Source organism: Porites lutea, chromosome 11 (genome assembly GCF_958299795.1).
Source record: "Porites lutea chromosome 11, jaPorLute2.1, whole genome shotgun sequence".
Classification (NCBI taxonomy): Eukaryota; Metazoa; Cnidaria; class Anthozoa; order Scleractinia; family Poritidae; genus Porites; species Porites lutea.
Window position 1 is genome coordinate 28,920,032 of NC_133211.1, and position 62,472 is coordinate 28,982,503.

General features: G+C 39.5%; 4 protein-coding genes across 4 annotated transcripts; all 4 read left to right on the forward strand.

Annotated features, from left to right (window-relative positions):
* Nucleotides 1-30,102: 30,102 nt before the first annotated feature.
* Nucleotides 30,103-31,970, forward strand: LOC140953403 (uncharacterized). Its single transcript, XM_073402886.1, has 4 exons — nt 30,103-30,509; nt 30,762-30,812; nt 31,599-31,883; nt 31,958-31,970. The coding sequence occupies exons 1-4, from the start codon at nt 30,421-30,423 to the stop codon at nt 31,968-31,970; spliced, it is 438 nt and encodes a 145-aa protein (XP_073258987.1). The 5' UTR covers nt 30,103-30,420.
* Nucleotides 31,890-35,434, forward strand: LOC140952254 (uncharacterized). The gene is made up of 4 exons (XM_073401689.1): nt 31,890-32,248; nt 32,761-33,188; nt 33,764-34,069; nt 34,689-35,434. The coding sequence occupies exons 1-4, from the start codon at nt 31,987-31,989 to the stop codon at nt 35,424-35,426; spliced, it is 1,734 nt and encodes a 577-aa protein (XP_073257790.1). The 5' UTR covers nt 31,890-31,986; the 3' UTR covers nt 35,427-35,434.
* Nucleotides 35,435-51,817: 16,383 nt separating this feature from the next.
* Nucleotides 51,818-53,707, forward strand: LOC140953404 (uncharacterized). Its single transcript, XM_073402887.1, has 4 exons — nt 51,818-52,246; nt 52,499-52,549; nt 53,336-53,620; nt 53,695-53,707. Exons 1-4 carry the CDS (start codon nt 52,158-52,160, stop codon nt 53,705-53,707), a joined length of 438 nt encoding a protein of 145 aa, XP_073258988.1. The 5' UTR covers nt 51,818-52,157.
* Nucleotides 53,627-57,163, forward strand: LOC140952319 (uncharacterized). Its single transcript, XM_073401741.1, has 4 exons — nt 53,627-53,985; nt 54,498-54,925; nt 55,501-55,806; nt 56,426-57,163. The coding sequence occupies exons 1-4, from the start codon at nt 53,724-53,726 to the stop codon at nt 57,161-57,163; spliced, it is 1,734 nt and encodes a 577-aa protein (XP_073257842.1). The 5' UTR covers nt 53,627-53,723.
* The last annotated feature ends 5,309 nt before the right edge of the window (nt 57,164-62,472 follow it).

The window sequence follows — 62,472 nt, forward strand, 5'->3', positions numbered from 1 at the left end:
AATCTGCACGATATTTTTAAGATATTATGCCACTAATCAAATGTAATTAAAGGTTCTTTGGGCGTTTCTTGGATGCGGGTAGCCCAAAATTTAAACTTAGCGAAATAAGCTTAAAAAAAGATGTTAAGAAAATGTTACCAAAAGTGTGTAGGATTAATCATAAAAATACCTTATTTGCGCACTTCAAAACTGTCTAAAGACTGGCTTGACGACATCCTGGATATATTCTTCAACTATTTCAATGTCATTAAAGGTGTTTTCTGCTTTTCCGGGATGCGCCCAACCCAAAATTTCTACCTGGTTTAGTAAGCCCAATCAAAGTTTGATTTAAAAGGTTACAAAAAAAAGGTTCGGATTAAACATGAACATTTTTTTATGTTTGCGCGGTTAAAAACTGTCTAAAGGGTAATATAGGCCAGGAAAATATCTTTTACGATAATGTATGACAAAAAACGCTTTCATAGACTATAACAACAAAAAGTTTACAAAGTTGAAAAATTGATGTTTTTAAAAAGGGGTTATCCCATGGTTTTCGTCCAAAAATGGTCATTTTTCACCTTTTTTTTTTAGGCAATATAGGCCAGGAAAATGTGTTTTACGACATTCTAGAACAAAAAAAAAGCCTTTCTAAGCTATAAAAACAAGAAGTTCAAAAAGTCGAAAAATTGACATTTTTCCAAAGGGGTTAACCGATGGCTTAGGTCCAAAAATGGCCATTTTTGAATCCTTTTTATTTTGGCAATATCGTCCAGGAAAATGTTTTGTTACGATATTCTAGGACAAAAAACATCTTTTTAGCCCATAGAAACAAGAAATTCAAAAAGTCGAAAAGTTGACATTTTTCCTATCCCTAACCCTAACTCAAAAGATTTACCCTCAAAAGAGGAATTTTTTGTCAATTTACACAAAAAAAAGCCTTAAAAAGATAAAATTTTAAAGCAATTTAAACCAAAAGAGAGAAAAATGTCAACGAGTCATCCAAAAGAAAGGATAAATTTAGCCAAAAAGCTTCCAAGAGTATATTTTGGTCCATTGCAACAAAATAAAATCTCAACAACGGCAAAATTTTAAGCACTTCACCCTTGAAGGGTGAAAAATGAATACGAATCACCCTAAAGGAAACAAATAAAAGTTGAACTGTCACCCTAACCTCAACCTAAACCCTTAACCTAACCCTAACCGCAACCTCAACCCCAACCCCAACCCTAACCCAAACCCAAACCCTAACACCAACCCTAACCCCAACCTCAACCCCAACCCCTACCCCAACCCGAAGCCTAACCCCAAACCCAACCCAAACCCCAACCCCAACCCTAACCCATACCCAAACCGCAACCTTAACCCCAACCCCAACCATAACCCTAACCGTAACCCTAACCCCAACCCCAACCTCAACCCCAACCTCTAACCTAACTTTAACCCTAATTCCAAACTCAACCCCAACCCCAAACCAAACCCTAACCCTAACCCTAACCCTAACCCTAACCCTAACCCTAACCCTAACCCTAACCCTAACCTAACCCTAACCCTAACCCTAACCCTAACCCTAACCCTAACCCTAACCCTAACCCTAAACCCTAACCCTAACCCTAACCCTAACCCTAACCCTAACCCTAACCCTAACCCAGGGTTAGGGTTAGGGTTAGGGTTAGGGTTAGGGTTAGGGTTAGGGTTAGGGTTAGGGAGAGGACCCATTCGGCCGAATTCATTCATTTTTTAAAGGAAACTAATGAACAATCTTTTTTTTCGCCATTATTTTGTACAGACATTTTAATTTGCCTTTGGGTGTGTTAGTCTGCGTGTGGCAGTTTCAAACTCCCTTTAGCATGTCGTTAGTATTAACTTTCTTTCTTTCTTTCTTTTTTTTCTCTTTTGCAGCAAGATTGATTGATTCATGTACTAATTTTCAAGTATATAAAGACTGGTAAGGAGGCTTTTCTCAGATTGTCAACAGAACAGATTGCCAGCCGCGTGGACAGGAGTCAATAATGCATGCTATAGTTTAGCTTATTTTTTAAGATTGATTGATTCATGTAATAATTTTCAAGTATATAACATTGCTATTTTGGGTGGAACTTTGATTGGCGAAATGGCTGTTCAGTTTGGCAATCTCAATGCAATAAGACGAGGAAAAGAATTGTTTTACTGTTTTTCCGAGGTCAAAAGCAAACTGTTTTTTAGTGTAGGGGAAGATCATTTATGTAATACATTGAATTTTCTGCAAATAGATACTTTGGTCTGTACAGAAGACGAGAACCGCTTTTTCACCAGTCACCTTCCGCCTCAGAATGGTCCTTTTAGATTAATAAGTGAACAAAATTTATTACGCCTTCATAGTAGCTATAGATTTCTATCGCATTTCATGCAAACCTTTGGACCCCAAGTTCCTACTGTAACGGGCGGCCTTTCAACAGGTATTTCTCCGATAAAATCTCAAATACCTTGGACCTTTCAAAGTGAATTTGATAATACGCAAAATAACTGTTTAGACGATCAGCCAGGGCCTTCCTCCAAAAATGACGATCTTGAAAGCGATGGCAGACACCTTGTGAATGTGGGTAGTAAAACTGGTTATTCCGTAGAACCCCTCAGTGATGATGTACCACAAGAAGCCTCTGACTCCTCTTGCAATGAAAACAAAAAGGTTGCTTCTCTAAGTAGCGAGGAAATGTCACCCGAGCTCCTTTCAGACATCAACGAAATACGAAGGTTTTATTCTTCCGAACTCAATTATGACCGTGACGGCAGTGCGTTGCAAAATGTGACTATTGACAAGATGGTTGAAAGACTTTCTCGATTCATGTGGTATTTGAAAAACGTGAAAAAAGTCGATCCAAAATTTTCCTACTGTGCCGATGCGGAAATAGTACAACAATTCTCAAATTACATGATGGATTCGCGTTCTGTAAAGGCGGTTACTTGCAGTCGTTACATTTCCGCTTTCATTAACGTGTTGAAAGTACCATCAGTATCTAGTCAAATCTTTGATTTGACTGATTCAGTAGACAAAGTGAGGGCCATACAGAGACAGTTAGAACGCTTAGCACGACGAGATAAAGTAGATGATTTGGCAAAACAGCCTGTACTAGAGAAAGTGGTTTATAGTGAACTTTTAGAACTTTGCCGTGAATTAAAATGGGAAGTAAGCGAGAAAACTGGATTGGACCAGGCTAGAAGTTGCATGAACTTGTGTCTCTTGCTGCTTTACTGTTCAGCTAACCCCGGGCGAGTTAAGGAATACATCTCTTTGCGCATTTATGGCGGCCAAAACAGCGATGAGTGTAGGAATCAAAATTTTCTTTGCTTTAATCAAGACGGAACCGTCATCTTGTATGAAGATGCTTACAAAACAAGACTCACTTATGGACCGAACAGAACAGATCTAACACCATTAACTTTCCTAACTTACTATTTGAAGCTTTACTGCACTAAAATGAGAAACTTGCTTTTGGGGGGTAAGGAACATGATTTTTTGTTCGTCAATTTAAGAGGCGATCCCTTCACTCATGCTTCGTATACAAATTACGTGTCTTCGTTTTTCGAAAAATATTTTTCAATGAAATTAACCACGGTCGATTTAAGAAAAGCGGTCGTAAATCATTTTTTGACTTTGCCCGCAAGTAGCGATCCTGCGCTGAGAGAATCGTTTGCAACTTTAATGAAGCATTCCGTACGGACGCAAAAGCGGTTTTACGACGAACGTCCCTTGGCTCAGAAGAAAAGTAAGGCTCTAGATATATTAAGCGCGACGGTTTCTCGAAGCCTTGACGAAGACGGAGTATTGATCTTGAGCGATGAAGACGAGGAAGGAAACATTGAATATCTTCCCATACCTGGCGATTTCGCTGCTTTAGTAGCGTCGAATTCTACTGAAAAATGTCCCGAAGTGTTCATTGGCAAAGTTTTAAGATTATCGGAAGACCACAAAACAGCCTATCTAGCTGAGTATTCGGAGACTGAACCAACAAAATTTAAACTCAGTGCCGGTAAGAGTTTTAAAGAAGCTGTAAATGCATTGATTTATCCTATCGACCTCGTTTACTTGCATTCTAACGGAATCTACGAGCTAAGAACACCAAAAATTGACATACATCGCCAAGTTCATAAGCAGTAAATGTTTTACAATGAATAAATTGTATACTTTCTTGTGAGCGAAGTGTAAAGTACCTTTCTTGAATGTGGCAGATAATCTACCAAACAAGTTCATGGCTGAGATGACATATTACGGCGAAGACCAGCTGCTGTCACAAGTACTTAAAGAAATTGACCTCATCCCACAACTGTTCTTCGCGTTCATTGTCAGCAATGACAGAACAGTAATTTCCTTAAATTCCGAAAGCTATTCTCGTTCAATTTCATCTAATTATTTGTCCTTCGTTAGTGATTTTTTCTCCACTTTTCTCCGTAATAGCCTCCCGTTTCGTATATGTAGTGTTTGCTTAAAACCGCACGGCCAAAATCAACTTTGTCTGCCGAACAACTTCGATAGTGATTCTTTAGATTTACTTTTCGATATCTTGGAGTGGAAGGTATGCCGCTACCTATCTTTTTCAGAAAGTGACCTCGTATCTCTCGTACGATTATGCGGTTTTTTACTTATAAGAACTGAGATACTACACGCATTTCTAGTTCAGTTGTTACCAGTCCGCGAAGTGAAGTTCTCGCAAAGTGGGCCAATGTTTGTATATGAACTCTACAGAAACGGCTTTTTGAAAATAGCCCAACTGTATTCGCAAGGTGTTTTCCATCCAAACTTTTACAGCGTTTTACAAACCTGCCCCAGTTATCGACAAGTCAAACGCAAGCTGCATAGCTTTCAACGTTTCGACAAGTCTGCGCGAAGAGACACTTTTCCTTCGGGTAGGTTCAGATTTCCTATTTGGGATAGTGGAAAAGAAGAGTGCCTTTTTCCCTCGTGATAGCGACATTTAATATCCGTTCTAGCTGGTATGAAGTGCTACTCAGCTAATACAAAGTTCAGCAGGGCAAAGTAAATAGCTTTATCGTTGTCTTTTCGGGCGAGGGAAAGTTTTCCGAGTATTCTGTTGTTGCCTTATAGTTTGCTTGGAAAACTTTCCGCCGCTCTTACATTTTCTCCTATTAGCAAGATGAAGTTTTTCGATTGTTACAGAGATGTTTTGGTATCCGTCCTATAGCGTTGGAAACTTCAGCTTGACAATAATGTATTGTTAAATGAAAAAGCGCAATATATCTGCTTTTGACACTTATTTGTGTTGGTTTGTTCAGTGTTTATGATAGGTTTTCCGTTGTTCGTTCAGTGGTCCAGAAAGGTTTTCTAAGTATTCTGTTAACTTGTTGTAGACAGATTGTTTGGACAATATTTAGCCGCCTTAGTATATTCTTTCCTAGTAGCAAGGTGAATTTTCCAATTGTTACAGGGATGTTTGTTACCCGTCCTGTACGGTCGGAAACTTCAGCTTGAAATGGCTCTAAAAAAGAGTTAAAAAACGATTTTTTACTTTCAAGCGTAGTATGTTTTGATTTGTTAGAATGGGGAATGTTAACGTTGAACAGACGTCTTGAATAATTTGAAAGGTAGAACCATGTGTACAATTCAAGTTTCATTAAACGTTACTGTTTTTGTTATAAAGGTGTCTGTTCCTATCTACGAACTGAAGTATAGCGCTTGTTTTTCAATAGGGCACAGCTATCTGGGAGTCAGTTAAATTATATTATTTACCATTGCCTAATATCCTTTTAATAAAACCTTGACAACCTCTCCCTCTCTCTTTTGTCGAGTTGGGTGGGTGGGTGGGTAGGTGGGTGGAGGGGGGGAGGGAGGGGGTGTTTGCACCAAGTTTTTTCTCAACTAGCTAAATCGAATTTTGTTTTAAAAAATCAGCCATCGGTGAGAGAGGTTTTTTGTTTTTAAAAATGCTGATAAAATGTCTCACTAGCAGGAAGCAAGATGTCATTTAAAAATAAAGAAGTTCATCGCAGTTGTGGTCTCAGGGGCACCCAACGACGGTTTGCTCCCAAATACATTGAAAACACTTTTTGGGTTATCCAGAGTACTTTTAGATAACTAGAACTGCACTCTAAGCGGCGCCATATAATTTGTATCTGTTCCGTTATCCTAGGGGAACTTACGTCTTTTCGAAATTACGAGGGATTCAGTACTATTTTCCCGAAAATTTTAGAAAACTTTCCTAACATTTGTAGCCGTCGTCAAGTAATAGAAAATTCTAGACAAATTTTGAACAGATTTTACAGAAGACAGTGGTTGGGTGCCCCTGTAGACTGTGAAAATAAAGCCCGAAAATATTCGGGCTTGTAATAAGGGTTTAGAACATGCCTTGACATACTGAGATACTGCGAGTATCTGTAAAATTATGTATTGTTTACTTCGAAAATTAGCTGTTTCCTTTACAAATCGACAATTGAAATAGCCTAGAAAAAACAAAAACCAAAAAATGAAAAGGAACCAGCCAGTATTCATTTGATTCAAGTGAAATTGCTGATAACAGAAAAAATAGTTTAGTTGGTTACCAGAACACAGTTTTTTTCTGTGTGTCTGGCAAACAACTTAACAATTTTTTCACCCAGTCTGTGCAATAGCTCCCAATAGCTAACTGGGAAAATTAAGCGTTCCCCTTTTGAGGGTACCTTACCACAAGAACAATAATAATAGTATGTGATGTGATTTCCTCTTTATGTATAATTATTTAAACTGAAACAATACTATTTAACTGTGAGTGGCAAGTGAAAATTCAAAATCTTTATTATTTCATGCTCTCAACAGAGCTTTTCAACATAAAATAACAATGCAGAAGGTAGAGGTAAAAATATATACATTTATAGTTCAGTAGACCTACTCATGGTATCTCAAGGCTTAGATTTAAAGCACATAAACTGTATCATGATGGTCTTGCTTTCATTCCGCTTTGCACTGCACATCTGTCATTCATTACAAGTGCTGCTACAAGCAGATGAAGAATCGACTAGAGAATACATCACTGAGGAACTTGGACTTCATCACCGTGTAAAAGGCAAACGTCTAATTGATATTTTCGGTGATCTTCTTCCCTCAACGATAAGCTGTGAACCATATAAAAATAATTGTACAGTGCTATTATGTCATCAACAAAGAAAAAGATTATTACGGGTAGTGAAGGCGCGTTCGATTGACCTGGTTGAGGAATAGTAATAAATGGAGTAAACTCTAGAAACCGTTTGTTTTGGCAGTAAGTGCTCCACAGTATCTAGAGACCTACTTGAAGCAGCATCGTAAGAATCATGGATAACTTAACGGGCCAAAAATTACAGTAAAGAATCTTAATAACGAGGAATAAGATCGATCGAACGCAACCTAAAAGTCAGCAAGATTTTGCTAGACACTTGAATTTAAAGGTCCACATTCCCGCAGTGCTTTGTCTACACCATATGATTGTTATTCATACTTAAACTATGTTGAAACTAGTTAAGATCTTACCATACGCTGAACTACGCTGGTGTACAAGATGGCGAATGGCCAGCCGCTGTACAATGACGTCATTATTATTATGGATCAATGAAACTCTGACTGTACGATGTACAGTCAGTCTACTATTAAATTATTGAGAAGTTACACAGACTTTCCAGCTTTTTTGTACAGGCTTCCAAATCATCTCACCAAATTTGGCACGAGATTGGTGTCCAGGGAAACACGTTGGAAAGCCAAGGACTGGGAACTAGCCAGAATTTTAAATCAGTGAAAAACATCAGTCATCTCCATCATCTATCACAGTCTTGTTGAGTAATTTAAGCGGATTCGATCTCTTATATATCCTTCGTATACACGTATCTTGTTTTTTTCATAGTGTTTTATAATTCTCATTCAATACTTTTAGTCCTCTATTTCTCCAGGGCCGGCGAAGTTCCGTTTTGATCATCTACAGTTTCCGGCATGGCGTTCACTCACATCAACGCACTAACACATTGTGACTTCAGAGTACAGGTAAGTGGGTTTGTAGAACATTTATTAAACAAAACAGAACTTTGAAAGTGAACAATTCATTTACCAGAGTTGTTTTTACACCCAACTTTACTCATTGTAGAGGCTAATCTTCGACTTACCGTATTCATTGAAAGGCAAAATTTGAGCGCTACTTTGTTTTCTTAGAAGTTTTCTAAGATATTCCTTGTTTCACTAACTTTTGATTAAGCTTAATTTGCTTACACTACCAAAATATTCCTTGCATTGCGTTTCGTGGAGTTTGTATTGAATCCGTCATTTCTTTGAAAGTCGAGTAGTGCTTGCAATGGAAAAAATTACACGTAAAGCAAAGCGTACACTCTTGTTCTGCGAAATGTTGTCCAGCTAGGAGACAGACCGCGAAAAACGACAACAGCAACTGAAGCTTTTAACAGGGAGTTAATATACTTTAATAGTACAAAGCACACTTTTCTTTATGTGGCTATATCAGAGAACAGTGTAAAATAAATTACAGTTAATTCTATTTAATCAGGGTACGAGACAGAACATGACTTGCTCCAGGATTCGCGAGTTGAAACGCTGTTTTCGAAGAAATGCGTTAAGTGATATCAAAGTCGATTTGAAACTCTTATTTTTTAACAGACTACTTTTATCAACATGAAAGACTGCAATAAAGTCAAAAAGACCAATATTTATATTTCGTTAGGTTCTTTCAAAAAAAAAAAAATAATAATTGAGAAACCCTTAAAAAAGAAAACTCAACGCATTTCTCCGCCGTTTGTGGACCTGGGCAGAACTCTATCTTGTATTTCTGTTTTCGCGTTCGTTTGACTGTATGCTGGAATAAGAATAGATGGAGTAAACTATAGAAATCACTTGTTCAGACCTTTGTTATCTCGTTAGATCTGGAAGTCCGGTTGAAATACAATACTGAGATACTTTTATACTTTAGCCTCTACATTCTAGTGTTTAAAGAATCCCGGGAAAAGAGATTTCTAAGACATTTTCGGTCTCTTAAGCTTTCCAGAATACAGCCAATCGAATGCACCCTCAATAATCATCTGGGTAATTATGCTAGAACAATTATTTTCCTAAATAGCTATAACCGGTTTTTCTAAATACAAAAAATAGGAGACTTTTCCACTGCGCTGCGAATAGGTGAGGATTATATTCGGATCCTTGACTATCGCATAAACGTTGTCAAACTTGCACTCCGCCGCGTAGTTAACCTGCGATCAGGCGGCGTTCTTTATTTGGAAAAAGGGGAAAAAAATCTTTTCCCCTCCTCTCCCAAACAAAAAGGGAAGAAGGACCGCCTGATCGCAGGTTACCGCGTAGTCTACTCTCAAAGTTACTAAGCAAGTCCTTATTCGAATTGTTTTACAGATAATATTCGCTGACCGCCCACTTAGTTGTATTGGCCGTCGCGTAAATATTATCGTGTAAAATAATTAATGCTGGTATTTGCAGAACTTCACAGGGTGCCAACGTTTATTTCAGTTTTCCGTGTTATTCAGTCAGGCCTCCGATAAATGGAGTTCGTCTGAATTTACCTTTTCATTTTTTTTTTCTCACGCAGATTTATCCAGATGGGCAGTCACTTTCGGAATCGTGCGAACTAAATACTTTGCAATCAATGCTAGATCCGGGCGAAGCTTCGAAAAATCAACTTAACATCAACACGTATAAGAACGAAGTTTCGAAATCATTTCTTGGAGAGGGGGACCGGTTGACGGTGGTTGCGTTCGACAAATCTAACGGTACTCCCTGTGCTATCGCCATGTTCAAGAAGAACACCTATGACCCTTCTTTAATGGAACCTCTACCCTTATTACAAATTCACAGGGACATCATGCAGACAACCCGTAAAACTATTTGGGAATTAAGTTATTGTATTCGAAGCGTCGATAAGAAAGGAAAATGTCTAGGAGACATCTGCATCGCAACAGGTTTAGAAGCGCTGCATAATCTAAATTTAAACGCGCGACGCCAATCTACCGTGAACGTATGGCTTCAATTAGCAGGCTGTTTTAAGAATAAATCGGCTCTAGGTCTTTATTTGTCGTACGGATTTGAAGTCGTCGCAATGTACCTTGGCTCCGTTTTAATGATCCTTAAAGGTTTAGATAATGTTTCGATCGATCGAGCAGTTCGCCTCGTAACACAGAAAACCGAAGCCACCTATTTACTACCAGTGTTAAAAGAAAGAGCCGATTTGCGCGTAAGTTCACCTGCCCACCAAACTCCAACTGTCCCCGCGGAAGAATCTGACGTCGCAGCCTCGCAAAGCAGTACCATTACACAGGCCAGTGGTTCAACAGATGCTGGTGGGGAAATGTCTCAGGTAAAAAGACGCATCATAAATTCGTTACAACTTTCCCGTGGAAACAGCCTAAAGGTTCCCGTTTACAGTTAGGTGCCAGGATTAGGCCCTTTAAAATTTCTTTTCTGTCATATTCATGATAACTGTAGAACCTTTTTCAGCGGCGCCAGCCTCAACTTTCATCACAAAACGTATTGTTTCACAACACACAGATAAAACACTCATTTTATCTTACATTGTACTCACTATCTTTCCTCTACAGCTAATTTTGGAAATCAGCGCAGACAACTAACTAATCTGTAGGTTGCGGAGCCCGCAATACACGATTTCCAATAAAAATAATATTCAATTCAGGTTCCTTGCGATGGTGTGTTTGTCATTATTCTCTTCAAAACAATGTATAATAAAACAATCATTTCATTCGGTTTTTCTGATATCCTAATTAAATAATCGAATAATTGTTTAATATAGGAAAGTCCTTATCATCGTCATATGTCTTAAAATGGTTTCTCTCTGCCACCTTTCCAGGAAATGGAATCTCCAGCGGAAGACGATGACGACAGCGATGAGGAAGCTACACCTACACAGGACCGTGGGAGTGAAGGGGCAGGTATCCACGCCGCAGACGAAGAAACTCTACCAAAATCCATTCGGTTCGCTACAGGATGTCGGACAAGCGCAGATTTCGCATTATATGTTTCTAATCTAAAATTTCGTACTTTCATAGAGTCCGCTCGATGCGAGAATTCATTATCAGTTAGGCCTTCAATTTCAGATTCCACGGAAGCCGCTATGATTGAAAATATTTCTTCGATGATAATGCATCTAAGCGATCTGGAGACCTATCATGTCTTCTTACAAAATCTACAAATTGCGAAGCAAATCGATGTTTTAGGACGCTCACGAAACATGCATTGTCTGAGTGTGGCTTTTGATCTTGCTAACAATCGCGGAATCCACCTAAGCTACAACTACCTCAGAGAACTACTGACACTCTCATGGGCTGTTTACCGCTTTCCAGTTTTAAAACAAGTCGATCTAACCTGGAGGCATGCCTTGCGCGTAATTCCCGAAGTCGCCTCGTTTTTGGACAACAAAATCATCAACGACGATTACCTTCTCCCTTCGAATGTCCGCACAGCGCAAGATAGCCGTTACGAATCTGCTTATCTGCGATTATGTCTGCAATATCCTCCTGATGAAAGTTTAGGGGACGGGGACGGGCTACCGAGTTTAAAAATAACTCAACTTCACGGTTTTTTTGTTCAAGATGAACCATGCCGAGACGAATCTATGAAGAAGGTCGTGGGCAATCAATATCCCGAGGAACTTCGTATTTTTCATGGTGCTCCGACAACCTTAGTGGAGAAAAGAAGTCGGCTTTTAGGATACGACACGCAAGAAGCACCGCGCGAGCCGCGACGAAGTGACTGCGATGTAGACCAGAGGTATTGGCGAGAGGGGCGTGATTTTTTAGAAACGCAACTCCGTGAAATAAGAGGTCCAATTCCCATCGATAACGCACATATTCTCGCTGACTGCTACGGAGTCGACTTGTATGACCGATTATTAATAGATATTCGATCGGTTTTCGACAGTCAAAACCCTCCTTCAAATATTCAGCCGTCTCTGGGAAGGTTCGAGATAGCATCTCGTGCACTCGCAACAGGCTACGCTTTTCCAACTCCTCGCTACTTTTACAATGAGGAGTTAAATGCAGCTTTTCAAACAGCAATCAGAGAAAGACGCGGGGCGTTTGGCGAGGAGGCTCCGTTTGTAAATCCTCTTATATGCAGAAAAGCGCGATACGATCTAGAGAAGAGAAAACAGCGACAAAGAAGGCATGCCTACACGGAGTAAGCGGGCACATTTAGTACATGCAGCTAACTTTCTCTTAACGGACACCTCTCTAAGACGGACAAATTAGAGAGATTAAGAGTCACGTTTAGGGTAGACGGCAATCATGAATTTTCGCCACATGACCAAGTTTTCCCCTTACTTGACTTTGACTGTTCTTTTCCTATACAATAAGCAGTTTGCGGTTATTTTCATTCAGAACTGCTTTATCCTTTTTTTATTTGCTTCTTTCCTATTTTGAGAATTCCCCTCAACCTGAGTCTACCGCTTGCGGTGCGCCGTGAATGTGACTCCTAATCTCCCTATTACCTTAGTCTTTACCGCTTATTTTCAGTCAGTTAAAAGAAAACAAACTTTTTATATGACAGTCAAAGGACACTTCGATTTCCAGTTTTAAAGTTTGGATTTGTCCGTCATACATAGTCGACTGTAGCTCAAATTGTAAAAAACAATCTTCATCGCGTTGGAGAATGCAAGAGCTAGAAGGAAAAACCCAGCATTTCGACAGGTATGCAGCAAATAGAGTCATTTTAAATGCTATCTATTTCAAGTAGGATATAAGCGTTTGATTTCAATTAATTATTTTCTTTTGTTATCTCTTTTCGCAGGAAGAATCATTTTTTTCCGGAAAGCTTTTCCTCAAAATTCTTACTTCTCTTTACGAACCTCTCTTTGAATAATTTATACTTACGCATCGTTTCGGAAAATATTCTGCATCTCAATTTCTTTGTTATCTTTTTCAATTTGCGGTCAACTTGTAAACTTCGCAAATATTTCGCAAGTGCGTTTATCACGTTCTGAGTAGCTGCCCCTGGGTCACCGAGGATGAAAAAGCACCACATAACAATTCAAAAAATGGTTGTATATTTTTCGGTCGTTTTCCCCGCTAAACCTTTCAAAAAGAGAGTCATTTTACACCACGGTTTAATTCTCGTTTGGTTGAGTTTTAACGTTCATATTTTAACAGAAAATACTTAAAAAGAATAAAAAATTAGATAGTTTTAAGCATGGAAAATTAACGCGTTAGTTTTAGGACACCTTGCGTTTCTTACTTTAATTACTTACCCTACTTCTTTAGAGTTTTATCTTTATTCTCCTCGCGAGGTTTTGCGAGTGACGGACTGTTAGATTGAAAATAATTATTATCGTCAAACATAAGCACGACGCGAGTAATAAAAGCTATCTTCAGAGGTCTCCAGTACAATTTCTAAAAGGCTGAACAAGGGACATAAACTTGGAAATGATGAAGCGAAGCCGGTCGGGAAAACAAAGACTAGTATAACGATAACAAAAGGACTGTGAGTCACATAAAGAGCTGGTAATGGCCTGTTGCGCATGTTTCATGTATCCCATTATTGATTAAGGAGGCAGTAATCGCTGGTAAAACAAATGAAATACAGCAACCTATCTTAAACAAGTTTTTATTCTTCGTTTTGCAATATACACTTTTAATTCCCATAAACATTACTCTGTGTTTGTAAACAACAGATAATTTTACATACTTTTTATGTACAAAATGTTTTAAAGTTGCATAAAACGGGTCCTTAAAATTCCACAGGTGACAAGACTCATCTTGGCGACGACATACATTTTTGCATTTCTTTCAGTGATTTTTTTCCCCTTGTAAGAGTATATATTTGTAATCTTATTTTTCGTACAGATAATAATGGTCCAACGATCGCCGGGACGATGAAAGGCCACCATTGTGATGACGAAAGGACTCTGAGTGTAAAAAATCACAGAGCTGTTTTCAAATGAGAAAAAGAAGAACTATGGAAAAGACACAGGGACGTGAAAATAACTGTTCAGGCCGAACAAGAAGACCTATTCAAGAGAGCGGTTTATAGAGAGATAAGGCCAATGCGCTCAAAAGTCCGAAGCAAAGTAATTGTAAGTGACATTTAATGATTAAACAGCAGCTAGAAACCAGTTATTGAGAAATTAATTCCCTAGGAAATGATACTAGATTAACGAGACAGTTACGTTCACTTGAAAAATATACAGATTTTTGAGCGTTTTTTATCCCTACAATTTCTTTTTCTTTTTGTAATATACATGTCTAATTTTTATAACAATTATTCCGTATTTGTAAACAACACAACCTCATTTTTGTTAAGTATAACTTCTATTTATGTACAATTATTTTTTCTACTATGACATATTGAATTTAAAGCTAACATTCAAGGGGTTAATTATAGTGCGACAATCCTTTTATACTCGTTGCAAATTGCATACGTTCTTACACTGAGGTAAACCCTTTGTTTTGACAGGTTCATGGTGACCCCCTTAAAGGAATCAAGTGCTGTTATAATAGAAATTAAAATTGGAGGGGCACCTATTGGGGAAATTTACATAGACGGTACTAAAGAAATGTTGACGACCGTCATTATTAAAAGGACCAACTTGACTGAAGGTGGATTTAAGCAAATGTTAAGGAACTGTTTATTAATGAGGTCTAGAGTTGATCCTAACATCCTAGCTGAGCTTCATGGCAATACTGACAAATCCTATGTTCTGTCTAAAATTAAACAAGGACTACCGTAGGCTGACTGAACTGGGTCTCTGCCACTCGTTCTTACACCGAGGTAACCCTTTGTTTTGATAAGTTCGTGATGTCTCGTTTGGTGAATGCTTATCTTTATATTATACAGAAAAAAATGGGTGCAGGACCTATTGGAAAAAAGAGAAAAAACAATGCATAAGTATGTGTCTCGTGCGTAACAGAAATTACGTGAAACGTTTTCGTAATTAACAGAAATGAGATTTTACACTTACCAATAAGCTCTCAAGGCTTCCCTTCTGTGGTATTGACAACAATGACTATTTTTCGTAGAAATAATTGAGGTCCAACGATCGCCGGGACGACCAAAGGCCACCATTGTGATGAAGAAAGGACTCTGAGTGTAACAAATCACAGAGCTGTTTTCAAATGCGAAAAAGGAGAACTATGGAGAAGACACAGGGACGTGGAAATAACTGTTCAGGCCGAGCAAGAAGACCTATTCAAGCAGGCGGTTTATAGAGAGATAAGGCCAATGCGCTCAACAGTCCGAGGCAAAGTAATTGTAAGTGACATTTAATGGTTTAAACAGCAGCTAGAAACCAGTTGTTGAGAAATTAATTCCCTAGGAAATGAGAAATGATACTAGATTAACGAGACAATTACGTTCACTTGAAAACTATACAGATTTTTGAGCGTTTTTTATTCCTACGATTTCTTGTTCTTTTTCTAATATTATACATGTCTAACTTTCATAACAATTATTCCGTATTTGTAAACAACATAGCCGCATTTTCTCGAAAGTATAACTTCTATTTATGTACAATCATTTTTCTACTATGACATATTGAATTTAAAGCTAACATTCAAGTGAATAATTTAGTGCAACAATCCTTTTATATGTTTCGCAAATTACGTATGTTCTTACACTGACATGAAGAAAATATCGAGATGACTCGATTGCAGGACTCTAAGGCTATATTTTTCAAAATGGGTGCAGCACCTATCGGGGAAATATACATGAACAGTAATGAAAAGGTGTACGTTGTGAGACAGAGGGACTTTTTCGGGCCTTTAATCCCCCAGGAGATCAAAGAACTGGTGATAGCGAAATACCGAGAGGACTTGTTCCTGAAATGGTATAACTATTAAATTAAATGGTAAAGTCATTAAATAGGAAAATGCTTCACTCTAGTTCAAAAAAACGTTATAGTTATATCTCCGTAAGTCTTTGCCAGTATCTAATTGAAAAACTCTCGCTTTAGCTGTTGCTTTGTTTTTTGTGTGTAAATTTACAAGTAATACAGCTTCCCTTTCTATTATACAGTTTACAGTTTAAACAAGGACTAGACTGAGTGAACTGGGTCTATGCCACTTAATCTGTTCTTACACCGAGGTAAACCCTTTGTTTTGACAGGTTCTTGGTGAATGCTTCCCTTTATATTACACAGCCAAAAAATGCTTCAGGAACTATTGGAAAAAAGACAAAAAACAATGCATAAGTATGTGTCTCGTGCGTAACAGAAATTACGTGAAACGTTTTCGTAATTAACAGAAATGAGATTTTACACTTACCAATAAGCTCTCAAGGCTTCCCTTCTGTTGTATTGACAACAATGACTATTTTTCGTAGAAATAATTGAGGTCCAACGATCGCCGGGACGACCAAAGGCCACCATTGTGATGAAGAAAGGACTCAGAGCTGTTTTCAAATGCGGAAAAGAAGAACTATGGAGAAGACACAGGGACGTGAAAATAACTGTTCAGGCCGAGCAAGAAGACCTATTCAAGCAGGCGGTTTATAGAGAGATAAGGCCAATGCGCTCAACAGTCCGAGGCAAAGTAATTGTAAGTGACATTTAATGGTTTAAACAGCAGCTAGAAACCAGTTGTTGAGAAATTAATTCCCTAGGAAATGATACTAGATCAACGAGACAATTACGTTCACTTGAAAAATATACAGATTTTTGAGCGTTTTTTGATCATACGATTTCTTTTTCTTTTTCTAATATTATACATGTCTAACTTTCATAACAATTATTCCGTATTTGTAAACAACATAGCCGCATTTTCTCGAAAGTATAACTTCTATTTATGTACAATCATTTTTCTACTATGACATATTGAATTTAAAGCTAACATTCAAGTGAATAATTTAGTGCAACAATCCTTTTATATGTTTCGCAAATTACGTATGTTCTTACACTGAGATGAAGAAAATATCGAGATGACTCGATTGCAGGACTCTAAGGCTATATTTTTCAAAATGGGTGCAGCACCTATCGGTGAAATGTATATGAACGGTAGTGAAAAGGTGTACGTTGTGAGACAGAGGGACTTTTTCGGGCCCTTAATCCCCCAAGAGATCAAAGAACTTGTCCTAGCGAAATACCGAGAGGACTTGTTCCTGAAATGGTATAACTATTAAATTAAATGGTAAAGTCATTAAATAGGAAAATGCTTCACTCTAGTTCAAAAAAACGTTATAGTTATATCTCCGTAAGTCTTTGCCAGTATCTAATTGAAAAACTCTCGCTTTAGCTGTTGCTTTGTTTTTTGTGTGTAAATTTACAAGTAATACAGCTTCCCTTTCTATTATACAGTTTACAGTTTAAACAAGGACTAGACTGAGTGAACTGGGTCTATGCCACTTAATCTGTTCTTACACCGAGGTAAACCCTTTGTTTTGACAGGTTCTTGGTGAATGCTTCCCTTTATATTACACAGCCAAAAAATGCTTCAGGAACTATTGGAAAAAAGACAAAAAACAATGCATAAGTATGTGTCTCGTGCGTAACAGAAATTACGTGAAACGTTTTCGTAATTAACAGAAATGAGATTTTACACTTACCAATAAGCTCTCAAGGCTTCCCTTCTGTTGTATTGACAACAATGACTATTTTTCGTAGAAATAATTGAGGTCCAACGATCGCCGGGACGACCAAAGGCCACCATTGTGATGAAGAAAGGACTCAGAGCTGTTTTCAAATGCGGAAAAGAAGAACTATGGAGAAGACACAGGGACGTGAAAATAACTGTTCAGGCCGAGCACAGAGTTTTGTGATGTGTGATGCCATGGACAAGAAGACCTATTCAAGCGGGCGGTTTATAGAGAGATAAGGCCAATGCGCTCAACAGTCCGAGGCAAAGTAATTGTAAGTGACATTTAATGGTTTAAACAGCAGCTAGAAACCAGTTGTTGAGAAATTAATTCCCTAGGAAATGATACTAGATTAACGAGACAGTTACGTTCACATGAAAAATATACAGATTTTTGAGCGTTTTTTATTCCTACAATTTCTTTTTCTTTTTGTAATATACATGTCTAATTTTTATAACAATTATTCCGTATTTGTAAACAACACAACCTCATTTTTGTTAAGTATAACTTCTATTTATGTACAATTATTTTTGTTTCTGACAGGTTCAAGATGACTCCCTTAAAAGAATCAAGTGCATCAATCATAGAAATAAAGATTGGAGCTGCACCTATTGGGGAAATTTATATAGACGGTACTAAAGAAATGTTGACGACCGTCATGATAAAAAGGACCTTTTTTGGGCCTCTGGTACTACAGGAAATAAAGGAGCTCGTCATTGCTAAATACCAAAAGACATTGTCCTGAAATGATATAACTATTAAAGGAAATGGTAAAGAAAAATATGCAGATTTTTTAGCGTTTTTTATTCCTACAATTTCTTTTTCTTTTTCTAATATACATGTCTAATTTTCATGACAATTATTCCGTATTTGTAAACAACATAACCTCATTTTTTCGAAAGAATAACTTCTATTTATGTACAATCATTTTTCTACTATGACATATTGAATTTAAAGCTAACATTCAAGTGAATAGTTTAGTGCAACAATCCTTTTATATTTTTCCCAAATTACATATGTTCTTAAACTGAGATGAAGAAAATATCGAGATGACTCGATTGCAGGACTCTAAGGCTATATTTTTCAAAAAAAAAAATGGGTGCAGCACCGATTGGTGAAATCTATATGAACAGTACCGAACAGATATATGTTGTCAGACAGAGGGACTTTCGGGCCGTTGATACCTCAGGAGATTGAGGAGCTTGTCATGGCGAAATACCGAAAGGACATGTTCCTGAAATGGTATAACTATTAATTAAATAGTAAAGTCATTAAATAGGAAAATGCTCCACTCTAGTTCAAAAAACGTCATCGTTATATCTCCATAAGTCATTGCCAGTATCTAATTGAAAAACTCTCGCTTTAGCTGTTGCTTTGGAAAATGCTTCAGTCTGTGACGCATTTCAATTCTTTGTTGCATGTGAATCATGTAATTTTAAAAGCATTAAACAAGAAAACGTGAAAAACAAAGTAAAAAAAGTTATAGTTATTTCACCATAGTAAAGTCAAGTCTCGCTTTAGCTGTTGCTTTGTTTTTTGTGTGTAAACTTACAAGTAATACAACTTCCCTTTTTATTATACAGTCTACACTTTAAACAAGGACTAGACTGAGTGAACTGGGTCTATGCCACTTAATCTGTTCTTACACCGAGGTAAACCCTTTGTTTTGACAGGTTCGTGATGACTCGTTTGGTGAATGCTTTCCTTTACATTACACAGATAAAAAATGCTTCAGGAACTATTGGAAAAAAATAGAAAAAACAATGCATAAGTATGTGTCTCGAGCGTAGCAGAAATTAAGTGTAACGTTTTCGTAATTAACAGAAATGAGATTTTACACTTACCATTAAGTTCTCAAGGCTTCCTTTCTGTAGTATTGACAACAATAACGTCGCCGAGACAAGAAAAACGTGATATTTTCTTCAATAAAAGCTGGGTAATATGTCTTAATAATAGTCTATTACTGTATTTATGTGAATGGTAATCAGGGACCCGTAAGGGTTGATTTCTAGTGTCGCCTAATTTTGGCGTGTGCACGTGCGTAAAATTTACGTTCGCAAACAACACAGAGGCAATGTGTGAAAGGTCGCTCGTAGGCGTAAAAGTTGAACCACGCTAAACTTCTCCTTTACGCTCGGCACCTTTGCCTCTGTTTTATTTACGTGCGTCAACGTGCGTAGCCAGAAACGCGTCATGGAAATCAACCTTAGCGATCTTGTGGATTACTCAAAAGAAGAGACCCAATATAGGCAAATGATTATAGTAAATTCATTCTTAACAAGTTTTATCAAACGAAACTGCTGCGAAATGTTAGTCTCGGTTATATTAAAATGTTGAGTCGTTTATTGGTTTAATTTTAGAGGGATTAAATACAAATATTTTAACTGAAAGTTTACCTCATACGTCTACTTTAAATTAGGCTGATTAGGGAAAATTATACCGTCGAAACACTATCAACATCAACTGAATATTAAACAGGACGCATGGGGAAACGACCAACTAATTTACAACCGTACATTATCTGCTGCTTGAATGGGAAAGGATACAGAGGATTTCTTTCTACCCGCCAGCAAATATTTGAAGGCTAAAGGGGAATTTCTGTTTGTCCTATACTGAAGACAACCGTTTGTTGAACGTCTTTCGATCATTATTTTGATTACTCTGAACTGAGACCGACTTGATTAAGATAGCTCAGAATAAAAGGTCTTTAAATGAATATTCCCATAATCGCTTATGTACATTTGCCATAACCCTGTTAGTAATTAGCAAATGTTTTACCGCGCGACATTAGGACGCAACAGAAAGAAAGACCTCGAAATCACAAGCATACAAATAATCACAGCCGATTCCTCAAGTGACTGCCTATAAAAATCCTACTTCATTTAAGGTTTGTAAACCTAATATGAATCATAACGGCTTAACAAGTAAAGGTAAGAAAACTAATTGGCAAATTTCAGGCTCTTAATCTGTGTTTTTCCACTGTTTCTGGCTATAAGGGTCAAATCTGCCTGCTAAATGAATTTTTTGATACCAAAGGAACACAAAAACTAACTCAGCTCAAAAAAAGAAACTGCGACATAACATTATACAGACTCATGCATGTACGAATCAATGAACCAGTGTCACGGAAGACAGTCTAGCTATATAATTATTAAAGTCCAGCCAAATTGTGTCACCAATGTTAGAATGCACCGCATCATCCACAACAGCAGCCCTTAAACTCCGTGGACTGAGTCCCTTGAACAAACATGGTGTCCATTCCTTACCTGGACGGAGGGGCGCAGAGACAGGCAGGTGACTTCACAGCATGCTCATGGCACGTAGGCCCGGACAGAGATGGGCGCGGGCCACTGCTTCCCCCCCCTGCTGGCACTTAGAGCTGCCTATTGTGATAGGGAAGTCAAACAAACAAGTGAACATGCAATGATCAGAACAATTATGACACCTGACTTGAACAGCTGAATTATGAAGGATTTTAGCCCAGCAAATACAATGATAAGTGTCTTCTTTACTCTTGGCGGATAGATTGAACTGAATTTTGCTTACTAACCACGTGTTACAGAATCCTTGGTCAGAAAAAGGGGCTCAAACGTGACAAATTGTTCTTTAGATGCCTCCTGGCGCTCCATGCTACCTGGACTACTAATGTGTGACTGTGCTTGGTTTTTTAAAATTCTCCAGCAATTTCAAATCCAGCTTTCACAGAGAATAGTTCACAGAATTCACAATCAAACCACACTTTACAACTCTTTTTCCAACCTTTAACAACTGGATGACACATCAAAACAAAGAAGCGATCGAATTGTCAGGCTGGAAATAATTTGTAAATAACAGTGTTCAACTACAGTATTAGTATTAGAATAAGAACCCTAATCCTTTCTCCACGCTCAGATCGAGTCTCTTTTCGCTGAGTGAGTGGACATAATAATTAATTGGCTTATTTCAGGCTGTTCATCTGTGTTTTTCCACTGTCTCTGGCTATAAGCTGGGGTAAAATTTGCCTGCTAAATGAATTTTTTGATACCAAGGCAAAACAAAGACTAACCCTAAGCCAGCTCAACGAAAGAAACTGCGACACAACATTCTACTGACTCATGCATGTACGAATCAATGAACCAGTGTCACGGGAGACAGTCTAGCTATATATAATCATTAAAGTCCAGCCAAATTGTGTGTGCACCAATAATGTTATCATGCACCGCATCATCCACATTAATTACAGCCCTTAAACTCAGTGGACAGTTGAACAAACATGGTGTCCATTCCTTACCTGGACGGAGGGGCGCAGAGACAGGCAGGTGACTTCACAGCATGCTCATGGCACGTAGGCCCGGACAGAGATGGGCGCGGGCCACTGCTTCCCCCCCCTGCTGGCACTTAGAGCTGCCTATTGTGATAGGGAAGTCAAACAAACAAGTGAACATGCAATGATCAGAACAATTATGACACCTGACTTGAACAGCTGAATTATGAAGGATTTTAGCCCAGCAAATACAATGATAAGTGTCTTCTTTACTCTTGGCGGATAGATTGAACTGAATTTTGCTTACTAACCACGTGTTACAGAATCCTTGGTCAGAAAAAGGGGCTCAAACGTGACAAATTGTTCTTTAGATGCCTCCTGGCGCTCCATGCTACCTGGACTACTAATGTGTGACTGTGCTTGGTTTTTTAAAATTCTCCAGCAATTTCAAATCCAGCTTTCACAGAGAATAGTTCACAGAATTCACAATCAAACCACACTTTACAACTCTTTTTCCAACCTTTAACAACTGGATGACACATCAAAACAAAGAAGCGATCGAATTGTCAGGCTGGAAATAATTTGTAAATAACAGTGTTCAACTACAGTATTAGTATTAGAATAAGAACCCTAATCCTTTCTCCACGCTCAGATCGAGTCTCTTTTCGCTGAGTGAGTGGACATAATAATTAATTGGCTTATTTCAGGCTGTTCATCTGTGTTTTTCCACTGTCTCTGGCTATAAGCTGGGGTAAAATTTGCCTGCTAAATGAATTTTTTGATACCAAGGCAAAACAAAGACTAACCCTAAGCCAGCTCAACGAAAGAAACTGCGACACAACATTCTACTGACTCATGCATGTACGAATCAATGAACCAGTGTCACGGGAGACAGTCTAGCTATATATAATCATTAAAGTCCAGCCAAATTGTGTGTGCACCAATAATGTTATCATGCACCGCATCATCCACATTAATTACAGCCCTTAAACTCAGTGGACAGTTGAACAAACATGGTGTCCATTCCTTACCTGGACGGAGGGGCGCAGAGACAGGCAGGTGACTTCACAGCATGCTCATGGCACGTAGGCCCGGACAGAGATGGGCGCGGGCCACTGCTTCCCCCCCCTGCTGGCACTTAGAGCTGCCTATTGTGATAGGGAAGTCAAACAAACAAGTGAACATGCAATGATCAGAACAATTATGACACCTGACTTGAACAGCTGAATTATGAAGGATTTTAGCCCAGCAAATACAATGATAAGTGTCTTCTTTACTCTTGGCGGATAGATTGAACTGAATTTTGCTTACTAACCACGTGTTACAGAATCCTTGGTCAGAAAAAGGGGCTCAAACGTGACAAATTGTTCTTTAGATGCCTCCTGGCGCTCCATGCTACCTGGACTACTAATGTGTGACTGTGCTTGGTTTTTTAAAATTCTCCAGCAATTTCAAATCCAGCTTTCACAGAGAATAGTTCACAGAATTCACAATCAAACCACACTTTACAACTCTTTTTCCAACCTTTAACAACTGGATGACACATCAAAACAAAGAAGCGATCGAATTGTCAGGCTGGAAATAATTTGTAAATAACAGTGTTCAACTACAGTATTAGTATTAGAATAAGAACCCTAATCCTTTCTCCACGCTCAGATCGAGTCTCTTTTCGCTGAGTGAGTGGACATAATAATTAATTGGCTTATTTCAGGCTGTTCATCTGTGTTTTTCCACTGTCTCTGGCTATAAGCTGGGGTAAAATTTGCCTGCTAAATGAATTTTTTGATACCAAGGCAAAACAAAGACTAACCCTAAGCCAGCTCAACGAAAGAAACTGCGACACAACATTCTACTGACTCATGCATGTACGAATCAATGAACCAGTGTCACGGGAGACAGTCTAGCTATATATAATCATTAAAGTCCAGCCAAATTGTGTGTGCACCAATAATGTTATCATGCACCGCATCATCCACATTAATTACAGCCCTTAAACTCAGTGGACAGTTGAACAAACATGGTGTCCATTCCTTACCTGGACGGAGGGGCGCAGAGACAGGCAGGTGACTTCACAGCATGCTCATGGCACGTAGGCCCGGACAGAGATGGGCGCGGGCCACTGCTTCCCCCCCCTGCTGGCACTTAGAGCTGCCTATTGTGATAGGGAAGTCAAACAAACAAGTGAACATGCAATGATCAGAACAATTATGACACCTGACTTGAACAGCTGAATTATGAAGGATTTTAGCCCAGCAAATACAATGATAAGTGTCTTCTTTACTCTTGGCGGATAGATTGAACTGAATTTTGCTTACTAACCACGTGTTACAGAATCCTTGGTCAGAAAAAGGGGCTCAAACGTGACAAATTGTTCTTTAGATGCCTCCTGGCGCTCCATGCTACCTGGACTACTAATGTGTGACTGTGCTTGGTTTTTTAAAATTCTCCAGCAATTTCAAATCCAGCTTTCACAGAGAATAGTTCACAGAATTCACAATCAAACCACACTTTACAACTCTTTTTCCAACCTTTAACAACTGGATGACACATCAAAACAAAGAAGCGATCGAATTGTCAGGCTGGAAATAATTTGTAAATAACAGTGTTCAACTACAGTATTAGTATTAGAATAAGAACCCTAATCCTTTCTCCACGCTCAGATCGAGTCTCTTTTCGCTGAGTGAGTGGACATAATAATTAATTGGCTTATTTCAGGCTGTTCATCTGTGTTTTTCCACTGTCTCTGGCTATAAGCTGGGGTAAAATTTGCCTGCTAAATGAATTTTTTGATACCAAGGCAAAACAAAGACTAACCCTAAGCCAGCTCAACGAAAGAAACTGCGACACAACATTCTACTGACTCATGCATGTACGAATCAATGAACCAGTGTCACGGGAGACAGTCTAGCTATATATAATCATTAAAGTCCAGCCAAATTGTGTGTGCACCAATAATGTTATCATGCACCGCATCATCCACATTAATTACAGCCCTTAAACTCAGTGGACAGTTGAACAAACATGGTGTCCATTCCTTACCTGGACGGAGGGGCGCAGAGACAGGCAGGTGACTTCACAGCATGCTCATGGCACGTAGGCCCGGACAGAGATGGGCGCGGGCCACTGCTTCCCCCCCCTGCTGGCACTTAGAGCTGCCTATTGTGATAGGGAAGTCAAACAAACAAGTGAACATGCAATGATCAGAACAATTATGACACCTGACTTGAACAGCTGAATTATGAAGGATTTTAGCCCAGCAAATACAATGATAAGTGTCTTCTTTACTCTTGGCGGATAGATTGAACTGAATTTTGCTTACTAACCACGTGTTACAGAATCCTTGGTCAGAAAAAGGGGCTCAAACGTGACAAATTGTTCTTTAGATGCCTCCTGGCGCTCCATGCTACCTGGACTACTAATGTGTGACTGTGCTTGGTTTTTTAAAATTCTCCAGCAATTTCAAATCCAGCTTTCACAGAGAATAGTTCACAGAATTCACAATCAAACCACACTTTACAACTCTTTTTCCAACCTTTAACAACTGGATGACACATCAAAACAAAGAAGCGATCGAATTGTCAGGCTGGAAATAATTTGTAAATAACAGTGTTCAACTACAGTATTAGTATTAGAATAAGAACCCTAATCCTTTCTCCACGCTCAGATCGAGTCTCTTTTCGCTGAGTGAGTGGACATAATAATTAATTGGCTTATTTCAGGCTGTTCATCTGTGTTTTTCCACTGTCTCTGGCTATAAGCTGGGGTAAAATTTGCCTGCTAAATGAATTTTTTGATACCAAGGCAAAACAAAGACTAACCCTAAGCCAGCTCAACGAAAGAAACTGCGACACAACATTCTACTGACTCATGCATGTACGAATCAATGAACCAGTGTCACGGGAGACAGTCTAGCTATATATAATCATTAAAGTCCAGCCAAATTGTGTGTGCACCAATAATGTTATCATGCACCGCATCATCCACATTAATTACAGCCCTTAAACTCAGTGGACAGTTGAACAAACATGGTGTCCATTCCTTACCTGGACGGAGGGGCGCAGAGACAGGCAGGTGACTTCACAGCATGCTCATGGCACGTAGGCCCGGACAGAGATGGGCGCGGGCCACTGCTTCCCCCCCCTGCTGGCACTTAGAGCTGCCTATTGTGATAGGGAAGTCAAACAAACAAGTGAACATGCAATGATCAGAACAATTATGACACCTGACTTGAACAGCTGAATTATGAAGGATTTTAGCCCAGCAAATACAATGATAAGTGTCTTCTTTACTCTTGGCGGATAGATTGAACTGAATTTTGCTTACTAACCACGTGTTACAGAATCCTTGGTCAGAAAAAGGGGCTCAAACGTGACAAATTGTTCTTTAGATGCCTCCTGGCGCTCCATGCTACCTGGACTACTAATGTGTGACTGTGCTTGGTTTTTTAAAATTCTCCAGCAATTTCAAATCCAGCTTTCACAGAGAATAGTTCACAGAATTCACAATCAAACCACACTTTACAACTCTTTTTCCAACCTTTAACAACTGGATGACACATCAAAACAAAGAAGCGATCGAATTGTCAGGCTGGAAATAATTTGTAAATAACAGTGTCAGCTGTGGATATAACTAATATAATTCGCTGCTAATCAAATGTAGCTCACCGTTTCGCCATTACTACGTGAGTAGCGTTCTTTCAGGGCGTTCTTGGGACGAATTCTGTTAAAGAGAACTCCTCTTAAGCTCCCTGAGAGTTGATCGCAAAAATCTCAATACCTCGTGTTTCACGGAGTTTCACCACGGAGAATCACATGTCACGTGGTTGGGGAGGAGGGGTTTCTCCTTGGAATTCTCCTAGGGGTGTTCCGTGCGGTTCTTTTAATCCTGACCCGATATCAGACCAAAAATGTAATTTTCCACACCCGTTTTCAGATTAGACCTCTAAAATTCATACCCGATTTCAGACCTGGCCTTTAGGCAGAAATTATGGTATCATTACTTAGATTAGAAAGCAAAAATTCAAATCCGTTCCGAATTCGCATATTTCTCTTTCTATCTTACTCATTTGGAATTGAAAGGATAACCACGTTCATACAATCCGTAGCTCCCACGAATCCAGACTAAAATGCGCAAAGTGTATACCCGTTTTCAGACCAAAACGGCACAAAAACCCTATCCGATGGGTGTCACATACCCATATGTCTCGAATAAGTGAGTACCCCCCCGGGGTCACTGACCATTTTTAATTCGAAAAAGGGAAACAACGGTACTAAATTGTCCGTACTGGTACACAAAACTCAACACCAATGTGCTTGCTTATTTTCTTTTAAAATAGATTCAGGACACCCTTAAAATAAAGCATTAAACATTAGACAAAAAGTTCAGCGACCTATTCATGTATTGCGTTTTAAAACAAGCTTGATACCCACCTTTAGATAGTCTAGGTATCCTTCGATCAGATCCCCGCGATTGAAATCCTCGGCTGAAAGTGTCTTTCCCGGTCGGATTCGCTGAACATATCCAAGATAACCTGACCAGAGATGAGAAAGAACAAAAGAACAATGAAAAGAAAAGAAAATTGGAACGCGTTCAATTCCTCTGTTTGCTTATTTGGTTTTTGTTTTTTCATTCCATGGCGCAAAATGAATGTAGCTAGTTTCGCCTGACTTGGGCGCTCTTCCTCTGATCTCGCGATTTGAGAAATTGTCCACTTTTGCGATCACCTAGCTACGACTCAGTATCTTCATTTTCCTTTCTTTTCGTTTTGTTTTTTGTTTTTCTTTCTCAATGACTGAAAATGTAACGAGCAATGCAGCTATAGTAATTAATATAAAATGAGCGATACTCACAAAGGACGCGTTCCTCGGTTTTTTCAAACGTACTTGTAGCCAGCTTCTGACCATGCCGCTCCAGCGAATGCGGCCTGGTGAAAAAAGATTTGGTCTCCTTCATGAATCTTTCCAAGTTTGGTGGGAGATCTGTAAGACGCAGGGCGTAAGCTGTTCTCTGCTTAGGAAGGGGGGCGACTAGAGGCTGTTCTGGCTCTTCTTCATCTCCATCATCTTCCTGCTCGTCATCGTCAGATGGTATGCTTATTACGACGGGTGGCGGTGCTGCAGGCATCGGTTCAGAATGATCAGATTCTTCCTGGTCGCTACAACTGGACGCCGACTCGCAACTAGACTCCGCAGACTGTGTCGAGGAGCGGGAGCTGTCATCTTCGGTACGCGCTCTCTTGATCTCGGGAGGACAGTTATCGCTATCGGTGGTGTTCTCCTGATCGTCCGGTTGCTGTGCATCACCGTCGTGCCTGAATCGATTGCCCGGAGAAAGAGGTCTCGCCATCGAACAGTAAATGTAGCTTTGATCGTCATCTCTATCGTCGTTATCAGACCCAGACGTCAGGTCATATTCCACAACAGTCACGCGCTTACCAAATGCCATCTTCAAAACTGTGCTATGTTCGACGCGCGTTCCCTTCTATAACTGATGCTAAGTGACGCTAACACGAGTCGCGTCCCCCCACCCGCCTCTAACAATAGCGAGTCTCTTGGGGACTGACGACTAATTACAACACCTCGGCGACTTCGGGCTAGTTAGGTCGGAATAGGAGGAGGGATCAATACTATTGAAAAATAAATCAGACTGTTTTTTTTTCTTTGTTTTCTAATTTTTTTCACAAATGCCCTCAAGAACCAGTGTACCCTCTATGAAGAGATCAAATGGGCTTAAAACGCCAGCCGTCAAAGTGCTAAAAAAATCTAACCGTCTGCCGTGCAAAATGCAATTTTTTTTTTTTTGACCGTCAACCGTCAAAAAGTTTCAAGCCACCTCAATCTTGCTTATTTTAGTATTTTAGCTGACCGTCATGGACTTCTGACTCCTGAAGAATCGCGCTCCAAACTGCCAAACAGTTCCCACGTTCTCAAAAAAATTCCTTTTAGACATCACAAGACCCAGTTAGAACTTGCGTAACTTCCGAAACTATTTAGAAATATATAACTTCAAGGCCAACATATTTTCAGAAAACATACTAACTTTCACAGTTTTAACTTACTGACAGTTAGTACAAATTTTCACCGCGCAAGGTAAGTTCCAGCAACCGATAAAAAATGCTTCGTTGTCGCAAAATTCATTCTTACTTGAAGCCGACATGCGAAGAAAGATACAGGGGCACCCAACGTCAATTTTCGGAAAATATCTGTTCGGAAGACGATTTGAGATCTAGAATTTTCCGCTCATTTTTTGTAAAATTTCTTGCTTGCCTACCTCTCCTAGGATTTTCGAACATCTAAAAATTGGTGTAATTGCCCATTTTTACCGAATTTTGGCGCTAAAAAGCTCACCTAGAATTTTCGGGAGCCTTTTTTCTGGCTGAAATTTTCGAAAAGGTAAGTTTTGATCCCTATGATTTTCGGATCTCGAGACTTTCAGCTAGGAACTCCGAACAGATAAAAAATTTTTAGGGGATAAAAATATGCCTATATCTACCGTTTAAATACTGAAATACGTTTAACAATGCTATGTTTAAGTGGTTTTGAACTATATTCTCGTTGGGTGCCCCTGAAGATAGGGAAGCCTTGAACAATGCGAAACTTTTATCATTCACCCCGATTAAATGATAAAAATATCTTCAGGAAATAGAATATATGGTTACCCCAGTTTTCCACTTGTACGCGTAAGAGATATGAAGAAACGCGGTGCATTGTTTTTTCCGTGAATTGAAGGAAAAATTCATTCTTATTTGCAGCCGACATGCGGCGAAACATTGGGAACCCTTGATTCAAAAATTCTTAAACTACGCCAGTCTTATTTTCTTATTTTCTTGTCTTTGTTGTTGTTGCTGTTTTCTAAGTCCCTGGGTAACCGACCCCCCCTCCCCACCCCTCCCCAAAGTCACAAGGTGGTCAGAATCTCGATCCATGCGTCGTAAACAATGCGAAACTTTTATCGGTTACCCAGATTTAATGTTTAAAATGCTTTCAGGAAATATGTTTGGTTATCCCACTTTTCCAGCTCTACGCGTAGGATATCTCAAGAAACGCGGTACGTTGTATTTCCCGTGAATTGAACGAAAAATTCATTCTCACTGGAAGCCGACGGGGTGAAATTTTCAGTTGATTAATTCCTTCGCATCCATGTTAACGAAAACACAAGAAGAGAACCATTAGTTCGAACAAATTGCTTTTAATTTTAGTGTTTTTAAACACAGTTTTTGTCTTACAAGTCACGTCGCCTCAAATGCAGGGAATCCCCTGCGCTGTCAATCATCCATTGTCATCGCGCAGAATCTGCGCGGAAACAATGGTGCCATTTTTGGAAACTTGAAGCTATGATGTAATGTGGGGAAGAATCGAGAATCATGGCGTACGCATCGTTTTGAAGTGAATAACTCATTAAACCTGACCTAATACAGCGTCGTTTTTGAATTCCTTATTACATAATTGTTCTTACGTGTTCATAGCTTCTCTCTTTTCTCTGTTAGCTTCCTAAAATTCGCTCGAGGGTCCTAACTTTGATCGTAAATATTACCTCATCGAGAAAGAAATAAACCCCTGTTAATCTGATTAGTAATGATCTGTTTGGAGCTATGATGTAAACACTGTTATTTAAACACAGCCTAGCTGGGATCTTTAAATCATTCCCCATAACAACTTTTACTGTTAAGGTTCATTCAAAGATGCCGAGAATAAAGCGTACAAAAACAGCGGCGGAGAATCCAGCAAGAAGTTCGGAGCTGATCGAAACGCAAGCTGCGGAAACTAGCAGGTTGGTATTAAACGCCCTAAAAAACCTAGTAACTTTTCGCCCGGAAAACGCCAAGGATACTTTTGTAGAGTGGTCTGTTTTTTTTCCCCGAGGTGAAACACACGCAGTAAAATATTCACGTAGTAAAGTGTTCATTTGGAAAAATTTTATTTCCGTTTCTTTCTTTTCTGCATTGCACTTTGAACACTCCAGGATCCTATACACGCTCGATTTTTAATTGGTGTTCATAGTGAAAACTCTTTCACATTGCAGTTCCCGTGCTGCTGGCCCCGTTGAAGAAGATGACAGTCCAGGCGAGGAAAGGTATATTAAATTTTATTTAGTGGGCACATATTAGATTCTATCTACTCCTCCAGAGTTACTTATTGGGACAGGGAATGTCTGGTTTCTTTCTTTCTTTCTAGCAAAGTTTTCAAAAACTCCGAAGAAAACACAATCATAGCTCCCCCGTCCCCCCTCTTTTCTTTTATATACTTGAATCATGGAAGGGGTGCCCCTTCTGCATGGACACACCCGCCGGGAGTTGTTCAAGCAAAGCAGTAGTCTAAAAAACCAAATGACTGTGAAATTAAGTGAAATCCAGGAGTAATTGGACTTAGTTCCAGTGAGGTCGAGTCCTCAAGGTTCTAAATATTGCCACAAAAATTCACAGATCTCAAATATTTTTTTGTCAAATCGTTAGAATTAAAATGATGCCCTTGAAAATTTGCAGCCAATTAATTTGGTTTCAGTGTTCGAGAAATATTGTAGCATAATCAAAATAGCAGTAAAAACTTTTTTACTATTATTTTTATTATCATTATTATCATTATTATTATTATTATAGCTCTGTTAATATCATCATAATCCATGCCTTAGTAGTTCTCCAAAAAACGTGCTCATTGTATATATATATATCGATGGGGCTAAAATTGTCAGAGATAACTGAAATGGTTATGCTCTTTCAATATTCAAAAATTTTATTTCTTCATGAGATAATGATGAGCCAATGCTAATGACGCAAAAGATGTAAACAAGGATTCACCCATATTCAGAAATGAAACCGAAGTAGCTTTTAAGCATGGCAATTCATGTTTTTTTTTCCTCTAGCCGTGACGACGACTCACTCATCGATGATGGAACACAACCCCAGGACCCACCAATGTTCCACGTAGCCTTGGACAACCAACGTGAAAATCAGCCATCCACAAGCCGAAATGTTGCACCGGTCATTATCGTACCGTATTTCCCACTTGGACTGGCAGTATCACCAGAAGAGAGAATGCAGTTTAACTTCAATTTGTTTCTGTATGACAGCTTGCGTTTGCCCAATGGGCTTTTTCCTGATGATGGAGCTGGAGAAGTGGTGTTTGAAGACCTGCAGACATGCAGGGCGTATTGTTCACGCTATGTACAGAAAAGAGAGGAATGGTGCGGAAGAGAGCAGGTAGAGTCAGACCACTCGCAAGAAAGAAGAAATGAACTGTCCAAGGAGGAGATGTTTCTAACCGCAGGAGAACCCTTGGATGTAACCCTGAAATATGGCAACGAAGCATTCGACCGCAACTTGAACTTAATACGCCTTGACCTCTTTGGGAATGTCATGATCTTGAATGCTCCCCACTGGAGCGATGTCGCTGCACAGTTCACACATGGTTTCCCTCGTCGTCTTATCATTAACAGCCATCGTGGAATCTTGCCTGGCAACATCACTGTGGCAGCACGCATTTCAAACCAAGCAATTCGAAGTTTGTCCCCAGGTAACTGAGAAAAATGATAGTAATGAATATTAACCCTTTAAGTGCCAATAGTGACCAACATCAATTTTCTCCTAACGATATCCATAGATTGTCAAGTGCAGTCTAAGAGAATTAATAAAATGATCACAAAGAAAAATCTTTGATCTTTCATCAAATTCTCTCAACTAATATCTTAAGGAAATGTATGGAGATCAGTCTGGAGAATTTGTATGTAGATATTGGGGCTTAAAGGGTTGATAATACAGCACTATGATGAAAACATGTTTTAACAATTTTTTCTTCAAAAAACTCCTGGATGTAGCATGGGTATAGTATTTCATTGTATTGCATGTCTTCAGCAATCGCCCTTCACGAGAACAAAATAATCACTTTGTACAAAAGGTAATCAGATGCACTGCATCGAAAACACAAGATGTAATAACTGAGGTGAATTACTGAGGAATCCCAGGTTTGATTTTTCTTTGGTGCTAGCAGAGTTGTCATTATTACCTTTGACATTGACTCTCTTGCAGGTGACATAGCTGCTTTCACCTCCAAAAAAATGATGCAAGGTTTGGGATTGACCACAACAGAGCTGATGCTTGCGCGGGCTATGGCAATCAGATATGCAGGAAAAACAGACAAACCTGTACGTCTAATTGACATGATGGCACGCTTTGGAGTTGACTTCCTCACCATAACGCCACTGGTATCAGAACAAGTACAAGGGCTCCGACAGGCAAGTTCTTCACACTGGAGGCGTATGCTAGCTTCTGCTTCAGACGACAACCACAGCAGTTCAGATGAATCGGAGCTTTCTGTTAGCTGGGATGCTGCAGACGAAAGAGAGCCACTTCCATCACAAGGAACACCAGAATACAGTTCATCCGTGACCAGACATGTAGAAAATCTGCTGCAGTGCTATGTGTCTGTGTCCACGTCTACGCAGACAACAACTCAGGTAGGGTCTCTCATGTGATTAAGAGTAAGTCAGTCCATATCCGATCCCTGGTAAATAGAAGGGTTAGATATAGATGGTTTTCATAGTGACGTCATCAAATTGTAAGGTCAAAATAGCAAGGTTTCACGAATTTCTCATTTACACTAGGTTGAAGACAAACAAAAAGTAAATCGTTGTACAAGTTTCCATTCCTGTAGCATGTTTCATTTCGAAAGTACAGCAATTTGAACTTCCGAGTTTTCACAGTCCGTGACACCAAAATAGGAATGCTGTCTCGTTGGAAAAAGTCTCTCCTCTTGATTTTCAGCTGTATAACCATTTCAAGTATTAGGTGCGCGAAACGTTTTGGCAAATAACTCAGAAACTTTGGGCCACAAAGACCTGAGACTTGGATAAATTGTTTAAAAATTAGTCTTTTAAAACATTTCATTTTCTTGGCTTCTTCCACTGGACGGTTTCCAATTTATTTTTTTGTTGCGTGACAGTGAAGACGATCTACATCTTGTTAGTTCTCTAAAACAAAGGTCTTGGATGATGAAAATGATCGTAAAATTAGTGTATTATGGTTATAACAGGCACTGCAAGTTACAGCGGAAGCAACACGAAGACCCAGTGGCAGTTCTGGGATGGTACGAAAAAGAAAGCAGAAAACTCCCAGACGTGTTGTACCCAGGACTACAGCATCCCAGGTCCCCGAGGGAGCACCAGCTGCCGACAACCAAAGACAGAGGGATGAAGAACCACGGCCGCAAGCAGTACCCAGCCCACGCGAGCGTCTGCTAGCACTACCAGGAATCGTAGCAACACGTATCCCCAACACTGAGTCATTGAACAGGCTTCAAAAGTTCCTGCAGGAGAACCAACCTTGCAACCCACAGCAGGTGAACTAAAATTAAAAAACATTAAAAAACTGCACATTGGTTTGACAAAATGATTTGATAGGTGCTAACTTCAAAAATATTAGATTGGCATTTGCTGATGGTTTGCATAATTTTTAATTTGCATCCTATTTCCTGTGAAAACAAATCATCTTGAGATGTATTTATAACAGGTCAAAGTTAAATTTGGGTCAAAATGTTTCTACCTAGGCTGATTTTCAATTTTCCTTTGTTCATAGCCCTAATTCATGAATAATTTGGGCCGGGAGACAAAGGAAATTGAGAGTCAATCTGACCTGTTAAAGAGACAAGGAAAATTGAGAATGAACGTAGGTAAAAAAATTTTCACCTGATTTTTATTTTTTTAAATTTTCACTGCTTGCACTTGTAAAGCACTTTTTATTATTTTTCATTTACTTCATTGATACAAAGCACCCAGTGAAAATAGTAGGATTGGAGACTTCTTAGTCCTTTAAAGTCGTGTAAATGCATTGACAGTACTTTCTGAAGAATGAACTTGAAATTCCCCATTCTGAAGAGCGTTAATTGTGTACTTCAACAGTTTAAAATTCATCAAAATTAATTCAATCCAACTCACCTGTTACTCTTTTTTTTTCCCTAGGTAGAACAGGCGAGATCTTCAGAAACACAGACTTTAGAAGAGGCTAGACAAACTGTAGCTCTTCGAGTATACACAGATGAACGTGAAGAAATAGTGCAGCAGCGAGTGTGCGATGTTTGGACAGCTTCTCGGTTGGACTGCACCTGCCTCGGAGAACCAGTGGCCAGAGATTCACAGGATGAAGGAGACCAGAATTGCCCATACTGTCTATGCCAGGAAGCAGGGGGAAATATCGCCAGTGTGAGAGGCAAATGTAGGAACCAAACCTGTGCTGTTTGCATGCTGATGAATAAGCTGGACCAACGCACAATGACTGCACTTGGCTTAAAACGCAATGAACGCCTGACTGCCATGCTAGAATTGGCACCCTTCATCACAGAATGTTTGAACACTGGAGACATGCCTGAAGATAGGAGGATTCAGGTTTCCAGGGCCTTTGAAGACATACTAAGTTGTAGCGCATCCAGACTGCGATATGTTGCAAACACTGGCATGCTAATCATGCTCTGTCCACGGCTACGACACCTTCTCTTGCAGAAAGGTTGGGGCAATGTCTGGTGTAACCTGTCTAAGATAGCTAGTGCAATTGGTCATCACAACGATCACCGCAGCCAAATTGCAGCTCTGATGTTCATCCGTCGCAGGTGCATACCAGACACCAATAGCAAATGGCTGTGGTTTCTTCAGTCAGAAGATCACGCTGAAGAAGAAGAAATTGACAGGAGTGTGTTCCAATAAGACCCAACTCTGGAAGATAGAAGAGATTTTAAGTCAGACTATGAACTTTAACTAGTATGTTCATTTTGGACTTCAATATGGGCCAGTGTGTTCCAGAAATGTTATGTTTGTAAGATTTTTGAAAAGTTTCTCACAAACCGTTAATAAATACTCGACGTACTGCAGTAGTGTTTCTTGAAGAAATTCATTTTTGTGACAATCATGATGGGTAGTTTTGCTCAAGTTTATAACAAAATGATGATCAGTGTGATACTGCCCCACCAAAAGTTAACATTTAAAATAAAATTGACATGATAGTTAGAGAAAATGTGTGCTTGTCCACTGCTATAATATTATTTTCAATAACCGCCACAAAAGGGAAGTAGGTCGCTGTGCCCCCAAAGGTGAGAACACACTCAAAAGTGTCTCCTTTAATTCTGGCTACCATCGCTATAAATGGAGCCTGCCAACCAACTGCAATAAAATATTCTTTTGCTTTCACCTGCATTTTGCTAAAAAGGTTTGCAGTTCAGAGAAAGGAATTGAACAACGATTAGACTGCCGACAAAACTCTGAACAGAGAAATTCAAATTCTTTTTTCAGTTCTCAGTCTGAGATCTCTTTTTAGAACACTTTCTATTTTGCCAAGTTTCAACCTCCATATTGAAAGGAAACAAATCCTCACTAAGAAAAGCAGTGCATTATAGTCTAAATACAAAGTTTTACCCAGACAGGTGGTAAGGGTTATTATTTAAGCAAATTCATTCCAAATGAATAGTTGCAGTGAGAAATCCCCCCTCACCTACTTTTTCCGGCTAAAATTTTACCCTTGCGTTTTAAGGTTAGGGTTAGGGTTCCGCCATTATATCAAAAGACTGAATACATTCATTCAGTTTTTCACCCTCAATTTTAAATATGTGTGGCTCTAGATCTATACACCTATGCAGTCACGTTATCATGGGAGAATGGAAGAAGAAAATGGATTTTGAAACCGCCAAGAAGCAATACCTTAAGGCATATGTCAAATTAATTAAGCTTATGCTTGAAAGATTAAACAGCACTGCAAATTTTTTCACGACTATGGAAATTTCAGAACGTAACTTGCTTGGTAAATCAGTCTATTTGGCTTTATTCTTCGGTGTTCGTTTTGCTTTTTTCCCCTATGAAGATAAAAATTAGGTTTGCGTTTTGTATACGTCTATCAAAATACTGATGTACGCGGGACAAAAATCCCTCGGACATTTGGCAAGCACTTACGATCTTCCAATAGAACATCGACTGATCGTGTTCTCTGTCTGTTTGCCAGAAAAAGCCTCAAAAGGTTCCATGAATCTTAAACTGAAAGTCTTCGACACCTGTTCTCACTTCCGCCATTTTGTCAACAAAGCGATACTTGTGTGTCTGAGGACTACCGCATAGCGGTAATCCTATTGGCTAACTAAACCAAGCGCTCCAAAATTAAAAACCGTATTGGTGAAAAATTTCGCTTTTTTGGCGATGGGGCAAAGTAACTACAAGTCGCAGAAAATGTGGGGGTTTAAATCGCGAAAATAAGACCCCTCTAACTCGGCAATCTGGGTTCCCTAAATTGCTGTCGTTTCTAAACATCTTTAATACAGCGAAACCTCAAAAAACCAAAAAAACCGGCTAAAACCCAGTGGAATGACCCCTTGTTAATATATGGAGGTTGCACTGTCCTGTTTTAATTCCCAAAGATGAAGGACAAAATCACACGCTCCTTTTGAAATAAATTATGGCACCAGTCTTTATTTCCAACAACAACAATATATATCTATTTATTTCATTATTACTGACTGCTGTACCTATTATCTCCGCCCGCCTCGACTAGCACCTGTTATTTGTGGGAGGAAATGGACTTTATGTAAATGTAGCTTGTTAATAATAATAATAATAACAACAATAAAGTGTATATTCTATAAGGAAAATTGAAAGGAGCCCAGTGCTCTGGGGCATCAATAAAACCCGGAACATGAGGTAGCTGTGTGAGTAAAGCTTGAAAACCCCCCTCCTCGCGACCCATTTTAATATATTTTGAATTTAGAAGGAAGCCTTCACTCATTACTGTCATTTGCATGGACCTTCACTCGTCCAACAAATTATTTGCGACAAAATATTGTTTTCTCATACTCGGAGATGAGTTTCTTTTTCTTAATCATTTATTTATTTATTTACTTATTTATTTTTGTTATTTTATGTTATTTTGTTATTATTAATTTTTACAAAAACTATGTTATTATTATCATTTTATTTAATTAATTTTTTTTCATGAAAATTACTTTTATTTTTTCATGTTCCGGGTTTTATCGACGCCCAGTGCTCTGGTGTGGGGTTGGAAATACAGGGGTCAATTTAATAAAACTTTTACACCTGCAATTTAAAAGTGTAGCCATTGTCTTAGAGTCTGAAAACAATAGCTACACTTGTGAATCACACTTGTAAAAGCTTTATTAAATTTACCCTAGGTCACTTCTTCACAGGTAAGCATGGTACATGCCACATACATGAATGGCATTAAAAGTGACAGTGATTTGTATGAAATTGTCCACCCGAGCCTTGACCTAGTATTTTATGTTTGCTTACTGGAACGGAATGCTGAAAAGGTCTATCAGATAGAGGGGAATCCGTGTGGTTTGGTAAGTTATGGATGGAGCACTGACCTGTACTCTTGACCTGTGGAATGTAACCTATACTTGTGACCTAGAGTAAAGCCCTGCTGAATAATAAATTTAGTGATAATAATAATGATGATGATGTAGACCAGGGAGCAAAATGTAAAATAACTGTTCTTGTTTACTCAATTCAGTTATGCAGTATTGTTTTCACGATAAAAAATTCAATGATTATTTACTACATGCATCTGGTTATGTATTTCTCTCTTTCTCTTGTTTTGGTCCTCAAATTTGCCTTTGAACCCTGCTCAATCCTTGATCGATGCACTTGACAGCTAGAGCACAACACACAACAACAGTTCCTGCAGTGGCATTCTACCTGTTACAACTGAAGAAAAGAGAGAATATTACTTATCTGCCTTACACAGATAAAAACTTCAAATCGTACCTCAAAAAGAATGAAAATTCCTAAAACCCGAACCTAGCTTCACACTGAATTCCTACACTTTTTGAGCAAATAATAACTAAACCAGTTTATGATAAATTGCCCGATCTTACGCACACACAGCTCCAAATGACAAATTAATGTTAAGGATTGATATGATAATTATTGATGGAGTTAAAAGTTTGTAATGGCTGTCGTTTCCATAGCAGAGGTCTAGAGCTTGCCGCAGACTGTTGTACTTGTAGCGCCAGGTTCCCACAAAGCTTACGCGCGTAGCACAATGGTGATCATAGCCTGTCGGGCGAAGGACAAGCTCTTGTCTGTTTGTGCAGTGAAGGAAATGTTATGTAGACAGGTAAATGGATGGAATATTTCAGAAATCTAGTAATGTAATTGACCATAATTACCTCCAGGCAACACAACAGCTGTTAAGAATGACAATAAACTTTATCAACATGTCTAGCTAGTATTTATGAAAATGATGACAAAATCATGACCAGTGATAAGAGCAAAGTGATTATACTGACTCACTTTTGTAATTTCCTCATGGCATCAAGAATTGTAGCAATCTGATGAACTTGTGAGCTGGATGACAGCTGTGAGGGAGTCAAGCAAAATTAAGTTAACATAAGGTAACTTGACCACAGTCGCCCTCTGGAGCGCGATACCTTACAAAGATCCTAACAAGACATTGCACATGGACAAGGAAAAACACTTGAATGAAATGCTTAGTTCTAAGACTAACACAAATTGTGGTCAATAAATTGCTACGGAAAGAAATATGTCCTAACATTTCCCGAGAGTACCAGCCCAAATCCTGATGTAGTTGTGACTGGTTCAACCTTTGTCCTTGGTATAAATTAATTTTTATTTGCCTTTGTTCTAAGCTCATTATCAGGGATGTACCCAAATACAAAAAGAGAACAAAAATTTAAACCAAGGATAAAATGGAACCACAACATGCGATCCGCCAAAAGGTTGTTTTTCAACCTTTCTGCTTGAGTGCTAACCCTGACTTCCCTCCATTGAAATTCAGTGCACAGTTTCATGCCAGTAGGCTTAACATCCAACTAAAGAAGTAAACTCACTGGAGATGTTGGCTATCTATTGTCTATTGATCAAGAGGTTCAGGCCTCATCAACAGTGAAACTCTCTCTACAAGACCACCTTTCGAAATGTTTTTTAAAACTATTGGAGTGATTTATTATTATTATTATTTATTTCATTTATTTGTTTATTTACTATTTTGGTGTCAACTGCAAAACATCTTTCGTAGCTGAGTCATTGGTAACATTGTATGCACTTTGTCGTACCTCACTGGGTGAATGTGCATGACTTCCTCCTCATCTTGCCTAGGGAAGGAAGGAAAAGCCGGGAAATTAACAGTGAGATTAAATTTGACAGCATACTTTTCATTAAAAACTATAACTGAATACCAGCGGCTCCACCTGACAACATTTAATTTACCAGCATTTAAGAGAAAGAATATTTATGAATGTACTTTGTGTTGTCAGTGGTACTTGCCTTATTACTGTTATTAAATGAGGTTGCTGACAACATGAAATGTCTCCTGACAATGTCAATAGGCAGTCAAGAGAAGAGGTAGTGAGAAGTAATGGAATGATCAGTGGAGGAAAGTTGAACAAATGCTGACAAGTTGTACCACCAGAGATGAATGAGAGGTGCAACTTTGAGAGGCTATCGTTGGCAGACCACTGTCCGATTGGAGATGGCAAACTGTTGAGGATGGTCCCACAAGGTCGACAAGTCCTGTCGCGCGTCGCAAAGTGAGCAGGATTGCTTCTCGGGGGGATGGCAGGGCATTGTTTGTGCAGAGGGGAAGGAGTGACATACACGAGCAGGTAGAGATGTTAATTTTGCAATGGTCTGTTTTCAGTTTGGTTAGTTATATCTGATAACTGGACGTCACAAAATACTAAACAGTACTATCGAATAACCGCGTAAACAAGCCACCAAACTGCATATTTTTTTTTGGGCTAATAATTGTAACAGGTGATCGATGTCAAGAGGAAAAATGACAAATGATGGTAACTTAGACACTAACTAACAAGAGGTAATTTTATGATGAGTTGAATTCACTCGATCGTCAATTACCACTTGCAGTGCCTCATAAACGGATGTGGAAGAAGGAAAAGAAATTATCCACCCGACCTCGGACTACTAAAGAGATCTTAGCTAAAATCAAATACGGACCGAGACAAACTCAAGACTCGAATCTCATCAGGTCTAATCAAGGCACTTATTTTAAGCTAGGGTTTCTTTACCGAAAAATGCAGGAATCGTGCAGCGAAGGATATTAAACTGGGTAAAGAAAACTATCACAAGGAATACTTCCAACATTGTACATGCTCATAGAACTGAAAAAATTGGGGTTGGTACCAGGGACATCCAAGACTGGATATGGTCCATTCCACATGAAAACAGAAAACATGACCAGTTTTTGAAATAAATTAATTACCCTTGGATTTGAGCTGCATAGCCAGAATGCATGAGGACTGAAGTTTTGAAAATCATCAGGAACGTAAGTGCAGATCCACCATTCCATACTGAGGGCAAACAACTGAGTTCAATGAAGATCATGAGCTGTTTAGTTCAACCATATCTCTCCATTAAAAACCACAGTATTTTCAAATTCCATTTTTTCGGAGAAATCAGTAACTGGCCAAACTATTGACACGAACGTGCGTGGAAATCGAAAGGACTTTTTTTTCTATCACAGCTGTTGTCTAAGCCGGATAGAAAAAAATAACACAAATTCTCTTTCATTTGACCAAGTAACATAACATCTGTGACAAAACAAAACAAAACAAAACAACAACAACAACAAAAAAAAAAACCAGTCAGTTCCAAAAGGACACACAAAAAATTGGATGTTAAAATTATCTGTCATACTTCATGGATGTTACTTTCATGATGGACGTCACTTTAGGACAACAATAAATGCAGGAAGCTCACTAGGATAATATTATTGCCAAAAAAGCCTGGTTCTAACATCAATTTGATATAAATAAGAAAAGAATTTTTAAGAAGAGATCTATCACAAATCCCACTGATATCGAAGCGTTAAACAGCCTTGATGACTTTTCCCCGCTCACGTCGGTAAATCAACTGCTAGAAAGTGACATATCCCATCACTGTTCGTACTCTCTCAGGGATATAAAATAATATTACTGACTCCATCTACCGTCACTTTTCATAAGAGTTGTTGATACGGTTGCCAGTAAGGAGACGAGACTTGCAAGGCAGCTCGGTGTTGGGAAAGAGGTGGCTTTCAGAGGTCAAGGTGAACGGCCACGAGCTATTTTGATGAACCTGTACTAGGGACAGTTGAAAATCCTACACAGTGTGGCGATGTGGGCACAAAATGAATTACAAGTTTCTAATGGCCGTCATTTCCATAGCAGAGGTGGAGAGCTTGCCGCAGACTGTTGTACTTGTAGCACCAGGTGCCCAGTAAGCCTACGCGCGTAGCACAATGGTGTCAAGCGCACTACGGGCTCTGGTTTGTGCCAGAAAATGAGCTGAGATTTGTGCGATTCAAAGCACGTACATTGGTCTTATTAGAGCGACACGAAGCAATTTAGAAGTTAGCACAGAGCTATATTGACCATTTGATATGTTCACTTTAAAAGATGAAATACCTGATCATACACTTATAATGATTATTAAATTGTTGTCCCTATAATAATATTATTATTCATTGTTGTCTCCAGTAAGATTCTAAGTGCTGTCTTTATAACAACTCCATCATAATATTTGGCAATGCTGGATTACTATTGATATTTCTTTTTTCCCTGACTACTGTAGAGCTTGCTGCATTTGTTGTTGACACGATGTAACGTCCATAAAGGTAGCATCCAAGAGAAAATGGAATGGCATAATAATTATTGATCATTATTACTGTGTTTCTTTCCTCTTTCAAATGTTTGAAAAACGAAATTAGCAGTTAGCCTGCTGATAGGTGAATCGGTCTTGTCAGAAAGAAAACAGACTTTATCATGGATATTGTAATTTGTAAATTAATGATGCATTTCGGTCATTGATCTTAATGAAAAGAGTCTTTCTCAAATCATTACGGAGATCTCAGCGAAACAACACGGGCATTTCACTTTCAACCGAGTTTAGATTGCAGTGATCCCAAATTCGCAGATCTTCAGGAGTTCTAAATCTTCCAGTCTCTACTTTTACATTATGATTTCCAATCCTAAATTTGGAAGCTACAAGTCTACGTTCGGGATTCCTGATAGGATTGATGAATTCAGAGTAATTTGTTTCACTTTCGAGGACGGAGTAGAATTTTAGTTTTGTCTTTGTTCTCATCAAATTTAGCCCGGTGGTTTTTTTTTTTCAGATGTTTGGACAAATTATTTCCAGCTTTGCATAGGAAACTAGACTCAAGGGCAATTCCACGCGAGACAATGAAATTTTGAATTTTTTAAAATAAAATTTTGCACAATGAAACTTAACCAACAGAAAGCTGAAACAATGGGCTGTTTGAAATGACTGAGATCTTGTGCGTCTTGTCCATGTGCTTCATGTGAGAAGGCTTAAAAAATCCAGAGAATTTGAATCTCATTATAGTTGGAATTTTCGGAGGGAAATTTTAAACAACGTTTTAACATCTAAGAAAACATTACAGTTAACATAAAAGTATGTGTGTATTATAACCTTATAACCTATAAACTCCGCAACACAAACTTTTGTTTGTAGAATCACTGGAACATTAGGTTGCATGGAATTTTTTTTTTTTTTCGACAGTTGAAAAATCTAATTATTGTTACGTTTCGAAGGCACAATTATTTTCTGCTCAAGGTTAAAAATTCACAGGAAAATCTCTTTCAAGAAAGTTACTTTAAAAAGTGGTTGTTTAAACCGTAATGTCCGCGACACACTTTCTTCAACTCATCCGTTCAAGGTCTTAAGAGCTAGCCAAAGCATCTTTTTATTAGGTACAAAGGGAACACTAACAATACTTTCTAGATATGTTTCAACACCCTTAATGAACATTTTGACATCTAAATTGGGGTTTAAAATGTCAAGTTAAAGTTAACTGATTGTTTGTTAACATTAAGTTGCATGCACAAAAGATTTGTTTCATTAATCAGCCCTGATTTACTTTCTTGGGCCATTTTATCCCATATGTTTCAGCAGAGTTTAGCGATGCTGTCGGGGGGTTGATTTTCAAGGTGAATCCAAAACTTGAAAATGTCCATTGCAAATTGAGGGAGAATCTGCCAAGTTCATCTCTTCAACCTAAACACATCTCACAAAAAGATGTACACGTGTTTTCTCAATGGAGTCTTCATCCCAGCGGCTATAATCACTTTTTTTTCATAGATTCAGACCACACAATCAATCACAAGTTTTTACGAAACTCTCTTATAAAATTTTGTCTGGTCGTGCGAATGTTATTCTTAAATGCAACAGTTCCTTGCATTGTCATAAAAACGGCTGTTCTGAAAAAAATATGACTTGTAAACTAAAGCTGCAAAGAAAAGGAAACCGACTATTCTTACCAGAAGACGACACACCCGTGGCGACACGTGACACACTTGTACGTGTGTACAAATTGAGTTAGCACTGACCCATCGTCTGGACTTCTCCAACTCGGAGAGGTGCGTAGGGTGGCGATGACACTTCAAGAAATTAAAAAGGAAAAAAAAAAGCCGTCAATTTCCATTTCCTAAGGGGTCTGAAAGTGAATCGACTGCTGTTTTATCGCTGCGCGGGTGAAATTAGGTAGGTTGGCTTTCATGAGCTGCGATGGCTTGCTAGAGGCGTCACAGACATATCGCAAATGAATGAACATTACGCAAAGCTGCAAAGTAAGGTTGAAATCAACTTACAGCAGTCGAAAAGCCTTTGTTTCACGCCCGGACTCCAATGAATGATATACAGCACTACAGAGTCTCCAAATGCCACACAAGCCGTCATTCTTTGGACAAGGTTACCTTGAACAGCGGTTATATCGACACCTACTGAGCAGGCGCGCGCACCCTCGGGGGGACCTTTCGCGGTAGCTTTACATGAACTATGGACGCAAATGCTCTGATAAATTTCTAGTCCAAGAGTTCGAAGCTCATAACTACTTATCTTTCCCAGGTAATTATGGATTCCAAATGATATTCTTATTTTTTTTTTTTAATTCCCTTCATATTAAGCTTAGCTCACCGTGGTGTAATCTGGCAGGAGTTTCACTTTTGGTTTCCTCCTGTCGAGTGTGTTATTTTTGGCAGAGGTGCAAATGAAATTCAGGTGAACATCTTATGGTAACCCGGGTTGATTGAAGTACATGTACGGGAAATTATCCCAAGGGCCATTTCTTTCGGTCATTCTCCCCCAACAACAGTTACCGTAACTGACCGACACACAGGAACATTCCTTTCACACTTTTATTTTACACACTCTTCGGGCGGAATTACAATTGGTATCAGCCAGCGGTCGACAACCTCTAGCTTCCGAAAATCTCCTCCACGAATGTCATTTTCCTCCCTTATCGTACATTTCTGTGTTAGAAAAAAAAGGAACAACTGGTCCTAGAGTTCTCATTTTGATCCTAGTGTTCATTTTCATCCTGTTTGAAAAAAAAGAAACATCCTAGACTTGTCATTTTGAACCTAGTGTTCATTTTCATCCTGTTTGAAAAAAGGAAACATCCGCGAGTTGTCATTTTGATCCTAGTGTTCTCATTTTTGATGCTAGAGTTCTCATTTTGTTTTGCTCTTCCTCTTCCGGCTTGCAGGTCAGGATTCCCGCGTCCCGTCCATGACTGCTTTGTGTATGGTGCGCAAGCTGGTCTTTAGACGTTGGCCATACGGACGCCCTTTGGCTGGAGCCACCTCCACGGGGACTAGCGACTCTTTCGACTCCACCCACTGTTCACCATCCAAGTGAGGGGTATAGACGCCACCTGCAGTGTTCCTGTACCACAGAAGGAGGACCTGGTGTTCTGGCAAGAATGCTTGGACACGCCCCAGGAAGATCGAGGGCTGCTGTAGGGTGCTGTCCTCAGCTACGAGTCCGACAAAGTCTCCAACCCTGATCTCCGGTTCGTCGGTGGCCCCCCGGTGGCTGGGCCCAGCAACCTCGAGGTCAGCTGGCCCTTCTTCGGCCTTCCGCCTGGCCAACTCCAGTCCCATGGTCTTTCTCTCGTTGGCGGTGCGTCGGTCGTACGTCTTCTGGGCTTGCTGTCGAGAGTGTCGGAGGCAGGCGGCAAGGCTCTCTTTCATGCGGTCGTCGCATTCGCTAGAGACAGAGGAAAGAACACAGACGGTTATCAGTGGCGTGGCTATAGTGTTTTAAAGCAACAGATCCCCAAAATTTGGGGGGCAACGGCGGGTCTCGGGGACCCACCACCTTTATGGCGACGTGCAGCTCAATAGTGATGCCGACCCACCTCTGTGAGTACGCCCAGGTCACGAACGACGACCTCAGCCCAAAGCTTGCCACCTTGTTCCCCGTCAGCTGTTCAAACATCTTCTGTAAACGTTGCGTGAAGGACGAACTCGAGAAGGGTGCACCTTTCGCATTCTGAAATGAAATGGAGAGGAGAATCGAAAGTCAGAGCTCGTCACTCCATTTTTTACACCTCACTACTGTGACCTACAGTTCTCAAGAGTCCTGTTTGGCCTAAAAATGCCTAATCAAGTTTCAAGTGCTATTTCACCAAGCTGGACAATTTTGCTGAGCTATAGCAGCTAACACGGATACTTACCAGAAACACGTAGTTGCTGGACGGTCGTGGGTGAAGCACGCTTCTGAATTGCGACACAAACTCTTTGAAGAGTCTGCAGAGTTCGCTGTCTGCCTGCGGGGAAGGAACAGAGAAAATTTACTTGAAGTCCAGTAATTTAAATTACTTTTAATGACGAATAATGCTATTTGAAGGGAAAAGATGCACCCCGTGGATCTGCTAAGTAGGCTGTTGTTATCATCCTTATTGATTCAGACACGTGCTTAAGAGCTTTTTGCTTTCCTCAGAACTTTATCCTTCCCTGGTCATTGATCGTAGCCATCAAGTTGTTTGGACTTTGATAGGGGAGGTAGGGGGTAATGCGATTTGTCGTCAGGAAAAATATGCCACAGGGAACTCTGCTTTTGTTCGCATAACTCGAAGAAGTAACGATAAGAATTACCTGTATTGGAATTGTTTCCGTGCCAGTGTGCTTGGCTGTTTTGAACATCCCCAGGTGGAGCATTATTCCTCCTTCTTTCTTGACGAGGGCCACATTTCTGTCACGATAGCGTGCCTGCTCAAAAGGCTCTTCGAGTTCGCGTTCCCAAACCAACTCCAATGTCCGGACCTCTAGGCCTCTGCTGGGTGGGAGGTGGGTGTAGAGTGACAAAATCAGCAGGTCACAGGCCTCCCGAGCCCGTTGCTGCCGGTCTTTGGCCAGCTCAAAGCGGCAACGCTGGGCTTCCCTGGCTTGGAGGACTTCATCCCTTAAGAGAAAGTGGGGAGACGTGATATGTTAACAAGCGAGTGGGTCATTAGTCATTAAAAGAGGCTGATTTCAAAATGTTGAGATCGATCTTTGTGTTGTTGTTTGAAACTTTGCAACGCATTCCACGTGGAAAAATAAGGTTCGGGTGCCTAGCCTTGGTAACACAACTATTTTCTTACTGGCATCAACGTCACTAGGGGATGCCATTCATTCATTTATTTATTTTATTGTTCTGCTCGGTTTTATACTAGCAGACTTACCAATGCAGCCACTTGCTCTGGGCCCTCAGTTCTTCAACCGTGCTCACCCTCTCCACATCCCCCTGTTTTTGAAGTACGGTAGCGGTTCTTCTGAGCTGGGATATCAGGGGGACACCTTCGAATTTTGGCCCTCTTTGCCGGTGGTAGTACTTGAGAGGGTATAGGAGACTGCTTGCGTGGTTGCTAGCGGTTGCGGCACTCAAATTCCTCTCCTCCTGATATAGAGATGAAATGGCAACATATCATCACCTATTCCGGAAGACCTCCCTTCCCGGAACAAGAACGAGAAGTCCAAAGACCACTGCAAAGCTGATTTAAAACAACGTGTATTGTTTTTTTTTTTTGGCGTTTTTTTTTAAAACAATATTTCGGCTGGCCATAGCAGCCTTCGTCAGGTTTACAGATGTTACTGAACTTATGCAGCAATCACAATAAAATATAGATGGAGACTGTCTCCATCTATATAATATTGTGATTGCTACATAAGTTCAGTGACATCTGTAAACCTGAAGAAGGCTGCTATGGCCAGCCGAAATATTGTTTAAAAAAAAAAACAACAAAAACAATACACGTTGTTTTAAATCAGCTTTGCAGTAGTCTTTGGACTTCTCGTTCTTGTCTTTATATTTTGGCTGATTTGATCTCTTTTCTAGAGATCCAACGTTCACAACTAGCAGGATCTTCGTCCACGGTTTTTGCAGTTAATTTCATCCCTTCCCGGGGCGTGGTTCTCAAAAAATAGCCTCACGACCTGGGGTACCGTATACATTGTTTCAAAGAAATCCTATAGACGGTTCTTTAGGTATGACAAAAAGACAAATTTCCACACTTCAGTTTTGTCGCAAAAATTCTGTCTACGGGATTTCTGCTTCTCCCTCCCCAAAACCAAATTATTTCTAAGTGCTAAATAAATCCTGGTTTCCAGTCCCCTTTTTTCGGCGCTCGGTCATTGTATTTCGCGTTATACTGCGCAATAGAATGTCTTTGGGAGGTAAACTGACAACCTACATCAATATTGCAGCGATTAACAGTTCAGTGGAGGTCTTCAGCTGCTAAAAAATGTCCCAATTTGAAAAAGTCGTCTGTACTAAACTTCTGATGGGCTTAAACAGCAAAAGTCGAGGAAACTCCATAAAACAGTGGATATTATTTATCCTTTGAACTTCCATGAAACCAATTGATAACTCACAAATCCCATGTGGGGAATCTGTTAAATTGTTAACTTTCCTTGGCCATTTTTTTGCAACTCTTGTGATTGGCCAAAATGTTTTAACACAAAAAAAGACCCTTTCAAAATGGAGTTGAAATACATTTCATCGCGTAAACGGCCTTTCTGTTGGTTTATCCATTCTCTCTGTAAAAATCAGAACATTCCTATGCGGGAAAGCCCCTTGCCGCATATCGAAACAAAAAGGCCTCCCAATCATCGCTTTAAACTTCAGTTATTACGAATTTTTCATTAGTATTCATTCTTGACTTATGTTAGCAATGATTGCGAAGAACCGAAAATTAGGCTTCCTACTGACGCTTAAACAGAAATCTCCAGAATCAATAAGAGTACAGATGACTTCGTTTTCTTTCAGAGAATGAATTTCAACAGATATTCACACCATCGCGTGGGCATCATTCCCAGGATGAATACTAATGAAAAATCACCCTCGCTCAGAATGTATTGCGTTTTAAAACAAGCTTGATACCCACCTTTAGATAGTCTAGGTATCCTTCGATCAGATCCCCGCGATTGAAATCCTCGGCTGAAAGTGTCTTTCCCGGTCGGATTCGCTGAACATATCCAAGATAACCTGACCAGAGATGAGAAAGAACAAAAGAACAATGAAAAGAAAAGAAAATTGGAACGCGTTCAATTCCTCTGTTTGCTTATTTGGTTTTTGTTTTTTCATTCCATGGCGCAAAATGAATGTAGCTAGTTTCGCCTGACTTGGGCGCTCTTCCTCTGATCTCGCGATTTGAGAAATTGTCCACTTTTGCGATCACCTAGCTACGACTCAGTATCTTCATTTTCCTTTCTTTTCGTTTTGTTTTTTGTTTTTCTTTCTCAATGACTGAAAATGTAACGAGCAATGCAGCTATAGTAATTAATATAAAATGAGCGATACTCACAAAGGACGCGTTCCTCGGTTTTTTCAAACGTACTTGTAGCCAGCTTCTGACCATGCCGCTCCAGCGAATGCGGCCTGGTGAAAAAAGATTTGGTCTCCTTCATGAATCTTTCCAAGTTTGGTGGGAGATCTGTAAGACGCAGGGCGTAAGCTGTTCTCTGCTTAGGAAGGGGGGCGACTAGAGGCTGTTCTGGCTCTTCTTCATCTCCATCATCTTCCTGCTCGTCATCGTCAGATGGTATGCTTATTACGACGGGTGGCGGTGCTGCAGGCATCGGTTCAGAATGATCAGATTCTTCCTGGTCGCTACAACTGGACGCCGACTCGCAACTAGACTCCGCAGACTGTGTCGAGGAGCGGGAGCTGTCATCTTCGGTACGCGCTCTCTTGATCTCGGGAGGACAGTTATCGCTATCGGTGGTGTTCTCCTGATCGTCCGGTTGCTGTGCATCACCGTCGTGCCTGAATCGATTGCCCGGAGAAAGAGGTCTCGCCATCGAACAGTAAATGTAGCTTTGATCGTCATCTCTATCGTCGTTATCAGACCCAGACGTCAGGTCATATTCCACAACAGTCACGCGCTTACCAAATGCCATCTTCAAAACTGTGCTATGTTCGACGCGCGTTCCCTTCTATAACTGATGCTAAGTGACGCTAACACGAGTCGCGTCCCCCCACCCGCCTCTAACAATAGCGAGTCTCTTGGGGACTGACGACTAATTACAACACCTCGGCGACTTCGGGCTAGTTAGGTCGGAATAGGAGGAGGGATCAATACTATTGAAAAATAAATCAGACTGTTTTTTTTTCTTTGTTTTCTAATTTTTTTCACAAATGCCCTCAAGAACCAGTGTACCCTCTATGAAGAGATCAAATGGGCTTAAAACGCCAGCCGTCAAAGTGCTAAAAAAATCTAACCGTCTGCCGTGCAAAATGCAATTTTTTTTTTTTTGACCGTCAACCGTCAAAAAGTTTCAAGCCACCTCAATCTTGCTTATTTTAGTATTTTAGCTGACCGTCATGGACTTCTGACTCCTGAAGAATCGCGCTCCAAACTGCCAAACAGTTCCCACGTTCTCAAAAAAATTCCTTTTAGACATCACAAGACCCAGTTAGAACTTGCGTAACTTCCGAAACTATTTAGAAATATATAACTTCAAGGCCAACATATTTTCAGAAAACATACTAACTTTCACAGTTTTAACTTACTGACAGTTAGTACAAATTTTCACCGCGCAAGGTAAGTTCCAGCAACCGATAAAAAATGCTTCGTTGTCGCAAAATTCATTCTTACTTGAAGCCGACATGCGAAGAAAGATACAGGGGCACCCAACGTCAATTTTCGGAAAATATCTGTTCGGAAGACGATTTGAGATCTAGAATTTTCCGCTCATTTTTTGTAAAATTTCTTGCTTGCCTACCTCTCCTAGGATTTTCGAACATCTAAAAATTGGTGTAATTGCCCATTTTTACCGAATTTTGGCGCTAAAAAGCTCACCTAGAATTTTCGGGAGCCTTTTTTCTGGCTGAAATTTTCGAAAAGGTAAGTTTTGATCCCTATGATTTTCGGATCTCGAGACTTTCAGCTAGGAACTCCGAACAGATAAAAAATTTTTAGGGGATAAAAATATGCCTATATCTACCGTTTAAATACTGAAATACGTTTAACAATGCTATGTTTAAGTGGTTTTGAACTATATTCTCGTTGGGTGCCCCTGAAGATAGGGAAGCCTTGAACAATGCGAAACTTTTATCATTCACCCCGATTAAATGATAAAAATATCTTCAGGAAATAGAATATATGGTTACCCCAGTTTTCCACTTGTACGCGTAAGAGATATGAAGAAACGCGGTGCATTGTTTTTTCCGTGAATTGAAGGAAAAATTCATTCTTATTTGCAGCCGACATGCGGCGAAACATTGGGAACCCTTGATTCAAAAATTCTTAAACTACGCCAGTCTTATTTTCTTATTTTCTTGTCTTTGTTGTTGTTGCTGTTTTCTAAGTCCCTGGGTAACCGACCCCCCCTCCCCACCCCTCCCCAAAGTCACAAGGTGGTCAGAATCTCGATCCATGCGTCGTAAACAATGCGAAACTTTTATCGGTTACCCAGATTTAATGTTTAAAATGCTTTCAGGAAATATGTTTGGTTATCCCACTTTTCCAGCTCTACGCGTAGGATATCTCAAGAAACGCGGTACGTTGTATTTCCCGTGAATTGAACGAAAAATTCATTCTCACTGGAAGCCGACGGGGTGAAATTTTCAGTTGATTAATTCCTTCGCATCCATGTTAACGAAAACACAAGAAGAGAACCATTAGTTCGAACAAATTGCTTTTAATTTTAGTGTTTTTAAACACAGTTTTTGTCTTACAAGTCACGTCGCCTCAAATGCAGGGAATCCCCTGCGCTGTCAATCATCCATTGTCATCGCGCAGAATCTGCGCGGAAACAATGGTGCCATTTTTGGAAACTTGAAGCTATGATGTAATGTGGGGAAGAATCGAGAATCATGGCGTACGCATCGTTTTGAAGTGAATAACTCATTAAACCTGACCTAATACAGCGTCGTTTTTGAATTCCTTATTACATAATTGTTCTTACGTGTTCATAGCTTCTCTCTTTTCTCTGTTAGCTTCCTAAAATTCGCTCGAGGGTCCTAACTTTGATCGTAAATATTACCTCATCGAGAAAGAAATAAACCCCTGTTAATCTGATTAGTAATGATCTGTTTGGAGCTATGATGTAAACACTGTTATTTAAACACAGCCTAGCTGGGATCTTTAAATCATTCCCCATAACAACTTTTACTGTTAAGGTTCATTCAAAGATGCCGAGAATAAAGCGTACAAAAACAGCGGCGGAGAATCCAGCAAGAAGTTCGGAGCTGATCGAAACGCAAGCTGCGGAAACTAGCAGGTTGGTATTAAACGCCCTAAAAAACCTAGTAACTTTTCGCCCGGAAAACGCCAAGGATACTTTTGTAGAGTGGTCTGTTTTTTTTCCCCGAGGTGAAACACACGCAGTAAAATATTCACGTAGTAAAGTGTTCATTTGGAAAAATTTTATTTCCGTTTCTTTCTTTTCTGCATTGCACTTTGAACACTCCAGGATCCTATACACGCTCGATTTTTAATTGGTGTTCATAGTGAAAACTCTTTCACATTGCAGTTCCCGTGCTGCTGGCCCCGTTGAAGAAGATGACAGTCCAGGCGAGGAAAGGTATATTAAATTTTATTTAGTGGGCACATATTAGATTCTATCTACTCCTCCAGAGTTACTTATTGGGACAGGGAATGTCTGGTTTCTTTCTTTCTTTCTAGCAAAGTTTTCAAAAACTCCGAAGAAAACACAATCATAGCTCCCCCGTCCCCCCTCTTTTCTTTTATATACTTGAATCATGGAAGGGGTGCCCCTTCTGCATGGACACACCCGCCGGGAGTTGTTCAAGCAAAGCAGTAGTCTAAAAAACCAAATGACTGTGAAATTAAGTGAAATCCAGGAGTAATTGGACTTAGTTCCAGTGAGGTCGAGTCCTCAAGGTTCTAAATATTGCCACAAAAATTCACAGATCTCAAATATTTTTTTGTCAAATCGTTAGAATTAAAATGATGCCCTTGAAAATTTGCAGCCAATTAATTTGGTTTCAGTGTTCGAGAAATATTGTAGCATAATCAAAATAGCAGTAAAAACTTTTTTACTATTATTTTTATTATCATTATTATCATTATTATTATTATTATAGCTCTGTTAATATCATCATAATCCATGCCTTAGTAGTTCTCCAAAAAACGTGCTCATTGTATATATATATATCGATGGGGCTAAAATTGTCAGAGATAACTGAAATGGTTATGCTCTTTCAATATTCAAAAATTTTATTTCTTCATGAGATAATGATGAGCCAATGCTAATGACGCAAAAGATGTAAACAAGGATTCACCCATATTCAGAAATGAAACCGAAGTAGCTTTTAAGCATGGCAATTCATGTTTTTTTTTCCTCTAGCCGTGACGACGACTCACTCATCGATGATGGAACACAACCCCAGGACCCACCAATGTTCCACGTAGCCTTGGACAACCAACGTGAAAATCAGCCATCCACAAGCCGAAATGTTGCACCGGTCATTATCGTACCGTATTTCCCACTTGGACTGGCAGTATCACCAGAAGAGAGAATGCAGTTTAACTTCAATTTGTTTCTGTATGACAGCTTGCGTTTGCCCAATGGGCTTTTTCCTGATGATGGAGCTGGAGAAGTGGTGTTTGAAGACCTGCAGACATGCAGGGCGTATTGTTCACGCTATGTACAGAAAAGAGAGGAATGGTGCGGAAGAGAGCAGGTAGAGTCAGACCACTCGCAAGAAAGAAGAAATGAACTGTCCAAGGAGGAGATGTTTCTAACCGCAGGAGAACCCTTGGATGTAACCCTGAAATATGGCAACGAAGCATTCGACCGCAACTTGAACTTAATACGCCTTGACCTCTTTGGGAATGTCATGATCTTGAATGCTCCCCACTGGAGCGATGTCGCTGCACAGTTCACACATGGTTTCCCTCGTCGTCTTATCATTAACAGCCATCGTGGAATCTTGCCTGGCAACATCACTGTGGCAGCACGCATTTCAAACCAAGCAATTCGAAGTTTGTCCCCAGGTAACTGAGAAAAATGATAGTAATGAATATTAACCCTTTAAGTGCCAATAGTGACCAACATCAATTTTCTCCTAACGATATCCATAGATTGTCAAGTGCAGTCTAAGAGAATTAATAAAATGATCACAAAGAAAAATCTTTGATCTTTCATCAAATTCTCTCAACTAATATCTTAAGGAAATGTATGGAGATCAGTCTGGAGAATTTGTATGTAGATATTGGGGCTTAAAGGGTTGATAATACAGCACTATGATGAAAACATGTTTTAACAATTTTTTCTTCAAAAAACTCCTGGATGTAGCATGGGTATAGTATTTCATTGTATTGCATGTCTTCAGCAATCGCCCTTCACGAGAACAAAATAATCACTTTGTACAAAAGGTAATCAGATGCACTGCATCGAAAACACAAGATGTAATAACTGAGGTGAATTACTGAGGAATCCCAGGTTTGATTTTTCTTTGGTGCTAGCAGAGTTGTCATTATTACCTTTGACATTGACTCTCTTGCAGGTGACATAGCTGCTTTCACCTCCAAAAAAATGATGCAAGGTTTGGGATTGACCACAACAGAGCTGATGCTTGCGCGGGCTATGGCAATCAGATATGCAGGAAAAACAGACAAACCTGTACGTCTAATTGACATGATGGCACGCTTTGGAGTTGACTTCCTCACCATAACGCCACTGGTATCAGAACAAGTACAAGGGCTCCGACAGGCAAGTTCTTCACACTGGAGGCGTATGCTAGCTTCTGCTTCAGACGACAACCACAGCAGTTCAGATGAATCGGAGCTTTCTGTTAGCTGGGATGCTGCAGACGAAAGAGAGCCACTTCCATCACAAGGAACACCAGAATACAGTTCATCCGTGACCAGACATGTAGAAAATCTGCTGCAGTGCTATGTGTCTGTGTCCACGTCTACGCAGACAACAACTCAGGTAGGGTCTCTCATGTGATTAAGAGTAAGTCAGTCCATATCCGATCCCTGGTAAATAGAAGGGTTAGATATAGATGGTTTTCATAGTGACGTCATCAAATTGTAAGGTCAAAATAGCAAGGTTTCACGAATTTCTCATTTACACTAGGTTGAAGACAAACAAAAAGTAAATCGTTGTACAAGTTTCCATTCCTGTAGCATGTTTCATTTCGAAAGTACAGCAATTTGAACTTCCGAGTTTTCACAGTCCGTGACACCAAAATAGGAATGCTGTCTCGTTGGAAAAAGTCTCTCCTCTTGATTTTCAGCTGTATAACCATTTCAAGTATTAGGTGCGCGAAACGTTTTGGCAAATAACTCAGAAACTTTGGGCCACAAAGACCTGAGACTTGGATAAATTGTTTAAAAATTAGTCTTTTAAAACATTTCATTTTCTTGGCTTCTTCCACTGGACGGTTTCCAATTTATTTTTTTGTTGCGTGACAGTGAAGACGATCTACATCTTGTTAGTTCTCTAAAACAAAGGTCTTGGATGATGAAAATGATCGTAAAATTAGTGTATTATGGTTATAACAGGCACTGCAAGTTACAGCGGAAGCAACACGAAGACCCAGTGGCAGTTCTGGGATGGTACGAAAAAGAAAGCAGAAAACTCCCAGACGTGTTGTACCCAGGACTACAGCATCCCAGGTCCCCGAGGGAGCACCAGCTGCCGACAACCAAAGACAGAGGGATGAAGAACCACGGCCGCAAGCAGTACCCAGCCCACGCGAGCGTCTGCTAGCACTACCAGGAATCGTAGCAACACGTATCCCCAACACTGAGTCATTGAACAGGCTTCAAAAGTTCCTGCAGGAGAACCAACCTTGCAACCCACAGCAGGTGAACTAAAATTAAAAAACATTAAAAAACTGCACATTGGTTTGACAAAATGATTTGATAGGTGCTAACTTCAAAAATATTAGATTGGCATTTGCTGATGGTTTGCATAATTTTTAATTTGCATCCTATTTCCTGTGAAAACAAATCATCTTGAGATGTATTTATAACAGGTCAAAGTTAAATTTGGGTCAAAATGTTTCTACCTAGGCTGATTTTCAATTTTCCTTTGTTCATAGCCCTAATTCATGAATAATTTGGGCCGGGAGACAAAGGAAATTGAGAGTCAATCTGACCTGTTAAAGAGACAAGGAAAATTGAGAATGAACGTAGGTAAAAAAATTTTCACCTGATTTTTATTTTTTTAAATTTTCACTGCTTGCACTTGTAAAGCACTTTTTATTATTTTTCATTTACTTCATTGATACAAAGCACCCAGTGAAAATAGTAGGATTGGAGACTTCTTAGTCCTTTAAAGTCGTGTAAATGCATTGACAGTACTTTCTGAAGAATGAACTTGAAATTCCCCATTCTGAAGAGCGTTAATTGTGTACTTCAACAGTTTAAAATTCATCAAAATTAATTCAATCCAACTCACCTGTTACTCTTTTTTTTTCCCTAGGTAGAACAGGCGAGATCTTCAGAAACACAGACTTTAGAAGAGGCTAGACAAACTGTAGCTCTTCGAGTATACACAGATGAACGTGAAGAAATAGTGCAGCAGCGAGTGTGCGATGTTTGGACAGCTTCTCGGTTGGACTGCACCTGCCTCGGAGAACCAGTGGCCAGAGATTCACAGGATGAAGGAGACCAGAATTGCCCATACTGTCTATGCCAGGAAGCAGGGGGAAATATCGCCAGTGTGAGAGGCAAATGTAGGAACCAAACCTGTGCTGTTTGCATGCTGATGAATAAGCTGGACCAACGCACAATGACTGCACTTGGCTTAAAACGCAATGAACGCCTGACTGCCATGCTAGAATTGGCACCCTTCATCACAGAATGTTTGAACACTGGAGACATGCCTGAAGATAGGAGGATTCAGGTTTCCAGGGCCTTTGAAGACATACTAAGTTGTAGCGCATCCAGACTGCGATATGTTGCAAACACTGGCATGCTAATCATGCTCTGTCCACGGCTACGACACCTTCTCTTGCAGAAAGGTTGGGGCAATGTCTGGTGTAACCTGTCTAAGATAGCTAGTGCAATTGGTCATCACAACGATCACCGCAGCCAAATTGCAGCTCTGATGTTCATCCGTCGCAGGTGCATACCAGACACCAATAGCAAATGGCTGTGGTTTCTTCAGTCAGAAGATCACGCTGAAGAAGAAGAAATTGACAGGAGTGTGTTCCAATAAGACCCAACTCTGGAAGATAGAAGAGATTTTAAGTCAGACTATGAACTTTAACTAGTATGTTCATTTTGGACTTCAATATGGGCCAGTGTGTTCCAGAAATGTTATGTTTGTAAGATTTTTGAAAAGTTTCTCACAAACCGTTAATAAATACTCGACGTACTGCAGTAGTGTTTCTTGAAGAAATTCATTTTTGTGACAATCATGATGGGTAGTTTTGCTCAAGTTTATAACAAAATGATGATCAGTGTGATACTGCCCCACCAAAAGTTAACATTTAAAATAAAATTGACATGATAGTTAGAGAAAATGTGTGCTTGTCCACTGCTATAATATTATTTTCAATAACCGCCACAAAAGGGAAGTAGGTCGCTGTGCCCCCAAAGGTGAGAACACACTCAAAAGTGTCTCCTTTAATTCTGGCTACCATCGCTATAAATGGAGCCTGCCAACCAACTGCAATAAAATATTCTTTTGCTTTCACCTGCATTTTGCTAAAAAGGTTTGCAGTTCAGAGAAAGGAATTGAACAACGATTAGACTGCCGACAAAACTCTGAACAGAGAAATTCAAATTCTTTTTTCAGTTCTCAGTCTGAGATCTCTTTTTAGAACACTTTCTATTTTGCCAAGTTTCAACCTCCATATTGAAAGGAAACAAATCCTCACTAAGAAAAGCAGTGCATTATAGTCTAAATACAAAGTTTTACCCAGACAGGTGGTAAGGGTTATTATTTAAGCAAATTCATTCCAAATGAATAGTTGCAGTGAGAAATCCCCCCTCACCTACTTTTTCCGGCTAAAATTTTACCCTTGCGTTTTAAGGTTAGGGTTAGGGTTCCGCCATTATATCAAAAGACTGAATACATTCATTCAGTTTTTCACCCTCAATTTTAAATATGTGTGGCTCTAGATCTATACACCTATGCAGTCACGTTATCATGGGAGAATGGAAGAAGAAAATGGATTTTGAAACCGCCAAGAAGCAATACCTTAAGGCATATGTCAAATTAATTAAGCTTATGCTTGAAAGATTAAACAGCACTGCAAATTTTTTCACGACTATGGAAATTTCAGAACGTAACTTGCTTGGTAAATCAGTCTATTTGGCTTTATTCTTCGGTGTTCGTTTTGCTTTTTTCCCCTATGAAGATAAAAATTAGGTTTGCGTTTTGTATACGTCTATCAAAATACTGATGTACGCGGGACAAAAATCCCTCGGACATTTGGCAAGCACTTACGATCTTCCAATAGAACATCGACTGATCGTGTTCTCTGTCTGTTTGCCAGAAAAAGCCTCAAAAGGTTCCATGAATCTTAAACTGAAAGTCTTCGACACCTGTTCTCACTTCCGCCATTTTGTCAACAAAGCGATACTTGTGTGTCTGAGGACTACCGCATAGCGGTAATCCTATTGGCTAACTAAACCAAGCGCTCCAAAATTAAAAACCGTATTGGTGAAAAATTTCGCTTTTTTGGCGATGGGGCAAAGTAACTACAAGTCGCAGAAAATGTGGGGGTTTAAATCGCGAAAATAAGACCCCTCTAACTCGGCAATCTGGGTTCCCTAAATTGCTGTCGTTTCTAAACATCTTTAATACAGCGAAACCTCAAAAAACCAAAAAAACCGGCTAAAACCCAGTGGAATGACCCCTTGTTAATATATGGAGGTTGCACTGTCCTGTTTTAATTCCCAAAGATGAAGGACAAAATCACACGCTCCTTTTGAAATAAATTATGGCACCAGTCTTTATTTCCAACAACAACAATATATATCTATTTATTTCATTATTACTGACTGCTGTACCTATTATCTCCGCCCGCCTCGACTAGCACCTGTTATTTGTGGGAGGAAATGGACTTTATGTAAATGTAGCTTGTTAATAATAATAATAATAACAACAATAAAGTGTATATTCTATAAGGAAAATTGAAAGGAGCCCAGTGCTCTGGGGCATCAATAAAACCCGGAACATGAGGTAGCTGTGTGAGTAAAGCTTGAAAACCCCCCTCCTCGCGACCCATTTTAATATATTTTGAATTTAGAAGGAAGCCTTCACTCATTACTGTCATTTGCATGGACCTTCACTCGTCCAACAAATTATTTGCGACAAAATATTGTTTTCTCATACTCGGAGATGAGTTTCTTTTTCTTAATCATTTATTTATTTATTTACTTATTTATTTTTGTTATTTTATGTTATTTTGTTATTATTAATTTTTACAAAAACTATGTTATTATTATCATTTTATTTAATTAATTTTTTTTCATGAAAATTACTTTTATTTTTTCATGTTCCGGGTTTTATCGACGCCCAGTGCTCTGGTGTGGGGTTGGAAATACAGGGGTCAATTTAATAAAACTTTTACACCTGCAATTTAAAAGTGTAGCCATTGTCTTAGAGTCTGAAAACAATAGCTACACTTGTGAATCACACTTGTAAAAGCTTTATTAAATTTACCCTAGGTCACTTCTTCACAGGTAAGCATGGTACATGCCACATACATGAATGGCATTAAAAGTGACAGTGATTTGTATGAAATTGTCCACCCGAGCCTTGACCTAGTATTTTATGTTTGCTTACTGGAACGGAATGCTGAAAAGGTCTATCAGATAGAGGGGAATCCGTGTGGTTTGGTAAGTTATGGATGGAGCACTGACCTGTACTCTTGACCTGTGGAATGTAACCTATACTTGTGACCTAGAGTAAAGCCCTGCTGAATAATAAATTTAGTGATAATAATAATGATGATGATGTAGACCAGGGAGCAAAATGTAAAATAACTGTTCTTGTTTACTCAATTCAGTTATGCAGTATTGTTTTCACGATAAAAAATTCAATGATTATTTACTACATGCATCTGGTTATGTATTTCTCTCTTTCTCTTGTTTTGGTCCTCAAATTTGCCTTTGAACCCTGCTCAATCCTTGATCGATGCACTTGACAGCTAGAGCACAACACACAACAACAGTTCCTGCAGTGGCATTCTACCTGTTACAACTGAAGAAAAGAGAGAATATTACTTATCTGCCTTACACAGATAAAAACTTCAAATCGTACCTCAAAAAGAATGAAAATTCCTAAAACCCGAACCTAGCTTCACACTGAATTCCTACACTTTTTGAGCAAATAATAACTAAACCAGTTTATGATAAATTGCCCGATCTTACGCACACACAGCTCCAAATGACAAATTAATGTTAAGGATTGATATGATAATTATTGATGGAGTTAAAAGTTTGTAATGGCTGTCGTTTCCATAGCAGAGGTCTAGAGCTTGCCGCAGACTGTTGTACTTGTAGCGCCAGGTTCCCACAAAGCTTACGCGCGTAGCACAATGGTGATCATAGCCTGTCGGGCGAAGGACAAGCTCTTGTCTGTTTGTGCAGTGAAGGAAATGTTATGTAGACAGGTAAATGGATGGAATATTTCAGAAATCTAGTAATGTAATTGACCATAATTACCTCCAGGCAACACAACAGCTGTTAAGAATGACAATAAACTTTATCAACATGTCTAGCTAGTATTTATGAAAATGATGACAAAATCATGACCAGTGATAAGAGCAAAGTGATTATACTGACTCACTTTTGTAATTTCCTCATGGCATCAAGAATTGTAGCAATCTGATGAACTTGTGAGCTGGATGACAGCTGTGAGGGAGTCAAGCAAAATTAAGTTAACATAAGGTAACTTGACCACAGTCGCCCTCTGGAGCGCGATACCTTACAAAGATCCTAACAAGACATTGCACATGGACAAGGAAAAACACTTGAATGAAATGCTTAGTTCTAAGACTAACACAAATTGTGGTCAATAAATTGCTACGGAAAGAAATATGTCCTAACATTTCCCGAGAGTACCAGCCCAAATCCTGATGTAGTTGTGACTGGTTCAACCTTTGTCCTTGGTATAAATTAATTTTTATTTGCCTTTGTTCTAAGCTCATTATCAGGGATGTACCCAAATACAAAAAGAGAACAAAAATTTAAACCAAGGATAAAATGGAACCACAACATGCGATCCGCCAAAAGGTTGTTTTTCAACCTTTCTGCTTGAGTGCTAACCCTGACTTCCCTCCATTGAAATTCAGTGCACAGTTTCATGCCAGTAGGCTTAACATCCAACTAAAGAAGTAAACTCACTGGAGATGTTGGCTATCTATTGTCTATTGATCAAGAGGTTCAGGCCTCATCAACAGTGAAACTCTCTCTACAAGACCACCTTTCGAAATGTTTTTTAAAACTATTGGAGTGATTTATTATTATTATTATTTATTTCATTTATTTGTTTATTTACTATTTTGGTGTCAACTGCAAAACATCTTTCGTAGCTGAGTCATTGGTAACATTGTATGCACTTTGTCGTACCTCACTGGGTGAATGTGCATGACTTCCTCCTCATCTTGCCTAGGGAAGGAAGGAAAAGCCGGGAAATTAACAGTGAGATTAAATTTGACAGCATACTTTTCATTAAAAACTATAACTGAATACCAGCGGCTCCACCTGACAACATTTAATTTACCAGCATTTAAGAGAAAGAATATTTATGAATGTACTTTGTGTTGTCAGTGGTACTTGCCTTATTACTGTTATTAAATGAGGTTGCTGACAACATGAAATGTCTCCTGACAATGTCAATAGGCAGTCAAGAGAAGAGGTAGTGAGAAGTAATGGAATGATCAGTGGAGGAAAGTTGAACAAATGCTGACAAGTTGTACCACCAGAGATGAATGAGAGGTGCAACTTTGAGAGGCTATCGTTGGCAGACCACTGTCCGATTGGAGATGGCAAACTGTTGAGGATGGTCCCACAAGGTCGACAAGTCCTGTCGCGCGTCGCAAAGTGAGCAGGATTGCTTCTCGGGGGGATGGCAGGGCATTGTTTGTGCAGAGGGGAAGGAGTGACATACACGAGCAGGTAGAGATGTTAATTTTGCAATGGTCTGTTTTCAGTTTGGTTAGTTATATCTGATAACTGGACGTCACAAAATACTAAACAGTACTATCGAATAACCGCGTAAACAAGCCACCAAACTGCATATTTTTTTTTGGGCTAATAATTGTAACAGGTGATCGATGTCAAGAGGAAAAATGACAAATGATGGTAACTTAGACACTAACTAACAAGAGGTAATTTTATGATGAGTTGAATTCACTCGATCGTCAATTACCACTTGCAGTGCCTCATAAACGGATGTGGAAGAAGGAAAAGAAATTATCCACCCGACCTCGGACTACTAAAGAGATCTTAGCTAAAATCAAATACGGACCGAGACAAACTCAAGACTCGAATCTCATCAGGTCTAATCAA

Bases quoted from the DNA above. Each gene is read 5' to 3' on its own strand.
- LOC140953403 (XM_073402886.1), top strand. From the start codon at position 30,421: ATGCCGAGAATAAAGCGTACAAAAACAGCGGCGGAGAATCCAGCAAGA. The intron at 30,510-30,761 runs GTTGGTATTAAA...TTCACATTGCAG, and splicing joins CAAGCTGCGGAAACTAGCAG to TTCCCGTGCTGCTGGCCCCG. The intron at 30,813-31,598 runs GTATATTAAATT...TTTTTCCTCTAG, and splicing joins GACAGTCCAGGCGAGGAAAG to CCGTGACGACGACTCACTCA.
- LOC140952254 (XM_073401689.1), top strand. From the start codon at position 31,987: ATGTTTCTAACCGCAGGAGAACCCTTGGATGTAACCCTGAAATATGGC. The intron at 32,249-32,760 runs GTAACTGAGAAA...ACTCTCTTGCAG, and splicing joins AATTCGAAGTTTGTCCCCAG to GTGACATAGCTGCTTTCACC. The intron at 34,070-34,688 runs GTGAACTAAAAT...TTTTTTCCCTAG, and splicing joins AACCTTGCAACCCACAGCAG to GTAGAACAGGCGAGATCTTC.
- LOC140953404 (XM_073402887.1), top strand. From the start codon at position 52,158: ATGCCGAGAATAAAGCGTACAAAAACAGCGGCGGAGAATCCAGCAAGA. The intron at 52,247-52,498 runs GTTGGTATTAAA...TTCACATTGCAG, and splicing joins CAAGCTGCGGAAACTAGCAG to TTCCCGTGCTGCTGGCCCCG. The intron at 52,550-53,335 runs GTATATTAAATT...TTTTTCCTCTAG, and splicing joins GACAGTCCAGGCGAGGAAAG to CCGTGACGACGACTCACTCA.
- LOC140952319 (XM_073401741.1), top strand. From the start codon at position 53,724: ATGTTTCTAACCGCAGGAGAACCCTTGGATGTAACCCTGAAATATGGC. The intron at 53,986-54,497 runs GTAACTGAGAAA...ACTCTCTTGCAG, and splicing joins AATTCGAAGTTTGTCCCCAG to GTGACATAGCTGCTTTCACC. The intron at 54,926-55,500 runs GTAGGGTCTCTC...TGGTTATAACAG, and splicing joins CTACGCAGACAACAACTCAG to GCACTGCAAGTTACAGCGGA.